This window comes from Epinephelus moara, chromosome 3 (assembly GCF_006386435.1).
Source record: "Epinephelus moara isolate mb chromosome 3, YSFRI_EMoa_1.0, whole genome shotgun sequence".
Lineage (NCBI taxonomy): Eukaryota > Metazoa > Chordata > Actinopteri > Perciformes > Serranidae > Epinephelus > Epinephelus moara.
The window spans coordinates 17,804,894-17,874,902 of record NC_065508.1 but is presented as its reverse complement, the minus strand read 5'-3'; the positions used below and the strand labels follow the sequence as shown (position 1 = coordinate 17,874,902).

The 70,009-nt window shown below is 40.4% G+C and overlaps 6 protein-coding genes across 12 annotated transcripts in view; 4 read left to right on the top strand and 2 right to left on the bottom strand.

Annotated features, from left to right (window-relative positions):
• The first annotated feature begins 2,620 nt into the window (after positions 1 to 2,620).
• On the top strand, positions 2,621 to 12,998 carry mepcea (methylphosphate capping enzyme a). 2 transcript variants are annotated; one of them, XM_050040872.1, is made up of 5 exons: positions 2,621 to 3,108; positions 3,724 to 5,591; positions 7,846 to 8,064; positions 8,173 to 8,296; positions 8,391 to 12,998. In XM_050040872.1, the coding sequence occupies exons 2-5, from the start codon at positions 3,771 to 3,773 to the stop codon at positions 8,423 to 8,425; spliced, it is 2,199 nt and encodes a 732-aa protein (XP_049896829.1). In that variant the 5' UTR covers positions 2,621 to 3,108; positions 3,724 to 3,770; the 3' UTR covers positions 8,426 to 12,998. The 2 variants fall into 2 exon arrangements, with proteins under 2 accessions (XP_049896829.1, XP_049896830.1); XM_050040873.1 differs by lacking the exon at positions 2,621 to 3,108 and adding an exon at positions 3,142 to 3,236.
• An 8,228-nt stretch (positions 12,999 to 21,226) lies between these two features.
• On the top strand, positions 21,227 to 28,710 carry spag7 (sperm associated antigen 7). The gene is made up of 7 exons (XM_050040863.1): positions 21,227 to 21,368; positions 23,108 to 23,175; positions 23,280 to 23,368; positions 23,474 to 23,558; positions 23,645 to 23,734; positions 26,263 to 26,419; positions 27,559 to 28,710. Exons 1-7 carry the CDS (start codon positions 21,284 to 21,286, stop codon positions 27,672 to 27,674), a joined length of 690 nt encoding a protein of 229 aa, XP_049896820.1. The 5' UTR covers positions 21,227 to 21,283; the 3' UTR covers positions 27,675 to 28,710.
• Positions 28,711 to 30,459: 1,749 nt separating this feature from the next.
• chrdl2 (chordin-like 2) lies at positions 30,460 to 37,148 on the top strand. Of its 2 annotated transcripts, XM_050040514.1 has the most exons (11): positions 30,460 to 30,580; positions 31,004 to 31,116; positions 31,239 to 31,332; positions 31,422 to 31,567; positions 33,654 to 33,747; positions 34,028 to 34,089; positions 34,631 to 34,799; positions 34,922 to 35,110; positions 35,214 to 35,387; positions 35,974 to 36,066; positions 36,168 to 37,148. In XM_050040514.1, the coding sequence occupies exons 1-11, from the start codon at positions 30,514 to 30,516 to the stop codon at positions 36,299 to 36,301; spliced, it is 1,335 nt and encodes a 444-aa protein (XP_049896471.1). In that variant the 5' UTR covers positions 30,460 to 30,513; the 3' UTR covers positions 36,302 to 37,148. The 2 variants fall into 2 exon arrangements, with proteins under 2 accessions (XP_049896471.1, XP_049896472.1); XM_050040515.1 differs by lacking the exons at positions 31,004 to 31,116; positions 31,239 to 31,332 and having other exon boundaries at positions 30,486 to 30,580.
• A 10,173-nt stretch (positions 37,149 to 47,321) lies between these two features.
• On the bottom strand, positions 47,322 to 55,324 carry xrra1 (X-ray radiation resistance associated 1). 2 transcript variants are annotated; one of them, XM_050040190.1, is made up of 17 exons: positions 54,910 to 55,324; positions 53,944 to 54,092; positions 52,592 to 52,663; positions 52,430 to 52,502; positions 52,239 to 52,336; positions 51,879 to 52,027; positions 50,837 to 50,941; positions 49,400 to 49,518; positions 49,228 to 49,280; positions 49,057 to 49,146; positions 48,877 to 48,970; positions 48,675 to 48,793; positions 48,404 to 48,580; positions 48,164 to 48,311; positions 47,931 to 48,049; positions 47,709 to 47,814; positions 47,322 to 47,633 (listed from the first exon to the last, which is right to left on the bottom strand). In XM_050040190.1, the coding sequence occupies exons 1-17, from the start codon at positions 55,001 to 55,003 to the stop codon at positions 47,449 to 47,451; spliced, it is 1,950 nt and encodes a 649-aa protein (XP_049896147.1). In that variant the 5' UTR covers positions 55,004 to 55,324; the 3' UTR covers positions 47,322 to 47,448. The 2 variants fall into 2 exon arrangements, with proteins under 2 accessions (XP_049896147.1, XP_049896148.1); XM_050040191.1 differs by having other exon boundaries at positions 47,931 to 48,046.
• Positions 55,325 to 55,611: 287 nt separating this feature from the next.
• LOC126387632 (sialidase-3-like) lies at positions 55,612 to 58,544 on the top strand. Its single transcript, XM_050040197.1, has 3 exons — positions 55,612 to 55,853; positions 56,032 to 56,271; positions 56,364 to 58,544. Exons 2-3 carry the CDS (start codon positions 56,047 to 56,049, stop codon positions 57,369 to 57,371), a joined length of 1,233 nt encoding a protein of 410 aa, XP_049896154.1. The 5' UTR covers positions 55,612 to 55,853; positions 56,032 to 56,046; the 3' UTR covers positions 57,372 to 58,544.
• Positions 58,545 to 62,969: 4,425 nt separating this feature from the next.
• The window catches only part of LOC126387631 (voltage-gated potassium channel subunit beta-3), a 33,090-nt gene continuing 26,050 nt past the window's right edge, over positions 62,970 to 70,009 (bottom strand). For all 4 annotated transcript variants that reach the window (XM_050040193.1, XM_050040192.1, XM_050040195.1 and 1 more), the window contains exons 6-14: positions 69,891 to 69,935; positions 69,757 to 69,800; positions 67,222 to 67,308; positions 67,033 to 67,118; positions 66,817 to 66,937; positions 66,631 to 66,725; positions 66,369 to 66,489; positions 64,750 to 64,838; positions 62,970 to 64,582 (exon numbers count right to left, since the gene is read on the bottom strand). In XM_050040193.1, the coding sequence (XP_049896150.1) occupies positions 64,493 to 64,582; positions 64,750 to 64,838; positions 66,369 to 66,489; positions 66,631 to 66,725; positions 66,817 to 66,937; positions 67,033 to 67,118; positions 67,222 to 67,308; positions 69,757 to 69,800; positions 69,891 to 69,935 (778 nt within the window). In that variant the 3' untranslated portion in view covers positions 62,970 to 64,492. The remainder of the gene's footprint in view (positions 64,583 to 64,749; positions 64,839 to 66,368; positions 66,490 to 66,630; positions 66,726 to 66,816; positions 66,938 to 67,032; positions 67,119 to 67,221; positions 67,309 to 69,756; positions 69,801 to 69,890; positions 69,936 to 70,009) is intronic.

Below are 70,009 nucleotides of genomic sequence, written 5' to 3'. Positions count from 1 at the left end.
GAGGGTGTCATCAGCACCAAAGGCTGCTTTGTGGATTGTAGCCATGGCTGTGGTGAACAAAATAACCAAGACGTCTTTGAGTTTTTAACTGACATATAGCAACATTCAAAATTTGGCAATGATTTTATGTGCAACCTTACCATAAACTTGAAGTTACATTCACTGTCACTCCTCTATCTGCGCAGGGAGAAGACAAAAGTGTAAAAAAGATGAAGATACATTTGGAGATTTAGCCTCCTTAGTAAGTTCTGCTAAATTGATTTATTAATAATCAATAGAAACTGTTGTGGAGCTCTAGTGATGGCAGTGTCAGAATTAGGTCAGTTTTGCTCGATTCTGTTGCTTCATTTATCCCGAATCTCAGCCGAATTGGGCAACCGGACGTGGCCTGACTTATTTCTTCGGGCGTGCCAAGTTTGGAACAATGCTGGGCCAGATCATTTTTTGATAACGGCTTAATGATAGCAGTGTCGGCAGGCAGAATCAGGGCAGCTTATTTGGCCCAGTTCTGGGGCATTATTCATGCAAAGTCTCAGCCGATTCAGGCAACTAGACGCAGCCTAACTTACTTCTTCAGTGCACTGAGATTAGGCCGATGCTGGGTCTGATCATCTTTGGTTACCTGGGACATCTAAGTAAAGTATTCCTGGTGGTTGAATAATTTAAATGTTTAGAATATTTTCAAATCAGTATATGTAATGAAAAACCTGTATTTATAAAGTGTAAGGAGGACTTGGCTGCACACATGAAGGTCTTGCAGTATGGTAATTAAATTATTCAGACAGAAAATATTCCATTTTGTCAGTGATATGTTACTCTGTAACGAAAACCAAAACGTGTGTTTATACTCATGCACAGTAAAAGGCTACATTTTGAATTAAAAATATATCAAAAGTAAAACAATAGGCCCAGTGTTATTCTTTAAAGTGATGTTTGGAAGAACTGTTCTTTACTTATCAGGGAACGAGGGTGGCTGGGGTGTGACTTTGTTTTTATTTATTTTATTTCATTTTGACCCTACCTGAAGCTAAAAATATTTTTCCTTGAGCCTCCCTGAGTGTGTGGTGGAAAATGCCTGACCCTCCATGCCCCCTCATAAAAATATATAGATTGTAAATAAATAGACAATATGACAGCTCCTCATAAGTGAAGCCAAAACATCTCAGTCGCCCCCCCCTGTAGCTGGCTGCAGTGCAGGTCATAAAGCCCGCCCTCTCCATGTTAGTGGATAGTACACGGGCCAAAATAAAAACTCAATGCAAACATCAAATAAATTTTGCCCAAAAATGGTTTCTGTCATTTTGGGTAGTTTTTAACATGCTGCTGTATGTTCAAGTGCTTGTTTTTCTGGTTTTAAATAGTTATTGTACAACATGATTGACAACTGTGTGAGCCAATAGGTGGGCTCACATTCAGTGACACTGCTCGTCAGATGGGTGTATGGACGAGAAACATGATACCGTGGACATCGCTGCTGCGCAGACCCTGGCTCCAAATGATGTCACCAAAGCAAGATGCTAGCAGCTGTATCTGGGACATTTTGGCTTCATTTCTGTGCAGTGGTGGTAAGTGGAGACATGTTGTCAATCTTTATTTAAGCCCCCTTTCCACTGAGCAGTATGGTACAGTTCAGTTCGTTATGCTTTTTTCCCTGTTTCCACTGTGAAAAGTTGTGGATGAAAGGATGTTTTGCTGCTTCTTGCATCAGCTGTAGTCAGAGCCGGCAACTTTTAGGGTCAAACATTAACTTCTAATGTTACTCAGTGCATGAGATGATGACATGAATCAATCAACACACCTTAAGTTTCACTGATAACTCTGACCATTGCTTTAGTTTTTATGTGACATACACTTTTAGTAATAAGTGGACCATCAATCGTTTATATATATTAATTTTGACCAGGTCATGTGAATGGCATATATTCTAATCCTCACTTGGAGAAAAAAAAAAGCATTGCAGAGCGTGTTCCTGTGGGCTACAGCAACACTAAACCCCTGAGCTTGCCTGAGTAGGACTAAATGCACAAACCTGATATTTCTAAATATCCCATGGAGAGAGACTCTCACTGCAGCCTGTTTTATTTTGTTCTGAATATGTCGGCGTGCAGCCTCGTTCTGTGGATGAAAGACAAGGTGCAGACTTCCCTCTGTGTCACTGGTATATACAGTGAGTGCTGGATGGAGCAGTGAGTGACAACTGAACCATGTCTGAAGGGCTGCTTTTGGTTCCAAAGGTACCATACTGAAAGTGTTTGGTGGAAATGGGGCTTTAGCCTACGGTTTATGGTTTTTTTTTTACAGTTTCTGGCTATGATAAATTGAGTAGTTTGGAAGGCATGCTTTCTATAAAAATTGGTGGTAACATAAAAACAAAAAAATTGAACCACTTAAATTTGTATGTACCTCCCTTAAGCCAAAATAAAGAACACAAGCCTACCCAGTGCTTAAAAATTCTTTCACATGCCTGCCCCTTTTTTTTGCACCACACCTCCCCCTTATAAGTAACGAACAGCCCCTTAACGGTAGCTCATTGTCAACTATTTTGTTTTTACATTTGCAATTTTTCTGTTTATATCATAAACATGTGTTTATATCATATGTAACTCTAACGCTTTTAACACATTTTTCTCTGTTTATATCATATGTAACTCTAACACTCTTAACTAATGGGGAAAGAATAGTGTAGTTGCAGCCCTTGTGTTTACTAGCATGAGGCTCAGTGAGGCTCATTATAATAACCTAGAGACGGAGCTCTCCTCCCAGTCACAGATCTCCGCCCCAGTCATCTTGGACTACAGCTCGGAGCCCGGATGCGCCGCCATGCCGCCTCTACCAGCGAATGGAATAATTTATTCACCAACCTGCCTGACACTGGGCGACTAGGAGTTCACTGAAGAAGTCGACAACACAGTTTGGGGGGCAGAGGAGCCTTCACCGCGGACACACCATCGCGCCATACCCGCGTTGCGTTCACTTGCCTGCTCGCGCCGCCTGCCACCGTTGTATTGATGTAGGGACACTTGAGTGCTAGCTACGTAGCTAACGTTAGCTCGAGTCGAGAGAGTGCGCGGTAGTGACAGTCCGGCCGGAGGCGGGGAGAACTGAGAGGTGAGACTGTTACTTTGATGGTGACTACACTGTTGACTGTACGCGTATAGGTGGCCATCTGCTAGGTAGTATCACTTTCATCCATGTGAGTCAGGGTTTTAGGGGGGTTCAGGCAGCAGCATATCGAGGTGGGTACTTGACTGTTTGTCTAATAACGGCTTTTTGGCCGGAGTGCAGCTGAACGTTTAGTCGACGTTTGGCCCGCGATAGAGAAGCTAGGAGCTAGCTTGCTAACTAGGTAACTGTCCAACACAGTCAGGGACTCCTAAACTTTTCAGGTCAGTAACCCCTGAGTAGACACGCTTCAGATGTCAGATACCCAACCTGATAATGACGTAGCTTTAGGGACTGCATGTTAAACGTAGACTTTAGTTAATGTACCACTCAGTTAGGAAGTGACAGTGGAGAGTAAAGGGTTATCTGGTATTCATTTACTTCAACTGACCCTCATTTTTATGGTGCAGGTCCCTAGACTTGAGTTTGAGAGTTGTAGTGCAGGTATAAGTGACTTTACATTGCAGCTCTGTGTCTGTGATTGCAGCAATAAGTGTGCATCTCATTCTGTGAAACATACCTCAGGTTTTGCATTTGACACATGTTCTCTCTGACTTTTAGATCCAGGAACATTTCCATGCCTGCATCAGCCCTGCCAACCAAAAGAGATGTCTGTTGACGAGGATACAGTGAAAACTGGAGGTCCACAGCCCAGCCCAGCATCATCTCTGCAGCTCTCAGAATGCACTGGAGGTTACAGCAATATATCCGTGATGGTGGAGGGTGCAGCAGCCACCCCTGATTTCGCAGCCGCTTGTCCTGTCTCAGGCACCACCGCAGCCTCACCAAAACACACCAGCACGACTGACGGGCTCACCCACTCAGATGATGCTGGACAGGGAGCCAGAGGGAACGAGAATAACATCAACCGCAGGAACAGCTTTCATCATTCCAAACAGCCGCAGCAAACAAAACTAACAAAGCGCCGCAACACAGCAAACTTTGGGTTCAAGCATCCGACGTCTGGCAAGAGGAGACGAAGGGCCAACTCTGAGAGTGACTCCGTCCTGCCAACCAACTTCCTCCTGGGTGGGAACATTTTTGACCCACTGAATCTCAACAGCCTGCTGGATGAGGATGTCAACAAGGCGCTCAATGCAGAGACGCCCAAATCCTCCCCGCTGCCAGCGAAGAGTCGAGACCCTGTGGAGATCCTCATCCCACGAGACATCACAGATCCGCTGAACCTGAACAGCGGGATAGCAGACAGTAGCTTTTTGGTGTCCCCCTTTAAAAGTGGTGGCAGAAGGAGACACCGCAACAGACACCATGGAGGAGGAGGTGGAGGTGGAGGTGGTGGTGGTGGTGGGATTTCAACCTCACAGTTGAACCTCTCAGAATCAGGAAAAGGTGAGGTTAAAACTGGCACCTCTGCACCACTTCCAGGTATGTTAGCCTCATGTTCTGCACTAGACGTCTCCAAAGAGTCCAACAGTTTCTCCAGTGTCACAGGGGATTCCCACGAGCACTCAGCCGACACCTCAGCCAGTTTCAAGGAGGAGATGACGTCTGTATCAATGGAGGAGTCCACATCCTCCATATCGGGGGCACCAAACCAGCACACAAGCAGACGAAAGCGTAGGCGCAACTCTGGCAAAATTGAGCCCCCTGTGACCCATTCTACGCCAGTTGGAAAGTCAGGATCTGGAGACAGAAGTTGGGGTTCAGGGGGATCGAGAAATTCCCAGTCCTTCCACACACCAAGGAGTGGTCCCAGAACAGGGCCAGGAGGTCGCCAGCACCAGCAGTCCTACAACCAGGCGAAGGAGCATCAGAGGAAGAAGTTCCAGTATGGGAACTACAACAAGTATTATGGCTACCGCAACCCAGGTGCTAGTGAAGACGCACGGATACGTGTGCTTCGGCCAGAGTGGTTTGAAGGTAAAGATGTTCTGGATCTGGGGTGTAACTCAGGCCACCTAACACTCTATATTGCCAAAATGCTCAAACCTGCCCGCATATTGGGCCTGGATATTGACAATGCTCTGGTACATGCAGCCCGGAAAAACATCAGACATTATCTGTCTGAACTGCAGACCCAAGAGGCCAGGCATGCGATGCAGGAGAAAAAGAGCACCAAGCAGGAGGAGAGGAATGGAAATGGGAGTCTCACAGGCACAGACAAGAAGCACAATGAAGCCGTGAGCAGGGATGAAAACGGGACACCAGTGAAAGGAGAAAGTGGCCCTGCAGAGGCTGTAAATGACAATGACTCCTGTCACACAGATGAGGCAGGGACCCGGAGGCAGGATGGCAAAACAGAGAAAATGGAGCAGGAGGATTGTGATTCACCCCCCACAGATCACTCTGTGAGCTGCTCTTTTCCTGTGTCACTACGCATCTCCAGGGGGCCCATTGCTGCACCTCCACTAACAGAAACACCCGCCACACGGCCCGGAGAGTTCCCCTCAAATGTGTCCTTCATCAAGGTAAGACAGCATTCTCTGGGTGATCATGTGGTGGCAGCATGAAGTTCCCGAATCATTATAGCTTGGGAGCTTAGATGAAGGTCAAAATAAAATCAGTATCTCACAATTAGGCACTGCCTGCATTATATCTGCACCATATTCATTAAGACTTAGAAGCATGATGTAATGAAGCCGGCCCTTGTAAACCATATTAAAACCCACCGAAAAAGCACTTGTTGGGAGAGAGGCTGCTTGGTACAAAAACACTCTGTGGTCTGACTGACTTCACAAGAGGATGTGACATAAATTAGGTGCCCACTTATTCTCCTTGCATCCCGAAAATGTCAATGGTTTTGCCTCTAGATTAGGGATAGCATTGTCACAGCACAGTCCGTTCCATTATGGCATGCAGGTTGCACCATGTAGCCGATCTGGACAAGATGTATATGGTGTTCATTTTCCAGGGACATAGGAAAATGAATAGCATAGCACAGAGTCTTATAGATTTCACATTTAAAAAGACAAATCAAACATTTAATCAATCTTGAAGGACGCTTCTCCATGTTTGGATGATTGGGTGCGTTGTTGAAAAGTAAAATGAAATTGGGAATGTTAAGATACATTTGGGAAGCAATAGAAACCATAATAAATTAATTTATTTTTAATATAAATGTCAATTTATATTAAAAATAAATATAAATGTTAATTTCTTGTTTTAAAAAAGCTACTCTTCTCCTAGTCAAAAGGACACAGACTTCGCCATTCTTATAAGTTAATAAAGCAGTCATGTTGGCCATAAAATTTTAGGGTTAGATCCTTTAATAAGGAAGCATCTCCACCAGTTTGATTTTCTGAGTCACATGCGTTAGACTTAGTTTATCTTATCTTACCACTAGTTTGCCCACCGTTACATCTTTGTGTGTTGCACACCTTGTTGTATGCATCTCCAACCAGAGGCTCACTGTTCCCTGAAGCTGCCGATGATTTTGAGATGCAAAAGATGGAAAATAGAAAGAGCAGAGCAGCCTGTCCTTTTCAAGCATTTCTAACGTTATCGATTTATCGCACGCCAGCATTGTGTGAGACTTTGACACATCGCACAACAGCTTTTCTCTTTATAAATATAAAGGTTTCTCATCGAGCTTTTTTATTGTTCTAATTTCTATCAGAGTTTCCTCACTCCACTGGCCTTGTGCCTCACAGGCTCCGTGTAGGCAGCCACATGAATTGGTTAGATGCAGGAACCGTATTGTTTGTTTCTGAATGAAATCGATAACAGCCTTCCTCCCTGCTACGAGCATTAGAGGTAATGGCAGTGCAGCACAGAGCTTATCCTGTTTAATGGGTGAAAAGCCTCAAGACGAACGCCTGAGCCCCCTCAGCCTGTACAACACAGGATGGAAGTTAGAGTGTGGGAAGTTGTAGGGAAGCAAATTTAATCAAATACAGGAGGTGTTTTTTTACTCCTCATCACCAAATTCTCATCAGTTCCCAAATTATTGAATAACCAGATATAGTTTCAGTGAGTAGGAGGAAAGCTTTGACTATTTATACCCTCTCTGTGATGGACCAAACCCCAGTTACTGCTAGTAACACCGTTGTTTTTCCTGATACTACATTTCAACATGTCTACTGTGGAAAAAGGTGTGTTCTGATAATCAAGTTTCCTAAACTTTGTTCCCAGCCGTCTTCACTTAAAATGGTGATCTGGATCAAATAACACTTTCCCTCTGTTTGTCCTCACCTCTGTTCTTTTGTCCTCTGTTCTGCTCTTTCAGCATCAATCTTGTGTATCAGTGTGTATTTGAGAAGTGGGAGCCAGCTAAAGTTTGGCATTTATACTAGATGAATCACTTTAAGTCTTGCATCAATTATTACAACAAATCTGGGATTCTCTAAACACATGCTCTCATAATAATCCTGCAGCATTTGTAAGTCAAATGGTTTCACAGAGCAGCAGTAAAATTTGGTGGCTATGCTGTGTTTGTTTGTTTGTGTTTGTTTTTTAATCTATATAAGAGCCAAAAAGTCAGTATCACACAAATGCATCCTATTATAAATGTGCAATTTTAGGATTTTTACTCCCGTTTAAGACATTTTAATGAATGCCAATCAGATAAGATTTTGCAGATACCAGCTCTTCTGGCCATGATCGTCATGAGTTTGTGTTTCAGTGAAAGTCTTTATTCCAGTCACAGTGCTGAGTAGCACTAAATAGTTTACCCTGTCAAGTCAGTGTATTGTTTTTTTTAACCGTGCCTCTCTTCTCCTTTAGGCCAATTATGTCCTGGAGAACGATAATCTTCTTTTGACTCAGCGGCCAGAGTACGACGTGATCATGTGCCTGAGCGTTACCAAATGGGTTCACCTGAACTGGGGAGACTGTGGCCTCAAGCGGCTCTTCAAGAGAGTCTACAGACATCTCCGTCCTGGAGGCATTTTCATCCTGGAGCCGCAGCCCTGGGAGTCGTATGTGAGGAGGAAGAAGCTGACGGTAAGAGACTAAGAGGACACGTTCTGTTGTGATGCAAAGCAAAAATACCAGGGATTTTAAAGCTTGGTTTATTTGGCTGAAATATTTGTTTTCTCTCTCACTTTACAGGATAATATTAGCAGGAATTTTTACAACATCCGCCTCAAACCTGACCAGTTTTCGTCGTACCTTACAACAGAGGTGGGCTTCACCAGTTCTGAGTACCTTGGGGCCCCCAAGTGTTCAATAAGAGGTAATTCACTAATTGTTCACAACACATATATGCACTACACGATATTCACCACTGAAGCTTGATGTCAATTTCAAATCTTTTCCCACCACAACAGGTTTTCAGAGGCCAATCTACTTATTTCACAAATGACCGCTCCTGCCTTGAAGATCATTGAATGTGAGTAGCCTAAGCCACCACCATACACACAAGCCAGCCAGCTGCCCTGGACTGCAAGGAACTATCTGAGTCCTTCACAGTTAACTCCAGCTTTTCAGACGCTGAAGATGAAATTCAGAAAAGGAGAACGGGACCAAAAGTGGAATTAATTTTGTAGAGATCTGATGAGGAAGAGGTGCTTATCAGAAGCCTCCGTGTCGGAAAATTCTTAAAGAGTATGGAGTGAACTCAGATCGAACTCCACAATGTATAACCTGGAGCCAAACGTCACAGCTTGGCCAGACGGTGGAAGAGGTGATCGTTTTCTTGGACTATCCCCAGTGCTAATGATGCTCCAGTTTGATGCACGGCCATAATGTGTTTGAAAATCTTTGGCCATATATCTTTACTTTCATGACTTTGTTCTGTGCCACCACATCACTACACATGATACTTATTAGGGTTGGACGATAGGGGAGGCTTTTCCAATTGGCAGCCATCACCACTTTAACTACATTGTGTGTTGCACTTGCAAAAACTGCAGTGTACTACTGGATTATAAAGCCATTAAACAGGTCGTACTGACATGATGTCTCCTGAAAAGCCACAGCGGAGTGCAGGTAATGTGTTTTATGCTGTGCAGGCTATTGAAGCCTCACATTGCCAGCTCCGTTGCAGCTACCGATGACATCGAAATTGTGCTCTTAGTGGTTAAATATGTGCATCATGGTCGAAGCCTTGAATCCCATTGTGGCAGACATATAACTGCACATTCTTTGGTTACTTAAACGCAGCCAAACGAATTCCATCAGCCATAGATTCAGTCCATAGCTGATGTATTCGTCCTATCTCCAAACCCTAATATACAGTTTGTTTTGTCATTATTTTGCAAAATAGGCCTTAGAGCTGAACGTGCTTTAATCTGGTACAGAACTGTGACAATGTGAGTCCATATTTTGGAATGGGCGATATGGAAAGCTAAATTGCACAAAGCTAAGATGCTATGAAGTGAATATGAAGTGAAAAGGGGCGTGTCGAAGAGATGAAGACGATGCAAGGGTTAGAAAGGTGCACTTGAAACAGCCAAAACCACAACTACCAAATGAAATAATGCACGTTTACCCACGGCACAGCTAAGATCCTTTCAAGATATTGTCTCTAAGCTGGTTCCTTAAAAACTGTCGAGATGAATGAAGATGAAGTCATCACATATTAGATTCTGTCATTAACACATGGAGACAGTATTTAGTTTTAGTAGGCATACTACTACCGGGACAAACTAGTGTGGTACTTCAAACCCAATTTCAGAGACCATTTGCTTTCGGTCTGATGACAATTAAACCCCTGGCGGCAATGGCCACTATTTTGGGGGTTCCACGGTAGCCAGTCAATATCTGGGCCAAGACTTCCTCCTCCAACCCTGTTATAGTTTACCATTTTTTATAAACAGATACATGCATATAATTCCTTGTCAGTCGGATGGGCTCCACATTTCACCCAGTGCGTTCCGCCTCTTTTGCTTCTCACATGACGCCCGCTCAAACCTTATTGTTAAATACTAATCAAACTACAATCAGAAACCAGAATGCTTCCACTACCAAAATCTTGTCCTGCTGCACACAGATTGTGAGTACATATTCAGATATATGTTTATAGACACTATCTTCAACCTGACATCAGCGAAGTGCAAGTTAAAAAAATCAGATTGTTTTCAAGAAAAGAATTTTGGCTGTTTTGAATGCAAACTTTCTACAAACCTTCAGACCTGTGTAATTTACTTTATTTGGATAAGTCTTTCAGGAAGCGACAAATCACTTCATGGGTCCTTTAAAGCCTTTTTGATGCTCCATCCCAATGGTAGGGGGCACATTTGAGCTGCGCAGGCACCCAGGTGTTGGCTCAGCTCAAGATAATTCAGCACACAAACCATGAGGACTATTTTGCAAGGTAGATCTGTAGCATGCAGTGATCTATTTTTTTTTTTTCAATGACAGTTAAGCCATAGCCCTACCTTATATGTTGTTTACAATGTCTACAATGACTGAGAGTATAATGGAGGGTGTGATTTAAGGCAGAGGCCTGCTATCAGAGAGTTGCTACAGTGTCTTCAGTGCTGTATAAATCCGACACATGCATTGTTTTGTGTGGTCCAATCGTCACTGCTGGACAGGCATTAATTCAAACAGCATCAGAGTTACATTCAAGCTCCTGAGTTGGACTCGACTTCTGTAAAGCTGAATTAAAATTTACATTTGTAGAAAATAAATTGCTACAAAATGGACTAAAATATATTAATGAATTTTTACCAAATTTAAATATGAAAATGCTGTTTGTATTGAAGCGCTGCCAAAATATTTTATGAGTCTTTTGCTCTTGAATTTGACAAAATATGCCATCATCATCTTTGTCTTTGGCCTAACAAGGACAGCTATAAGTTACAGGCAGTCTTTGTGATTGTATCTTTACTGGTGTGCACTGAGCAACACTCGTCTACAACCTTTCATTCTGTGGCTGGGACTGAAAACATTTTTTTTTTTTTTTATAAATGACAGGTTCAATTACAGCATTTGGCATAGTAGAATAGACGATGGCAAAGATGGATGATTTATGTTTCTATTTTAGTAAATGATCAGTGTAAATAAGTTTGCAAATTTTGTTTTACTGTTGTCAATATTGAGTTCAAAACTGCTTTTGTCGTTTTACGGTGGGGTTTTTGTTTTGTTTTTTTGTCTTGTTTTGAAATGTTTGCTGCCAATTTGTGAGCGAGTCAGAGTTTTTGTCCCAAAGCGGACCCGCTAATCCAGCTCTGTAACAACAAATAATTATTGCAACGTTCTGATGTGTTTTGCTTTGTTCTGTCCTGGCAGGCACACGGATTGTCAGATTGGCTCTTTATTTTTTTATAAACTGTTTGAAAGGAGTGTTGTTGTCGATGCACTCTCATTTCACTTCATTTGACGTGTTATAGAGATTTTAAATTTCTTCAAAGTAGAAAAAAAATTTGAATACTTTTTCCATCAGACTTTTTTGTAACAAGTTGTGGAACACTGATTAACCTATAAAATGAAGCTTCAGGTGACATTTTGATTTGAAAGAGAATTGGCTTTGACGTCAGTCGGCCCGTCGGACGCGGGGCACCAAATCACACCTTTCTCCTAAGCTAAGACAATCGGACTCTCAGGCTTAGATCAGCCCACTGCTGTAATTTCAAGGGCATTTTGCTTTTTCTTTGTTGAGTTTTTTATTTGGGAAAAGTTTAAAGTTTGTGCTGTGCCACCAATGTGAAAGATTGCACCTTATTGTCTCAGCGGCAACATCTGACAGATTTGAACCCAACAGGCCAGGTATCCAAGCTATGGCATGTCTTTGCTGGAGATGTGAAATTGCATGTTGTCATATGTAGTGCTGTATGAACTTTTCATACTCCCCTTGAGGTTTTGCACAAAGTGGTGCGAAGTCAGTGTGATGTTCATTTTTATTAGATGAAATTGCACACAAAATGGGGTGTAAGAGATAAAACACACCTTGTTTCAACACGGTTTAATGCTAGTGAGAAATACTATGATGCTCAGATCTTATACTCATGTTATTGTAGCTTACAACACAATATTGTGCAATATTTGCTCTTTAAAGGTGTAATTATGTCCTTAAAGGCAGCAAAAATCACCACTTTATCATTGGAATAAATGTTGTAATGCGGGTTGGTTTAAAATTTAGACAACCTGAGTGTAGTTTTGGATGTGAAAACTGGGTCCAAGTTTTCATGTTGCAAAGAAAACCAGAAGTAAACATGACAAACATTGCAGTGAAAGCACAGCCTGTTGTATTTTCTTTTATTATTTTTTTATGGTTATGTATTTAAATGATTTTTATTTGCAACTTGAAGACAGAGGACCCATTTCAAGAAGTGGATTTGATGAATTACAGCATTTGGTTATGTGGCTTTCACCATACACTACGCTCACATTTTCTAAATTTCAACTCATCCTCTGAAATCCCAGAGATTGTTTTTAGCATTAGAGCAATCTTCAGTGGTAGCTCATCTCTAAAACCTGTGGCTACGGCCTGATTATAAGATCTGAGCAGCATAAGCAATGAAATACTGATAATAGGTTTTGTCAGAAATACCATAAAGACCTGATAAGATAATAGTTAGTTAGCTCTGCATAGCTGCTTCGCATTTATTAGGTTTTCTAGGATAATAGTACCTAAAATTATTCTACAACTAAAATGAAACATCTACGAAAATCTCTTCGTAGTGCAAAAATGCATAAACTCAAGGGGTGTATGATTTTTAATGGCACTGAACTTCACCTCTTCATGTTGAATCTGCACTGATGCGACTCGAGGGAATTAGTACATTTTTTTTGCAGTTACAGTTGATGTTTTACATGTACCTTAACTTTCCTAGAATCAGTTTTCTGGAAAAACTGTTGGAATAAAATCGCCCCTCTGTCAGGGAAGCTCTGAATTTTCATGCCTCTGAACAACAAGATATATCTGAATGTTTCTCTGTGTTTAACATTTTAATTGATTAAAAGTGGTTCCAGATTTGGTGGTTTAAGTATTTGCTTACACAACACCAATGTTATTTAACTGAAATTGATTTTTGGGTGGAAGCATGTACAGACATCAAGGTGTCGTCATAGTTAACAAATTTTACAGTGGTTTTGTTAGGCTGCCATCATATTAGTTGTGTCAGCTTTTTCACATTTTGCTGCTCGAGTAAGCAACAAGTAGTGAGCGCTGGTGGTCTGCACATAGGTGTTCTTACTGAGGAGATCATCGCAGCATCTGTAAAGAGGTTAGTAACCCACTTTGCAGGAAGCGGTGAGATAAAAGTGAATCCATTCCCTTCAGCTGGAAACAGGTCACGTTGATTTATGTCACCTGGAGAGATTTTTTTTTTTACGCATGTGGGGAGTGAAGCCCGGTGAAGTATTACTGTATGTTTTCTGGCTGCTGCTGTATATAGCATGCAGTATATGTTCCCCTTTAAAAGTCTGCAGGATTCTCAAAGACTAGAAGTCAGATCCACAGTTATTATTGTGTGTATGTATGGATTATAATTGAGCCAAAAGTGTCTGAACATTTGGTATACGCTGAGATGACAAGACCCAATGGTCTGCTCTAATAGAGCTTCAAGGAGCTTCTGTTAGTGAGCTTGCTAAAAGGACACGTCTGCAGCGCTCCATTAATCACGCTGTCATGGATATAAGAGTAATAGGCTTATGACATCATACCTAGATCTTGTATAGTGGAACTTAATGGACCCTAAGAGTGTGAGGAAAACCATTCTCTGGTTTGACTAAACAAAACTTCAACTCTACCCTGAATTTAGCTCTGGTGGAATATAGTGTTGGCAGCGTCTCAAGCGATACCTCTCAACTGCAAGGTCTAGGACAGTGGTTCCCAACTGGTGGGTCACGGGTCCATTCTGAATGGACCTCAAGTGATTTGCAAATTTGTCAAGTTTGTAAAAAACACACTTTATTTTTAAGTACAGTGAATCCCTGCATGGAGCTTTTATTTTGAAGTGCTTCCTGCTGTAGAGTGAGTGACTTACGGACAGCTACTTGACAGAGACAGCATGCTAGTTTGACGACATGTCTAAACACAAGTATGATGCTGAATGTATGAAACTGTGTGGACTTTGAAGTAACGACTAAGGAGAAATCTGGACGACGTCCCTGGACCAGTTGGGAACCACTGGTCTAGAAGACTTGTCAAGGGACCTGTTGAGCTTATTTTCAGGTTTATACATGTGTTTAGTTTTCCTGACATTAGCATGTAGCTACATGTAATAATATAACATTTTATTCATAAGTGGCTCTCAAGACGCCTAAGGACACTTTACAAAACTGGATAAGACAGTCAGTACATGATAAAAGTTGATAAGCAATAACAAAGCAACAACAGCAGATAAAAATAACATAATATTCATAAAACATATTATGAAACACTAGGAAAGGCTTTTCTAAAAGATGACTTTTCAGTTGCGACTTAAAGGAAGACACCAATGTGCACTGACGCAGACCCTGGGGAAGAGTATTACACAGATTAGGGTCAGCTACACTAAAGGCCCTGTCACCCACAATACGGAGACTGGAAGGGGGAATCGAGAGTAAGTGGGCATCAGAGGAACGGAGTGAACAAGGAGGTGTGTAGGAATGGAGAAGATTGGAAATGTAGGGCAGCGCCATGCCACGGAGAGATTGTACTTGCAGCAAGGGAATGACTACAACAGGAGTATAGCAATACTTTCTACCATGAAAATTCAGACATGTTTGTATGTTCCTGCAGGAATTCAATATAGTGATAACATATTTCTCTAACGTTAGCATGTTGCTACATGTAGCAGTGTAGGCTAGGTAATGTAAACATTTGTAGTAGCGAGCCTGGAGCAAATGACCATATCAAGAAATTGATTATACAATGACGTTACCTTGTTTCGAAAGCAGAAAAAAGCATTGGATATTGTAGCCTATTCAGAGTGGTATATGAAGCCTGAGGTCTTTGCTCACAGGGATTACCTTTACACATTTACCTCATTATTTGTAACTTTGGCCATGTTTAACGTCAACATCCGACACTATAATATATATGTATACAACAGAAAATAAGTAAAAGCAAGATGTTGTCTAGAGTAACTTCGGCAAATGATAAATTCATCAGTGTGCACCCAGGTGAGAATAGTCACGCTGCAGCTATTTGGCTATGACGCATTATAATGGATCCCACTGCGTACTGTGATGGGCCAGTACTCGTCAGGCTGACACATCAAGGTCAGAAGGTCGTGGTTAGGGCTAGTACGAGCCAATCTTGTATAGTCCCTGAGATTAAAGTGGTCAATTTATCTTAGCATAGTTAGATTAATATTTTCAGTTTTTAGTATGCGTAAAGCTGCTGAATTCACACTGTGTACATACATTTTATTAGAATAGCTAGCCTTGGCACTGTTAGGACACCCAGGAACGTACACCTGGGTATAAATAGCCACATTGGTTGCTTACACCCTGGGTGTAAAGAGCATTGCTTGCTGTGGACACCTGGGTGCTAAGAGCATCTGCCTAAATTCATACTGTATACTAAGTTTGGGAATGTAGTATTATGAGATCATTATATTCACATTTACCTAACATAAAAAGACACATATATATGAAATACATTCTCAAAGTCAAGTGTTGGCTCTTTGATTTTCCATCTAATGAACAATTTCACATTACAGTTACCATTTTATTTGGGTAGGACATTCAGATTTGAGGACCTGCACCCCCAACCAGGGCTCATATTACTGTGGCTCTTACTCAGGCTGCAGTGCAAAGATCATAATTACCTGCTAGTATCAGAATATATTTATGATTAGCTTGTCTTTAACTTATATAAGCACCTGCAGCATCTTCACAGCCCAATTTCTCCACTGTAAAAACTATATATGCTGTGACAGTTTTAAAAAATCCATCCTGTACTAACTTTGTTTTGTTGTGAAGACAGACAGCCTCGTGTAAACAGGTTTGTGTCGGGTTACCCCTTTGTGGTTAGGTCACGCTGCGCCTGTCTGAATAACACAAAGATTCCACCTAGATGACAATGCAGAGCACAATACAGAGGCTCCTGTTTACAAATAGCATCCATGCCTTTAGCACCTACGAGCCCGGACCAGTCATCAACCATCTTCAGATCCTGGTCCGGTTAAATCTAGTACATTCAGTAACCAGAGGGATAATAAAATGTTTAAATCATAGAGTTAATAAATGTAATTATTTCATTATTTTACATGACTTGTTGTTGTCCAGTAATGGTGTTACCTCAAACAGAGGTGAGTATACTTGTTTTCAGCTGACAGCCATGTTGCCTCCTGAAATAAATAAATAAATAAAAGCCAAAGTTCACCAACACAGACATTTGACCTTCCAATCGTTGATAGGCAGACAATGCGACAATGAATTTGCTTTGCAGTCGTGACTGGCGGATTGTGGCGTTGTCCGTCTGTTCCAGACAGTGTTGTCCAGACAGACAGACAGACAGAATGGTGAGATAACATAAACACAGACAAGAGACATAACACTTCATTCACAAAAGCTCTATTCCATCACAGCTATTTGGGTCAGTCACTTGACCATTATTGTGTCCTGTCAGTTCAGCGCTGAGCAAAAAGCATGCCAGACTCGACTCAGACTGCTTTCCATGCTGTTATTTCCCTAAGGTCAAACCAGATGGGTATTGGGGCTGCACATAGACGTTTTAACACCATATTTGGATGTTTTTCAAATGTAAAGTGAAATATTGCTTTACGCTATTTGGGACAGCATGATTAAAATAGTGAATAGTGATGATTATCCTAACTAAACAGCAACAAATCAAAACATCAGCAAATTTATTTTCATGCATTTATTGGCAACACTGCATTTCAGAGAGTACAACTGACTGTTCACAAAGGAGTGATTATAAATGTTATTAAAGGTGAGATACAGGATCAAGCAACAGTTACACATCTGCTGCACATCTAGCTGTGAATAAGTCAGGTCTAACTAGTTGAAGTCCACTTCCAAAGCACTCATTGTCACATCCCACAGCGTGTTAGAAGTCCAAGAGGTGTCGATTGAGAGTAAGGTTGTTGAAATGGGTGATCCGGAAGAGCGCCGTCGTCAGTTACCTGGAGATGTCAGCCCTCATGCTGGTGCATGCAGGTGCTAAGACCGCACAGCACAGCATCTGAAAATGAGCACAGTGCAACTTAAGTTAACCTCACAATTAGCAGTCATTTCCAAAGTTTTGTCTTTGGCACAGGCCTACCTGTATCTCCGAGGGCAACCGTGATGACCAACAATGTACTCCTGGGCATGGCAGAACCGTCTGCAGAGTCCTCTATACCCACATGTCCAATACTGCATTTCTGGATCATTGCCTGCAGAAAATTATAAAAGAATCACATATATTTTTCCATGTTCCTGATGACTTGTTGACCTTTTTTCATTATCACAATAAATCAATCTTAAAAAGAAGTTAGCACAACTGTAATTGCTTTCATGGTTAACAAAACTGTCAAGCTGTGATTTCACAATTCTGTTTCACGTCTCCTCTGAGCCACACAAACAAGCCCAGTAATGAGTGCAGCAGTGTAGCCGGAGCATTTTGACACACCATGATTCACTTGATCAGACCTCACACAGTAAGAAAAATCGGTGTATCCATCAATGCTTACCCTCCCCGACGGCGAGCATCAGGAGAAGCACGAGGAGAACCAAGCTCAGTCCCTTCATGTTTTGGTACCAATAAGCTTTCAGACAGTGTTGTTGACAGGCTGATGCTGCATTTATACAGCATTTCAACCACGGGGGAGGAGTCCGTCCTGCTCTGTCCAAATCACAATAACAAAGTATCACTGAATGATCCCAGTCTGAGGGCTGAAGGTCAGGACTATCAGCTTACTCAGCTCACTCAACCGCCCCAGCTTCTTGAGAATTAAGATTGCTTTTATGCATTTTACAAAAAAACATGCTGTTATTTTTTGTGCTAAGTGTACAGAGCAAAACTTTATTATTCAAACTGCTCTGTGTTTTGGAGATACTGTGAATGATCTGTACTGTTCACCAACACAAAATGAAACAGGGACAGCTGTTTGGTTTTGTACTTACATACATAAGGACTCCTTCAAAAGAGCAAGCCCTCCAAAAGTTATAATTATAGGTGAAATACTGACTAATTGTTTTAGACACAGTAAGCAGTACAATTCTGTCTGTCCTGCTGTGTTTTCACTGCTGCCCTCTGTTCGACCACTGCTCTGCCCACATCTGAATATGGCAGTAGTTGGTGTGTTATTGCTGATGCTGTGAAACTACAATCAAACAGCACAAAACACGCTGCTCCAGTGACACAGGGGAGGATTGTTAACAATACAATAACAACACAAGGCACAGACACACAGATATGTACTTGTGTAGCATGCCCCCTAGTGCATACGTAAAGATGTTTGCTTGCTTGTTTATTCTCTCTCAGACACACATATGTACAGATGAACCACCTTAAGGGGACAAATCATGATCCAGTCTGTGATTATTCAGTCTAAAGGATGTTTTTACAGCTCTATTTGTTTGGGCCTGGACAGAAAAACAAGAGGAGGCTAGTACTGTGCTCAGCATCAGAATAAAGCACAGGGCAATGAACAACCTGCTAAATTTAAAAGCACTTTGCCTTCTTCAAGCTTTCCCATCTCAAATCCCATGACGGCACATGTGTCATTAAAATATAAAAAAGATATATTACTTTCTTATTAAATTATAAAAGTGATTAAAACGAATTATTAAAATATATTATTATTACTAACATATATCATTGCTTTTTATTTTTAATTTATTTCATTTTATTTTATTTTATTTCATTTTTGGAAATTTTGTAAAAATGTGATTAATTTCAAAGTAATGTAGAAATTATTAATCTATTTATTTATTTATTTTGCCAGTGGATGACCTACAGAATGCTGATTTAAGGTTACTGTAAAATTTAAAATAAATTTTAAAAAATGCTTATAGACGTGTTAGAAGTAAAAGTCCTACATTCAAAATCTTACTTAAGTAAAAATACATAAGTATTAGCAACAAATTGTACTTAAAGTATCAAAAGTAAAAGTATTTATTTTGGAAAATATGCCTACTCAAAGTGTTGCATTTATTATACACATATTTTTATTGGATTTTACTCCTAATTCATAATCCATTTGCATCTGAATGTTGTCAATACATATTTTATAAAAACAGACATATAAAATGTTGATCCGGAAAGTAATTAGTAATAAATGCTATCAGATAAATGAAATGGAGTATAAAGTAGCCCATAATATTAATCTTTGAATGACAGTAGAGAAGAAGTGTAAAGCAGGTGGTAGCAGGCAGTAGCTTAGCCCATAGGGACTTGGGTTGGGAACCAGAGGGTCGCCAGATCAAGTCCCTGTCTAGACCAAATATGAAATGGTAGTTGGAGAGGTGCCAGTATGCCTCCTGGGCACTGCTGAGGTGCCCTTGAGCAAGGCACTGAACCCCCAGCTCCTTAGGGCACCTGTCCATGGGCAGCCCCCTTGCTCTGACATCTCTCCATTTGATGCTTGTATAGGTCCTGTTAGTGCATGTGTGTGTATTTCGGGCCTGTGTGTATATGACAACAGAGTGAAAAAATTGAATTTCCCCTAGGAGATTAATGAAATATATCTTCTTCTTATATAATATAAATACTCAAGTTAAGTTAAAGTGTTTTTGTACTTAAGTACAATAGGCTACTTGAGTATTTAAACTTAGTTTCACTCCACCACTATACCTCTCTGGTACACAGGGTGGCAGTGGATATTTTACATGCTGGTTTTTCAACACAGCAAAGAAAAACTCTGCTCATCTAGAAAAGGACACTGTACTCTCAACAGCTCACTTCATCCTTCAAATTACAGGGAAGCATCCAATTGGTTTCTGTGATCATTGCCAGGTACCACAAACTGTAGAGCAGGTGCTTGTTAGTTGCAGAAAATATGTAACAGAGAGAAATGACATGATGGAAGAAATGAAAGGGTTAGTGCAAACAGGAGCAGGAGTAAAGAACACATTGGAATGTGGTGGAATGTAAGGCCCAATAATGTAATAATTTCCAGAAAATGTAATAAAACCAATGATGTAATAACTTGACCAATAATGTTATAAAATATCCTGAATGATACTTTAATAACATAACAAAGAACTGTGCCATAAACTTAAGTGGAATCACATATCTAACCCAAACCAAAATGCATATCGAAGCAGTACTGGTATAACAACGGGTCAATGTTACAAGATCTATAGTTAATAGATCTCTACCCATTTCCTGCTTGTTGTTTCTTTCCCAAACTATTAAGGGAGTTCACTTGTGCTGTTTGACTGTATTTATTTACACAAGATATTTATTAGGTTTATATTTAGGTCTGTTAACTCCCCTCTACACAAAATTTCATAAGATCAGGTGAGGCAAGGGAGACATTTCATTCCTAATAATCACTGGTGACTCAGAAGACTAAGAACATTTCATGGACATTAAATCAACCATTTTCCTTTCATTGCTCACTTGTGTAACATCAGCAAACTATTGCAGATTTAGTCATCTTCTGATAGCGTCTAATCTATGAGCCACTTTGTTCTAATAGAGGATCCTTGCACAATGACACAATCAGCATTTAGCATGGTTCATTTCCCACTGATAGGGCTTTTAGTTTAATGCATCTTTGCCTGCTAACAATATACCATTTACCATTTACTGTAAATTTCAAATTCTACATAAAGCCTAAAGTTTACATTTTCCAACATGAAATCAGTGTCACGTTTTTTTTTTTTATTAGCTAACATGACACTAACAGCATTATACATTTTGCACACTTGTACATTTCTGAATTAAAAAAGCATACTTCTTTTCATTATTACATTATCTGTTAAAATGATTACATCATTCATTTCATTTTTGTAAAAATGTTATTACAATATCAGTCAAGACATTTTATCATATTATTGGTCAAGTTATTACATTATTGTGTTTTATTACATTTTAGGGGACTTTAAGTGCAACTTTTACAACATTTTCAGGTGTTTTTATATTTTTAGAAGCTTATTACATTATTGGATGCTACATATAAGTAGATAGGGCAGAAGATGCTTGTTCATGATGAAGCTCTAGACACTGCAGGAGTTAACTATCTCCAGAAGATGGCCGTATTGCAGCACTATGGATACAAGCTGCTGTAAAAACCCAACGAAGAAGACTCTGATCATCTGCGCATGCGCACGTCGTACAGCTGCCGCCGATAACAACAACAGTCTGGACGGTGTGCCCTATCATTCCAAGATGGCGGACCTCCTAGGCTCAATCTTAAACTCAATGGAAAAACCTCCAACAGTCGGCGACCAGGAAAGCCGACGAAAGGCTCGAGGTACAAAATGTTACACCTAAATAACGACTCGTTTCGCGTTAGTTTGAAACGGATGAAACTGATTAAATACGGGACTTAGACGTGTGTGAAAATTAGAAGGACAGGGGAAGAGGGCATTTCTGGTGCTGCCATTGGACGGTTGAGCTTTCAAGTAAGCCCCGTTGGCCCGGGTTCAGCACCGCATGTGCTGCAGTCTGTCTGCCGCTGAGGTCAGAGTCTGGATTGGTGTTGATGTGGGAAATGAAGTTTTCAGAAGCACTACTGAAAATGGTTCACTGTTTTCGAAGCAGTCAAAATGGCGATATAGATCCGCTGGCCAGCTCCTTAATGTGTCTTTATGGATTAAATCTGAGCGCATGCTCTAACAGTGAGAATACAGGTGGCTCTGCTGTTACTGTAAAACCTGCTGAAAGCTCTCTGTAAAAAACCAGCACTGTTTTATCTGCTGCAGCCTCCTGGATGTTGACATAGAAAACAAGTTACCTCTGAGTATTCACAGCCCTCTGCCTTTAGATATAATTTTCTTCTAAGCCCCTGTTATTTCCATTGAGTATCAGTTTTAGCCACCTCCTCTTTATTTACTTTGCTATTAGCTCAGGCTATGGGCATTTTAGTCAATAACAGTAGATAAAAGTTAATAATATAAACAATATTTGTACATAATTCCTATATTTGTTCATGCATAGTGATAAATATTATAGACAGATAGTGTTGGGAAGGTTACTTTTGAAATGTAATAGGTTACAGATTATTAGTTACCCTGATGAGACTTACATTTATAAAAAGTAATGTAACATTATATTTGGTTACTTTTGGATCCCTTTTCTAACAAATGCTTTAAACTGGGCAACAAAACTGAAAAGTCCTAAAACCATAGTTCATAAATGTTACACTTGAATTTGTCCCAACAGCTTTGCTGACCCACGTTGCCCAGATATATGCCGAAAGACGGCATTCCTGCGCAGCAAAAGATGACAAAAAACCACAAACTAAATGAATGTTATATTCTACATATAAGGTTTTTATTGAAAATAATATATTTGGGTATAAGCCCTTTGTAATCAGCAACATTTTGATAAGTAACTGTTATTTGATTACATCATTTTGTTCTCAGTAACTAACAGATTGCACCTTCCATTTATTTTGTAATTTAATTACGTAACTATGCTACACGTGACACTGATGGATTGATGGTAAACCCAAAGCAGCATCTTTACCTTAAGGCTCCAATTCAAAATACATTTTGGAAAACATTATAATATTTCCTGTTTGCAGATCTCATGTGAAAACTGTACTTTATGTGAGCCCAGTTCAGGATTTAAACTCTGGCAATGCTGAGTGGAGCGTGGCTGCAGCTAAACAAACGTCATCCAATGTTCAGTTGTTGTGAAGACATAACCACAAGACGGCGGTGATAAAAACTGACCAAATCCGTTTCATTAACTGTTATGAGTATGCCTACCAATAAAACATCAGAGGCTGTTTGCCTGTAGACACATGCAACAAATAATGGGATTTGAGTCACTCTGTTACTTGCCCTCAATGATCTGGAAATGTGGTTTTGGGATTACAGGAAGTCTGTCTCTTGATTAGGCTTTTTGCGATTTAAGTCTTAAAAAGAATATGAGAAGGCCGGTTGTTGCTGTAAGCCTACGTGATCTGTGTTTACAACGGAAAGTTTTAATGCTATCGGACACAAACAAACCACATGAAGACTTTAAATTCTGTCCTTTTTTAAGAGCAAGCAGCAAGACTCAAGAAGATGGAGGAAGACGAGAAAAGAAAGAAAGCAGAGTTCAGGAAAAAGGTGAGAGCTTGGGTGTCACATCTAAAACACACTGACTGTACTGCACTGTTATTATTTATCACATGCAGAATCACGGACTGTGCCTCCCTGTATCTCTTCTTTAGATGGAGAAACAAGTGTCGGATTTCATTCAAGACAGTTCACAACAGAAACAAAAGTACAATCCTATGGGGAAGATTGAAAGGAGTATATTGTAAGTAGTGATTACTGCGGATGATAAGCTCCTTTGTGGAATAAACATGACATGTTTCAACACAGGCTAACAGCTATTTACATGTCATTCCTCCCTATCTCACAGGCATGATGTTGCAGAAGTGGCAGGTCTGACTTCTTTTTCTTTTGGAGAGGATGAGGAGAGTCGTTATGTCATGCTTTTCAAGAAGGTTTGGATACTTTGTTGTTTAATCCAGTTTTAGATATCAAAGTAATGTGAGGAAATGTGACTGATTTCCACCTCGTGCTGTGGCAGGAGTTTGCTCCGTCGGATGAGGAGCTGGAAGCCTATCGCAAAGGAGAGGAGTGGGATCCCAAGCTGGCAGAGCAGCGGCGCAGATTAAAAGTAAGAGTGGATGCTCACAAAGCATCACTTTAACAGATTTAAGCTGGCAATGTTACATATTCAGTGTCTGAAAAGGGGCTGAATACATACAAAAAAGTCTCATTACTATTATCAAGCAGCAGAGTGTCAAAATTGACGTCATGAGACATTTATGCTTTTAATTATCTCATTTATTTATAACGTTCTTACATTCAGACAGATATTATTATACATTTCCTGAGTTAAGAGGAAGTGGTTCTCTGTAGAGCTGCAATTTTGTACAGACATTGAACACTCATACGGGGAGTGAGGAAAACTGATCAACATTAAGAAATGCAATTATATGACATGCTGTGTGTTCAGGATAGTGCCTCGACTTAGATTGAATTAATCAGAAAAGTTTGTCCTTGGCCACGGGTATCATTTTATCATGTTCTACTTCAAATTCTGCACATACAGTATGATTACATTCTTTGTATAACTGTTTCATCCTGAATGTCTATTCTGTAGTTTTACACCGATTGCATGTTCCCATCCATAGTCTGACTTGCCAGATGTAAGCCTGCCATTGGGTCGCTGATTTTGACTGGCATTTTTTCTTCCCTCTGCTTTCTGCGTGTTACCGTTTCCAAATCCCCTCGCTATGGGAAACAACAACACCCTCCAAGCTAGCAACATGCTAAAAAAATGGTTTGTTAAGGTGAAAATTTGAGTCGTGCTTTTCCTGCTTTTGGTGAATTGCTATAAAGATCTACAACGAACTTTTGATTGCACCTTGTACTAGCCCAGACTCTGACTCACAGAACTCTCATGCCTGATGTTGATCAGTTCTGACATAGCCAGTCAGAGATGATTTGCCGCTTCTCACCCTGGCAGCATCATGCGCCACTGACATTACCTTTTTTGTAGTTAATTAGTTAGTCAGTTTATTGACACAAACAACATACTTGGGTCCAAAAAATATACACAAAAAAAATCATATATAAGATAAACCCAGTAGTAAAAACATTAAAAAGTAATACACAGAGTCCCATCATTCAGTAGAGGCCTGCTGGTGCTCAAATACCGCAAGACACTAAGATTCTGTTATCAGTCTCCACGAAGAGTGAGCTCTGTTCAGTAGAGTCATGTCCATATTTCTCACGGACATCCTGTGTAAGAGGGCACACAAGTATATGTTCTTTATTTTGTATGCCAGTCTTACAGGAACACACTTCTTGTTGTGGTGACACAAGGCTCCACCTCCTCAGTTCCCCTCACAATCTGTGAGAGGATAACTGGAATCATGTAAAAGTTAATCTCAGATGGTCTTCAATGTAGGGTGTACTGCTGGTATAAAGTGGATGAAGAGATAAATCTGGGTTGATGGCTTGGTAGGTGTGGTGTCTTGTTCCCTCTTTAGATCTTGATTTTTCAGTCATCTCTCTACAGTCACTCTCAATGTGATCTTGCTGTTCATGTACAGCTCTGTTCCACCTCACAAAAGCTTCTGTGATATCGTGGTAGTAATGTTCTTCTAGAGCCACATACAGCCAGCAAATCGTCTGTGTGAAGTCCAGTGAGCTCTTCCAGAGCTGAAGTGTAGTCACGCTTCACCTCTAGGGCATGATTATCAAATTATGTTTGTCGTTTTTATCAGCAAAAGTTGAATCACATAGTGACATACGACTGTTAATGTCCTTTTGCAGGGCCATTTTAATGACAGTGCTTGCCTTCCTATGTACAAATGTTCTATTAAAACAAGTTGACCCCTGACACAACTTTGCAAGGGCACCATCGCTGCATCCTGGGCGAAGTGCTGCCCAAGACAATTGTGATTAGTTTTAAGAAACAAAAACTAGTGTTTTTCCCCCATAGCAGAAAGATAATTGGTGATTCCAGACCTTTCTCTAGCGCTGACACAGTGCTGTGGAGTTAGGTCTGACTATGTGAGATTAGTCTGTCCAGCGAGAGTGATTCCTCCTCTGTTGACCTTGCTAAGGTTTCTCCCATTTTTATGCTGTTAATGGATTTTTGAGAGGAGTTTTCCCTTATCTGAATCAAGGCTCTAAGGACAGATTGTAAAGCCCCTTGAGTCAAATTTGTGATATTGGGCAATATAAATTGACCTGACTATCATTATGATGCTGCATTTTGTTAAATGTAATGTTATGTGTTCTCTCCTTGGAAACATCTGTTAATGAACACCACTTGACAATTCATTAAATTCACTTCTCACATCATGCCACCTTCTAAAGGACAACTATTCCAGGGTGATGTCAATTTTGGCATTTTCTTACATATTTTATTTTGTAGTTTATATGCATAATCTACAGCTGACATTGGGAGGGATGTTGAAATATGTTAATTCATTACTGAAGAAGAAGCTGGTCAGGCAGGCTGAGGGAGGACAGATGCATATAAATATGTGTTTTACATTTTTATTGACAAGTGACTCCAAGAATGCATTTCATATTCCAGCTTGATGATATATAACTATGTATCAGGGTTTAATTTGTCCTTGAGTTTCCGTCACAGTCTCTGACTTTTTCTTTTCCTCTTCGCTGCAGGAACAGGCTGCATTGGAAGAAACAGCATCCAGTGAGACAAAGAAGACAGAAACATGTCCCAACTCCAACTACAGAGACAAGTACAGTCACCTGATTGGCACCTCAGCTGCGAAAGATGCAGCGCACACACTAGAGGCCAACCGGGCATATGGCTGTGGTGAGTATATGTTGTTGCTCAGATCACTGTACTGCTTTGTCACACTTTAAAGGACAGTTTGGATCTCTCGATGTGGGGTTGTATGAGGTATTTATTCATAGTTGTGTGTTACCTATAGTAGTTGTCAGCACACCCGCAGTTCAGTGAAGCTAGCAGGAGAAGCACCACGGAAGCTACATTTAGGCTCCCTAAAAAAGTCTCACCTAAAAAAAATGAGTATCAGTTTAAGTGTACACTATGTTTAGAATATTTTTACCACTTTACCTTGCTGTCAGACAGCGATTTTCGATGGGGAAGTGAAGGAGTTATATTGCTCTCTTCAAAGCCAGACTCCATTGAGAAAAACATCATTTTTACATTGCTGAACACAGGAGCTGCTGGTCTACCATTGCCTCGATCAGTTAGTTTGTTTGTGTTACAGTGTGACTTTGGTGTTTAGAAAGGGTTAGTTTGGATTCATCAAAGTCACACAATAACACAGACAAATTAACTGATTAAGGCAGCAGTGGAACAACAGTTCCTGTGTTCAGCAAGCTTAAATTGCTGTTTTTGTCAGTGGAGGCTGGTAGCTTTGACGAAGGCATAGGTGGAGAACTGAAACCATTAACGGCTTCCCTGTCGGAACAGGCTGTCTGCTTCAAGGTAAAATGGTTGCTTAGCTTCCGTGGCACTACTGCTGCCTGCGTCTCCAAATTGGGGGTGTGCTGACCGCCATCTACTGCAGGTAATACTCTGACTATGGATAAATACCTCATACAAGCCCACTTCAAAAAATCTGAACTGTCCCTTTAAGTCACACCAGCAGCTGTGGCTCAGAAGGTAGAGCAGGCAGTCCACTAATTGGAAGACCGGTGGCTTGATCCCCAGTTCTTCTAGTCCGCATGTTGAAGTATCCTTGAGCAAGATACTGAACCCCTAATTGCTCCTGTGAGTGAGTGTGTTAAAAACTGAGGAGCAGGTGGGGCCTTGTGTGGAAGCCTTGGCCACCAGAGTATGAATGTGTGTGTGACTCATAATGTTAAAAAGCATTTGAGTGGTCTGAAGTCTAGAAAGGTGCTATTCAAGTGCAGGTCCATTAACACCACTGTTCCCCCTATGTCTCATTTTTAACTCATTATGTCGGTGTTTTTCTCTCCCAGTGCCGGTGGCCAACAAGAGGGACACTCGCTCCATAGAAGAAGCCATGAACGAAATCAGAGCAAAGAAGCGGCAGAAGCAAGAGGACGACTCGAGCGCACACAGCAGCACTTCCTGAGTGTCCACCATCTCTTTGTCTACCGTTGTGTGGGTGGGTGTGCGCGTGTGTGTGTGTGTGTGTGTGTGTGGGCACATTAGCGCGTCTGTGTGCTCGGTCTAATTCATCCTATAATGCAATATCTTGTACTTCAGACATTTAAAAGTATAACTTATAATGACAGGTGTTGAATCAAGTATGTTTGTCGCTCTGTGAATTTTGGAGTCGTGAAACCTTGTTTAGTGGAGGATCCTCAGGTGAGTCTGATCCAGGAGCTGGATTAATATACATGTTTTGACATTTGCTTGTGACGTTCTGTCAATTATCAAGCTTCTCACACGTGATTGGACCCTATGCGTTATGAGAAACCTGTTTCGATTACCAAACAATGTGTTTGGGTGTGAAGCTACTTAAAAACACACGATATCTTCAGACATCATTTTTAAAAGTCAGTTTGTCAGTGATTGACATTTTTAATGCACATGTGCAGTTACAGTCCTACGTGACATTTTTATCATTAAAGTATTGACAGTTTTGAGCCGTGGCCAGGCCAGATAAAAAGTGTGGCTAAAAAATCCCACCGACAGTTTTTCCAAATCTCCAGTGCAGCTTTTAAAAGGGAAACAGGAATGCCGTCTAACGACCAGCTTTTGGTTTCATTTGTTGGGTTGTTGTTTTTTTTCTTAGTCTCAACCTGTTTCAGATCTTTGTAAAGTTGGAAGCATGCCATTTCCTCCATTTCAAGAGGAAACTCATTTTAGAAAACCCCATTTTGTGGATTTTAGGAATCTGTAATTAAGTCAGAGATTTTCTTTGTTTCTATACATCTGCACCGACTGTGAATTCAACTGTTACTCCAGACTAAATGTTTTATCATTAAGCCACACGATGGCTGGCAATAGGCATCACAGCAGGGAGCAGAGGTAGCAGACTCATTGTAAGAACATTGGTCACAACTCATTTGTTTGTAAGTCTCTCGGCATCTTGACGTCTGTTCTAACAAGGTTGCACTGTTTTATCCCCCCATGTGTGTTAATAAATGGAGAACAGTATAAGACCTTTGTCTCTATGTTGCACTCATTTCTGCACCACCTACTCTGAATTTTAGCTGTTTTCAGACTGGTTTTGGTGTCTTATAAAGAGTTGAATCTGCATTATTAAGTGGTAACATTCATTATCATTGAATGTAATAGAAGATAGCATAATGACTTACTCACAAGTGCCCTCACTGGTCATCTACTGCACACAGTCCTTACCTAAAGTTCAGTGTAACAGCTACACACGTGTGTATTTACATATCTAACAGGTTCTCTCATGAGAAGACCAATAAACAAAACATGTAATGGGGGTTACTTGGCAGTAGTGCAATGTAACCAAGTACATTTATTTAAGTGGTACTTTCCTTGAGTACTTCCATTTTAGGCTGCTTTATCTTTCTACTACTACATTACATTTCAGAAGGAGATACTTTACTTTGTACTTTGTTTTTACTTCAGGAAATATTTTTATTTTACTTGTACTTTTTTTTTTTTTACTTAACTATATTTCAGGAGGAAATATTTTACTTTTTACTTTCTTTTAACTTTATTTAAAACAAAAATTTTACTTCTACTTGTACTTCTTTTTACATCATTTCAGAAGGAATTTTTTATTTTATTTTGTACTTTTTAATTTTACTACATTTCAGCAGAAAATGTTTAATCTTTCTGTACTATTTATTTTTTTTATTTTACTACATTTCAGATTTTTTACGTTGTCCTTTTTTAATTCATTTAAGAAGGAAATATTTTAATTTTGCTTGTACTTTTTTTATACTATACTATATTTGAGAAGCAAATATTTGTACTTTTTGAACTTTTTTCAGAGGGAAACTATTTTATTTTGTACTTTAAAAAATACTGTTTATATTACATTTACTGTTTTTTTTCTAAACTTCATTTCAGAGGGAAACAGTTTAATCTTTTTGTACTTTTCATTTACTTAACTACATTTCAAAAGAAAGAAAATATTTTCATTTTCTTTTGTATGTTCTTTTATACTTCATTTAAGGAGAAAACATTTTTATTTTATTTTGTTTTTTTCCCCTCACATTAAACATTTAATAAGGAAATATGTTACTTTAACTTTGTATTTCTCTAACCACTACATTTATCTGACAGCTGTAGTAACCATCTCATAAAATGTGATGCATTGTTACAGACTGCACTATAATATATAGTTAAAATGATGTCCATTTCAACCAGCTAAAATATTAGAATGCATTTTAATGTATTTGTATTGTTTTTTATTACTTTATTGATTTATTTTATCAACACTTGTATTGAGTTCTTCATTAACTCTTTTCATCATACAGTATAAATAAAACAAAGGACATACCATACCATAAGCATCAAATAAGCCCATAAATCCAATTCCAGTAAGAATAAAAATATTTATTTCATATAATAATCAATAATAATAGCCATACAGTGTATTACAGTGTAATGAGCACTTTGACCTTTGATGTTTTAATTACTTTTAGCTGACTTTTTTCTGAGGTAAAATCATTAATGCAGGATTTACTTGGGATCGAGTTGTATAGTGAGAAATCGCTACTTGTACATAGTCTAAGTAAAATATGTCAGCACCTCCTTCACATCTGTTATTTCATCACTCCACATCAAGTCTATTTCAGGGTCATGTCATCATGCCCCTCTGAGCCAGCGCTACCTTTTGTGTCCTGAAGGGGGCGCCGTAGATCAACCAAGAAAAAAGTTTAATGTTTTTTTTTTTTTAATCCTTGCCTCACACTGTCCTGCAGTTTGTGTCCTGCAGAAACACACTTATTGCGCGCTGAGACTCAGTCACGCACATGTAAAAAATGAAGTCCATGTTTTTGTTCTTCTTCATCATTTGGTTTGCAGATGCAGAGCTGAAACCCCGGAAAGGTAAGAGCAGGCACGGCTGATGCTTTATTCTGTCCTCATCTAACGTGTGGGGCTTAAATAAGGAAAAGCATGAGAATGTGACTCAGATAAGGAGAGGTTCAGTCGGAGTTTCAGCCCAGACTGACCTGACATGTTAAGATTTACATCCTCTGTTGCTCCAAACATGACTTTAGAGTTTGGGGTGAGACTTATTTATCTCATTCTGTCACTAGAGAAAGTTAAACTTGTGTTTATCTTAATGTGCTGAAGTTGAGTCAGAGGCATTTGTTTTCCTCTGGTTTGCATTACATGGAGCTGACTGTCGCTTTGACTAAATGTCTCTGAGAGATGTTTTAAATATCAGTTGACATGGACATGCCTTAGTTTTGCTGTTCGGATCATCTGCGCCACATGTAGCTCATCCTCCTCATTTCTGACACCCAGGACCCGGGGTGGTTTGTACTTTCAAAGACAAGTCATACAGCCCTGGAGACAGCTGGCATCCCTATCTGGAGCCTTTCGGATTCATGTTCTGCATGCGCTGTGTCTGCACAGAGGTACCTCTAAGCAAAGTTTATCACTGCTGAGCAAACATTTTAAAGGAATATTACACTCAAATTGCTCCACTCTCTCCAGCTCTGCTGACACAGTGCTTGTAAACTCCTTTTTGCTTTCTTAGACAGGCCATGTGAAATGTAACACAATCAAGTGTCCTGCTCTGTCATGTGAAAATCCAGTAGCTGAGCCTCAGCAGTGTTGTCCGAGATGCACAGGTACACTGATGTTCTCTAACACCTTGTCAGCTCTGAGTCTTTAGAGGTGACTTTAAAGCCTCCTGTCATGTGTGATGTGCACTCCTCAGATGAGCCCAGGATCCCTGCAGGTCTGAGAGCTTCGGTGAAATCCTGCAGGTATAATGGAAGTGTGTATCAGCCAGGAGAGACCTTCACAAAGCTTGACCTCTTCCCATCCAAGCAAAGCAATCAGTGTGTTATGTGCACGTGCTCTGTAAGTTACACCTCATTTCATACTTTAATTCATCTGGTGAAAGTCTATGGTAAACTACATGCATGCAGTATGGAAGCATTTTAACGTCTGTATGGTTTTACGTGAGCTCAAGTTCTTACCCTACATATGGCAACATTTCATCAGTGTACTGCTCGTCAAAGCAAAGTTACCATGTGCTTTATAGACAAAAAAAACCCCCAAAGAAATTGAAAAGAATAAAACGGAAAAATAGCAGATATTTCAGATATATCTTATCTTAAATAAACTCAGTCCAAAATAATAAGTACCGTACAACTTCAATTAAACGCCCAGTCCCTTTTACAAGCCCGGTGTGGCTTTACATTTTGACACATAAACGCCTGTCTCAATTAGAGGCCTGGTCTGGTTGCCAAGCAGTTCACTTTTTCTAATAGACATTCTGAACCGGGTTTAAAATCAGTAATTTTACCGTGTAGAACATGGGAGCTGCTGTTTGCTGCTGGTTGTTGCCTCACTTGGTTAGTTTGTGTTATTGCGTGACGTAAAGGTTTAATTTGGATTTACCAGACAGCATAGATAATGGCTTCAGTTTCCTGTTGAATAGTGCTGTCTGCGGCAAGGTAAAGTGATGAAAATATTGTAAATATTGCATACACTTAAACCGACTGATTTTTTTTGGTGGCTAAAATACGTTTTGCTGCTGCCCTCATCCATAGCAGTTCATTGCTTAGCTTCCATGGCCAGCTTCTCCAACCTGGTGGCATGTCAACTGCCATCTAACATATACTATTAATAATTACCTCATACAACCCCACTTCGAAAACTCAGAACTATTCCTTTAAAAGAGGTGAAAAATCAAATAAAATCTGCTTTAACTACAAGATGTACATTAAATAAATGTGTTAAAAACTTGTAATGCATGAAGAGCATCTCTGCTCACTGCTTTACAATATAGCTGCTAATGCTGCAGTGAAAGTGGAAATGGTGGGTCAAGTTCTATTTAATTTGTAGCTGGTAAAACCATCTTGCTTTAGTTTGTGTGCTGGCTGAGCTTGGTCGTGACTTGTGATCGACACAAGACAATGGATGAAAGGTTTAATTTAGAGAACCAACTGAGACTTAATAAACTTTAATGTCCCCAGAGGGGCAATTTGTGGTCCAGCCCAGTAAACAATAAACCTAATGTAAACACAGAACAACAAGACAACAATGGAAGTCCGTGATTATGAACTGTCAGTAAATTCATAAGAACATATTTTACACATCGTTCTGTATTCCAACTTGTCCCCCCGGCCCCTCCACTGTCTGTGAGTTCACCTCAGCCCAACTTAGCCTTTAACCAAAGGCAGATATCTGAGAGGAAAGTAGAAGTTCAGCCAAAATTGACATCACCCTGGAGTTGTCCTTTAAAAGGCCGCATGATGTGAGAGGTTAATTTTATGAGTTGCTAAGTGGTGTTCATTAATGAAAGTTTCCACGGAGACAACACATAACAGTATACTTAATGAAAAGATACCCAGTAAAAAAATTTTTTACAGCAGTCCTACGAATCATGTTCATCCTCATACATTTCTTCCCTGGAGCTCATAGTCAGTATTCAGTAAAACATCCTCGCAGCTTTACTTAGTACTACGATATAGGTTTCTAGTGGGATTGTGAATCACTGCAGTTATGGATTACTCCGCAAGTTTTTCTAAGACGTGCCGTCAGATGTCGTGAGGTTGCTCAGGTAGGTTGCCCATTATTTGTAGATGTTTGTAGCTGTGTCCTCGAGCAAGACACTGAACCCTTAATTACCCCAGATGAGCAGCACAGCAGCTTTCAGAGCAGCTCAGCCGCCACTGGTGTATCTACTGCATGTGCAACAAAATAATATGTCATTCTTTCTGTACAGGAGCCAAATAAATGTGCCGTCTCATTGCGTTTTTACTGCTATTTATCAAGAACATTAGATCTGAGAAGACGCTGTGATGTCGTTTGGGCTTTGTCCATAAGAAATAAAATTTAAAAGCCTGCAGAAACTTCTCAGTACTTGAGCCTAACCCCTCTGGAGTGCATACTTGGAAATTTAAAAAATATGACATGTTGCCTCCCTTTCTTTTCTCAGAATGGAAACATCTTCTGCGGACTGAAAACCTGCCAACCAATCACCTGCTCCTCTCCAGTGTCAGTCCCAGATACCTGCTGTTTGGTGTGTAAAGGTAGTCAAACTCCTCCAAGCTGACAAACGGCTTTACAACCTGCGATAATATTTTGTAGATTAGGCCTGAACATATTCCTGATTAATAGGACTGCCTTTCTAAAATTGATATATAACACTAAATGCAAGTATGTGCTAAATTACATTTGAAATAAAATGCACTAAATCAGACAGCACACAAAAAGTATTGAACAATTACACTGAAAGTTGATATACTAGCATTCTGGATTACAGCCCGGCACTCATCATCATGACACTGATCTCTTCTTTTTGGTTTTTAGATCATGGCAACAGTGGGTCCTCATCAACCGAGGATGGAAACCAGCAGCTGAACCGAGGCGTTGTATGTTTCTGCTGATTTTTCAGAAAATTAACATTTCTTAGACTTCCATATTACACTCGCCCGTCATTAAAATATATTTAAATGTAGTGTAGCTGCAGGATTTAGGTTTAAGTCTCACAGGCAAGCGTGATGAAGTGTCCTTGAACACAACACTGAGGTCACTACAAGCTTCAGGGGAGCTGCTCTGTAGCTCTCTGACCTTTCACCTCCCTGTGCAAGTGGACAAGCAATTATTATTTTCCCCTTGAGGATCACAATTTTCAGATTATTTCTGAAACCATTTTGCAGTTATCACTTTAGACAAAGATTTCAGCTTTCCCTCAAGATCATAAGACTGAATTGCAGTGTAGTTCTATTTAAATTGCTGAAAAAATCTCACATGTACGCAGTGATTCAGAGATCTGGAGCCAGGCCATGAACTCATATGATGCAGGGCTAAATGTGATGCTCCTTCCGCCACTACTCCAGGGAAAAGGAAGCAAAGCCGATAGCTGAATAGATGAAAGATAACTGTGTTTTATCATATCTGTGTTTACAAAAGAGGCATTCAGTCGACCAGTGTTCCGGAGAGCAGAGCAGGGCGCGGTCCGACCGTGCCACTCCACCCAGGGTCAGGACTTCTCCCAGAGGCCTGAGCCTCAGTAAACTTAACCTCAAAGGGGCTTCAGAGACCACTGTGAAGATTCTGTTGCAGAGGAAACACCAAAGAGGTGAGACTTCGTCAAAACAGAAAGGTCCCGTATAGGTGTTTGATTTTATAGACATGTTCCTCACAACTTTACGATCGCTTCCATATGTAGCACAACGCTCAGATGTTTTCCATTTCTCGCAGCGTGTTTATACAATGGCAAGACGTACTCTCATGGAGACATGTGGCACCCAGTTTTGGGGAAGGTCCTGGAATGCATCCTGTGCACTTGTACTGATGGCCTCCAGGACTGCAAACGCATCACGTGTCCCAGCCAGTACCCATGCCAACATCCTATGAAATCAGCAGGAAAGTGCTGCAAGACATGTCCAGGTAGTCGAACGTGGCTCATGACATAATGAAGTGTTTATACTGACATGATGTTGATTGGCTGTAAACACCAGTCACGTAACTTTTGTCTTTTTTGCCTCTCTAGAAAGTAAAGCTGAGAGTAACCAGACCCAGTGTTTTCTTGGGTATAAAAATAACCTCTTGGTGTATAAGGTCGACTCATCTTTGAAAGTCGACCCACCCAACACAGTCAGAATCATTGCTGTTGAAAGACAAAGTACTGCTGAGGTTGAAGTGCAAGTATGGAAGACTGTAGAAGGTACAGTAACTACAGGTGGGAACTATACTAAAGGAATAGCTCAACATTTTGGGAAATGCACTTAAATCGCTCTCTATTTATTTATTGAGTGTGCCTTAAGGAGAAATCAGTTCCCTGTACTTTGCTAGCTGATCACTTGTAATGTACACCCAAACCTAACACGAGTAGTTCAGTTACCTTAACCTATCCGCGACCGTTTGACAACTTTCACTACGTGTAATAATGAGTTCCACCCAGAAGACAGCTGTGCATCGCATACAGACATTAAAGGGTGCATCTCATAGACGCCGTAGGGTGCCCTCGTTGGCGGTATCACAAACTGAGGAGCATGAGAAAGAGTCAGTATTTGACGACCTGGGATGAGAATGCGTTGGTTACCCATAGCACCCTTCTCCGTGTGGCTTCACAAAGGGTTAAAACGTAATTCCAGCTTAAAAAAACACACGCAAACGTTTCTGAAGGACACCTGTTTTACGTTCACGAGAAAACTAATGAGCATTTTCCAAAGTGTCAAACTTTTCCTTTAAGACAAATACACAGTGCTGCTGTAGAATGTATGACTTACCTGAGTTCTTTATTTATACAGGTGTTTTACAATTAATGGAAATCGGTGACGTTCAAAGAAAAGATATCGTGGATCATCCTGAAAATTACACGTTACTTACAACACTCGATGAAGGCTAGTTTTTATTTTTACATTCTGTAAATACTTTAATTTGTTGAAATCCTCTTGACTTATATGGGCTGTCGTGACAATCCTGTATTAATTTAATTTTTCAGAGACGTGGAGAAAATTTAAAGAGGAGGGCGAAAACCTGAGCACAGCTTCTCAGACCACAATCTGTGAAGACGGCATTCGGGAGATGGTGACGTTCCTAAATCCCAAGCAGATAGAGGACCTGTGTTCACCCTGATGGTTTTTGCCCCCGTGACCCTCTTTATACATATTTTATTCCAGTAAATACATGGTTAAAATACAGTACATACCTTTTTCATACATGTTGCACTTAAATGTCCTGCATCATTCCTGTAATACAAATGGAATCTCTCATTTATAATATTGTCTATTGATTGATGCTTTGTTGTTCGTCATGTTTTAATCATCACATATTTTTGTATGTAAATTATTAGAGGCCATAGCAGTGTTTGATAACTGTCCGTTCTGTTTTCTGTCATGATTCAGACATTTTTAGATTGGGTGGATTTAGGTTAATGTAGATGTGCAGTATAGAGTCCAGAGCTGAGAGCTGAAGATTGGGTTGAGACTTTGATGACTCAGTGATGTTGAGGACATTTTGGGGTCTCAATCAAACCCTTTGCTTTAACCACATGAGAATAATCTGTGTGTAGATTATGTTGGGCAGGGGGCCACGCTTTGTTAGAATGTAAAGGTTTTTTTGAGGATGTTATATGATCATCGACATATTTATTGTAAATACAAACTCTTGTTTGTCACTTTATTTAAAGCATATTGGTTCTTGTATGATTTTTGTGTACATACATTTGACTGTCTGAATGTTTATTGTTAGCATGCCAGTGAATACACAGCTGGGTATTTGTTAATAAGAAAACTGCCTTCCTAATTTCTCTGGTGTCAAAAATAGACCTACTGTAGCTATTTTTACGCAGCCACAGGATTTGGTTTGTTATCATAGCCTAATGACATTCTACTACTCCACATACCTGAAATATTTGTATTTTAAAGTGGTCGTGTAGCTGAATGCACTCAGTACCTCTGCTCAGTTTTAACCCATAAAGTTTTTTCAGTGTTTTACACCAGTAAACATTTTTGGTCTGATTTGTTTGTAGCTGTAACTTTCACGTGTAGGGGAATAATTGGCACGGAGTCACACACAGCGAGACACTGAATATGTACTTGAGGCAGGCCAAGATGTGGCTCATAGAAGTTGGAGTTGTCTTTGAAGGCATTGCTTGAAAACGATTTGCTGATTCATTTATGGTCTGCATGCCGGCCGCACCGTCGTTGCCTGAAGGCTTCCATTAAATAGAGCTCTGGAAGGACGGATAAAGTGTTTCCCCGCTGGAGATGAAATGTTATCAGAGGCATGGAAATCAAAAGCAGAAGTTCAAACTCTCTTCAACCCCCCCGAAAACTCACCAACACAATATATTCCCAACATCAGGATTTTTTATCAGGATCACTCACTACTTATCGTACTTCAATGAGGCCAAACTTCTGATGACTGTCTGTGTAATATTTCTACTTTTTTCTCAAATTTAAAAGGTTAAAATGTGATAGGGATGAATAACGTTATGTGTATTAAGGGTTATCATGTCCACCAAATCAGAAACTGGGGAGGTATTAAGAGAGATATTGGACTTCTCCATAAACTTTTTAGCACATTAGCTAACGTTAGCTTTAATAACGAAACAAAATGGAGGAAACCTTTAAAGTGTCGTCCTCCTTTCCTGTCAAATCATCCATCCACTGAGTGAGAGCATATGGGTCGGCCAGTCTGGTCCTGTTGGTCAGTGTATTTTTCTAACACTCGCAGGCCTGGACAGTGAAATTGACCTGACGCTCAACACTAAAATGAGAGCCCTGTTGGTCGAAGAAACACATCACACATTCACTCGGCTTGATGCTCTGCAGCTCCGTCTCCCCACAGAGTGCAGAGAGTGTGCCTCTTGTATCATGTTCCTCCATTATTAAAAAAAAAAAAAGCCAACAGAACTTTAGCGTTAGCTAACATCTGTGGAGATTCGTTTTGCCTCCAGCTAAGACCCGCCCACCTAAAAACGTCTACTGTTTACTAACAGTAAAAGGGTCTATTAGTCAGTTATTCAAGTTGGAGGATGTGAGACAAAAACAGCTGTAAAGGAGCTGTTAATTACAAAATTCAAATTCAGGTTGCCTGCACAATATGTCAAATTAAACTCGAAGTGAATTTTCAACTTGCATTGTTCACACATATACAGCTGCTTGAGCGCTAACAGGTTCTGCTAACTAACTGGGGAAGGCAGCGTAAGCTAACGTTAGTGCTAATTTGCTTTGCAGTGAACTACAACTGATGGAATCAAGTAACAAATACATATTTTCAAAACTTTCCATTCACTTTCCTCCAAGCCCTCCCCTTTTTTGTTCTGTCTCTGTACAGTACTGACATCAAGGCGCAGAGCTCTGGGTGCCCACAGACGGCAACAATAAGTTTGTCCTCCATATGTGATGCTCTGTGATGTAAGGAGAATGACAGCGCTGAGAAGTTTGCGCAACACAGCGTCATGCAAATTTTTTGAGAGTGAATATTTGACTTACATTTACCAGGTGGTCATGAACAGTGATGTTAATACGATTTGTTGGGTGTATAGATAAGCAAACGTTAGCTAAGATGTTCGTCAAATCAACTCGGCTAACGTTATAATAACGTCAGCACTGTGATTGTAGCTTGCTTCAGCTGCCCTCAAGTGGCCAAAAAAGATCAGTTCTTGCAGATTTCATGTCTGCAAAGAATTTTTATGAAGCACTGTAGATTTCCCATTTTTAACATAATTTACTTAAGAATTTTGCAATTTGGAATAACTTAGAGCACATTGAAAATTCTGGCACGGCTGCATGCAGGGGCGTTGGTTTCATTCAACATGGCGGATGTGTTGACACATATTACACAGGAGGTTTTGTGGCCCTCCAGCAAAAAATTTTGAGCATCAAACTTTAATTTTCCTACATTCTGGTGATTTTTTATGTACTAATTTGCACCTTATCTGCATTAATTCATGGTGTAAATGTTGTTGATTTTGTCAAAATAAAAGTCCTCTGCTACATTCATGTTTATATTGGGGAGGACAAATGCACATGTTCTAAATAATAAGAAGGGCTGGTTTCCTGCATCCCCCCGAAGTCTACACCCATGGCTGCATGTATAATGTATGTATGTATTCATGTTTTTTTTCCTGGCCATCAGAGGGCCCATTGTAAACGGAGACCTTATAGATCATGCCAAAATGATAAACACATCTCTGTGTTTCTGATTTCTGTTGTGGGGATTCAGCTATGGCCAACAGATGGGATTTTACTGTTAGATCTAAATGTAGTCCGTCTGTATTTCCACAACACAGAGTAAAGGAAGTGGACAATACTCCCAATCCAAACACTGAAATAACTATGCTATAGACAATGTCATGGAAATAATGAGCTCCCTGGAACCCATGTCAGCATGATCTGTGAAAGCAGCCTTTTTGCTCAGCAGCACTGTGTGCAGTCTGTCCGCAGGCCTGTTTGATCAACAGGTGTCAAATTATCGCTGCGGTTCCCATGACTCAGTCAGTGTGCAACTGCAGATTTGCTAGACCGAGTGGGCGCTTCAGAATAATATTGCTTCCCTTCTCTGTGAACTCCCGACGTGCTCTCTGCGTCCCCTCCCCTTCCACAATGACTCATTGTGTTTCTTTCACACTTTGCGCCAGACAGCTCTGTCTGTCTCTCATGAAACAATATTTTGAAATGGACGCACTCCCCTTCATTACTCTCACAAAAAGGCTGTCATATTTTTGTGTAAGCTGTTGGACCTGACAGTTTGCAACAGTCTCTCCCTCAGTTGTCCAGAGAGGCTGTTCCAGTCAAAAGGGTGAGAAAGGGGCGTTCTACTTTATTGCTGCCAAATTAAATTAGTAATTAACATTTTCACGTTGCCATTTTCCCATGCAAGTCGTTAAGTGATGACAGTATTGAAACAAGATTGATTTTAAACAAACATGCTGCATGGAAAGCTATCTTTGTCTCTTTTTTTTTTTGATGGAAATCCTATCAGTCCTCATTTTGTGGATGTTTGAATTCGTCTCATGGGCCAATTCAGCTATGCATGCTTAGTCTTGGCTCTGGCAATTGTAACAGCTGGGGGCAGTCAGTAGGTATAAATCATGCAGTCGGTCAGCTCTCTGTGTATGTGTACTCCGCCCTGCTGCCCATGTAGCCCAGATTCGGCGAGAAGTGAAGAAAATGTGAGACTCGGGGTCACGACTCGGCCCAGGATTGGAGGCACTTCTGAGCCACTGTTGTGATATTAACAAATCTCATTTGCTGTTGTTTTATATCAGAGAACGTCAAGTCATGCGTGTCACAGAGGAGGCTTTGAAATGGTTCACGTCAAAAGATTTCATTACACATTTACCCTTTGTAGCTCTGCGGTAATCGCGCTGTCTTGCAAAGGAACGCAGCTGAGTTGAACTAATTTCAAAAGATTAAATAAAACATTTCCTCGTGTGCTGCAGCAGGTAGTTCCTCGCTGATGCATACAGTGTTTGTGAGGAACTGAAGCATTGCAAATCAATCAGGCAGTCTTTTGATTCAAAGGGAGCCAAATTGTGTTAAGTTAATTAAGTCTGATAGATGTGTTTGCTTTCATAGCTGATTAAGGTGCTCAGCAGAACCCCTGAGTTTATACTTCATCAAAATACTTCCGAAATCTATCAAGGGCTCTGTTTTTTACACCCTTACCCTCTCGTTAATTAAGTTGGCCCTGATCATTTTAGCTGATGATTGGAGTCGGGCCAAGAGAACACGGACAATACCGGGATACATGTCATGAACACTTTAGTCTTCATCCCCTTATCCTGAGCGGCTTGGTTTAAAGGTCAATATTTTAAACACGTGCTTGTAATGACTGTAAACTATTAAAGACGGACCCCAGCGAGCTCTTTTGTTTCACTGGATGAAGAAGACCAACCACAACTTCACGGTTATGATCTGTAACTAATAATGGCCTCTTTTCAGCTGCCAGCCAGAGCATCCGAAGCCTCTCCAGGATTACATGATAAGTGTGTTACAGTTCAATTGTCCATCAAAAGAAATAATGAATAGGTCCGGTCCGCAGTGAACTCATTTGGCACTCGAGTAATGAGGAGTGTTGATGAGGTATTCAGGGCCTATTCTTCCCGAGCCAAATCTGGTGTCTGAGTCTCCACAGGGTTATTCGCAAAGCTTAACTGTTGGCCCTCAATTTGAGAGTCAAACAAATCTTACCCAAACATTTCTCAAGGCTTGATTGCAGCGATGACTGCTCCAGATGTGAGAATGTGCAGCACTGAAATACACAGATGAAAAAAAAAAAACTCTTATAGATATATAAACAAAGATCCATCTTGTTTAAGGCACAGACCATCGATGCCTTCATGTCTTTTGTTATTTTTGCTTTTGGACAGAGTATCTCACTCTCCTGCCAGAGTTTGTTATATCACTGGGAGCACGGACGAAAATGTGTTTTCAGTTAATAACTCACCTCATCAGTTTTTCGTGCTAAGAACAAAAGAGGTCACAGAGGAAAAGCACAACTCAGCCTTTTTGTCTTTTTGTTTATTCTGTGTTGATGTTAATGTGAGAAAGAGTCCAATAAAAATAAAACAGTGACATGAATGATCTATTGGCTTCACTCAGCCACTGACTCTGTGCTCATTACAATGAAACCTCCAGAATAACAACATTGTAAGATACAAATTATAGATGTGTGAACTGTGTTATTATCTTCAGTCTTGAAGTGATTTGTCGCATTAATGGACCATTTCAGTTCTTTAGCATGCATGCCTCTGTGAGGTCACTAGGTGTAAATCACTACTATAAGCAGGCCAGATGTCTGTAGTGATGTTTGAAAAGCCATAATGTCACACTTTACATAAAAATGCCACTAATATAAGCTAAACACTATTAGCTCTGTCAGTGTTGTTGCTGTTGTTAGCACTGTTCATGTTGTTAGCACCATTAGCCACTAGAAATCTGCTCAGCTACTGCCATGTTGAGAGCCATGTGCAGGTTTAAAGGCGTCTATTGACAGAAATGGATTATAATATTCATAACTATGTTTTTATTAGTTTATAATTACCTGAAAATAGGAATTGTTTTGTTTTAATTTTAGAATAAAACATTTATATCTACGCTATCAGTGTGTTATGGTGCCTGACAGCATCAGGGGAAGTGCAGCGAGATAACAGTGTAAGTCAAGAAGGCGAGAAGTCCAAGTAGGGTGGGTGAGAGGGGTGGTAGCATGGGCCCAGCAATCACCGGCTTTCACCTGGGGGGTCGGTGTTCACCTGAAATTGTAAGTGTATTTTGAAAAGACACAGTGCATGTAACAGGTTGAAGTTGACACAGCACCCTAGAACGTCAACAGCAGATGCACCCAAGTGGTGACATGTGACATGATCAGGATGAAAATGTGACTGCTTGGCACATGGGAGAAGTTTGGTGAAAAGATGGTGGGCATGACACATGACCCATAAAGTGCAGCCATCACCCTCTGGTGGCTGGCTGCAGTATAATTGGTATAATTGATATAATTGATATTTTGGCTTCAGTTTTGTAAGTGGGAGGAAGAGGAGACATGTCATTGTGTCATAGTGACAGGGTTATCTCAGCTTAGGTTTACAGCACAGACAATAGCCTATATAATCATGGATGATATGACAGCTCCCCAAAAGTGAAGCCAAAATATCTTGATTACTCCCTGCTGGCTGGCTGCAGTATAGGTCATAAACTCCGCCCCTCCATATTAGTAGATGGGACATTTGCCAAACTAAGGACTCCAAGTACACGTCAAATAAATTCTTCCCAGTGATGGTTTCTGTAATTTTAGGTAGTTCATTTTTCTGATGGTTAAAACTAGTAATTTGGTGTTGAAAATGGGGGATCGATGTCATTATTGGCAGCTATGTGTGCCAACTAGTATGCTCACCATCAATGGCAGTGGGCCTATCTAGGATATTTTGGCATCATTTTTGTACAGTGGGGGGAAGTGGAGCTGTGACTTCCACCTTCAGTCTATGGACAATTACCAGACAGGGAGGTTTCAATGAAATATGAAGATCATGATGATCAAGTTGCATTATGGGAAATGAACAATGTTTTTGGACCTTGAACCAAAAGGGACTAAGAGCCTGGATATCTCGACCTTCGCTGCTTTGATTCTGATTGTTCTTTTTTGTGGTTTGTCTCTTGTGAGTCAACCACCTTTATGGAAGCACAATATAAAATGACTGTTTATCCCTTTAACAGATGCGCTGTTTGATGGTATTTCTTGACAATGTTGACTCACTTTGATTTCAAACTCATTGCCTGATCAGACACAAAAGGGAATTATGGTTTTGTTTTTACACGTCTGACTGCTAACATCTTTTAGGATTGAAGACAAAATTAGTGGTGAGGGTGTGTGACCAGGAATAATTAGGAACTTATTTCATTTGTTTGATTAATTGTTCAAACAAATGATTGATCGATTGGTAGTGCATATTGTACAAAGTGATCTGGGAAGTGTAAAAGTGGCAGGAACAGCCGGGAGTTTATAATAGTTGACAGAAGCAGACAAACAAAGGTTTATTCATCAAGAGATAAGTAATGACAAAAGCAGAAATGTAATCATCTGACCACAATCATACTATTCTTCCCCATCTTGTCAACATGTGTATGTGGGGAGAAATTGTTTCAGATTTTCTGTTACTTAAGAGTTTTATGTGATGAAATCAGTGAATGCCCACTGACTGCTTAGAATATAAACGCTTTTACTGTGACTGATCATTGCCCAAAACTGTGGAAACATACGTGTGTACATAACAACCTCTTGCACAATAGTACGTCCATTTTTTATTTTTTTATTTATTTTTTACATCAAAGAATTCCTGCATGAAAACACTGCACTTATGCAACCGAACCGTGGACGCCTGAAGTACTAATCATTATCACTTCAAAATTACTCAGTAACAGCTTTTTGTTCAGGCAAAAAAAATAAATTCATGCCAGGACTGGCTGAAGAACAAACTCCATCATTTCACTGCAAGCAACAACAAATCCTCAGATGGCCTTTAGTGGAGTTGCAATTGAGCCAAGAGAATTAGTATTATGGATAAAAAACAATAATTCTGAAGAGATTTATCATGATTTTGATAACATTGGGCATCAGATATTTTTAGCAGCTGTGGTGTCTGATACTGTGGGATATCTTTGCAACACAAACGAGCTCTGCTGAGCAGAGCTGAGCTCCAGCGGACTGGAAAATAGTATTTCTGCAGCGTGTCAAATCTCTGCCATTTGGCACAGTGTCCTCATTACCATCAAATATACCGCTAAAGATGAAAAGACCCAAACTGGACCCTCGGACTAAAGGCCAGGTGTTTGCCTCATCACATAAATCAGGAAACTGCAGAATGTCCTCAAAACTTGAAATTATTTGCCAGACCAAACACTGTTTAAAGTGAACCTCATTGTCATATCCTAACAATAAATTGTTAACACTTATTACAATGTGTAGCGTAATCTATCTGTTAGGTATCTTAAAATCAGATTTTCAAATTGCACTACTTTTAATGCGAGTGTTGGTTTTGAATGACATGAGGACTTGTTCCTAATAGGGGTGTTTTCAGAGGAATTTCATATGGATATATATTTATCTATGTATATATACATATAATACAGATTATAAATGAAGACGGCTTTGCAATAGTTTCCACAACCCTCAAAAGGATAAGAAATGAAAGCTTAAACAGTTAATATTAAATTCAAAAATGAAAATGTCAAACATATGCCAAAGAATGACAAGATCCAAGAAATATTAACCATGAAGTATCAACTGGAAAGCTCTGTGCTCACTGTGTGACACACGTATATTACTTATAATTCAATACATACAGAAGCAGGGAAATATCCACACTTGAATGTAAGAATGCAGAGTCCCATGAAATATCTTCAGAGTACCTATTGATTTATTCCACCTGGGCTGAACCTGCATTCCACATCTGCAAGCTGCTCTGAAGAAGAATAATTGAAGTCATATGAAGGACGAGACCATGAAATCAAAAGGGGAATGAACAACAAAAACAGAACATGACTAGAAATGAAAAAACATTTATTTTAAGCTCGCTGGAAATGTCACATATGAAGTGTCAACTTGGAGTATATAACACATTATCCTTTATGTGTTTAAGAATGTGGACTGTAACTCATACTGAGCTGCAGACGTCTGTTTAAAGTTATAAACCACTACTGTTCCTCTAAGCTCTCTTGTTCCTGCCCAGTACAAATTATCACAGCTCGCTTTACTGAGAGATGATACTGAATTCATACAATCACACTGCTCTATCTCAGACCTATAAGAGCAGGTCCACTAGACTCAGCAAAACAAAAGATATTAGTCATAGTTATCAGTTGTGGGACAGTGGATCAATGGTCTATCAAACCAATTACCTAACACTTTACAGGATATATACTCTCTAGCTGATTTTTAGGTGTTAAAGCATTTGACATGTTATCAGGGCATTAAATAATCATTATCAGTTGTTATCACTACCATTATAATGCTTCAGATGGCTGCTACCAGGAGGCCAGAAGGTGCATATCCAACATTGGGTGCAGTTTCGTTAGGTCTCAGTTTCACTTTAATTAGGTTTAGGTGCCGAAATTTCGTGGTTAGGTTTAGGAAAAGATCGTAGTGTGGGTTAAAATACTTATGTATGTAACGTAACATAATGCAACGTAACGTCAACACTGACTTTTGGTTTCACACAGGACACAAACAGCGGTCTCCTAGGTAAAAGTCTTGTGTTTGTTTGACCCATGTCACTACCAATCCGTACCGAAAACTCAGTTTGTTCAGGTCCTTTCTCCTGACCCAGGCTATTCGAGGTAAACACCTAACCCCCAGCCATCATACACATGCGTAGAACAAATTAGTTTTGCGGTACAGATTGGACAGTGCTATGATTGGCTTGCACTACTTACTGTGATGCTAGTATTCATCACATTAATGCATAAATGTCAAAGGCGGTTTGGGCAAAAAGCTCATGGTTAGGGTTAGTCATAGCCAATCACAGTACAGTAGGGCAGGACTTGCCAAGAGAAGCAGTGGGATCCTTAAAGGAAATGACCACTTTAGAATGAAAATACAGACAGTACTTACTGACCCAGCTAGCTGTTATCCTCCGATACCCTGAATGAGATTTGTGGATTAAAAAACTACACTGGACTTCTTGTCGGGATGAGGGTCAGTAAGTACTGTCTGTATTTTCATTCTAAAGTGGCCATTTCCTTTAATAATGCAGCAGCGACAACCCATCCATCCACCCTGACCTCCTCTCGTAAATTGTTGCTCTTTGTACATCACCTCCTTTGCTCCAGTCATCATTACTACAGCCACCAGAGGTCGCCACCTAAGAGGTAGAGTAGGACCATACTACCTGAAATCTAAGCTTCTGATGACAACTGATGGCGACCATTTCATGAGCTGAGAACATTCAAAGTGGTTGGCATCAAACCATGCCATTAAGGTTATTCGTTGTTTGGAAAAAGTACATCTGGTCAACAAAACTCTCGTATTTTTCAGTTACCACTGGGCTCAGTGTGGATTTTATTGTGGTATTTTAGCAATCTACACAAGTCTTTTGTCTTTCTTCACTTGTCAGAAGGTGAAAAGTGGGATGAATGAAGGAAGCCAGAGCAGCAACATTCAGGACACTTCAGCAGGATGGAGATAAACAAGATGTGCACTGGAATCCACATTACCTCACTAATTATCACAGCCTGTTGACTAATACCAGAATTAAACATATTAATATTTGTAGCCTGCTGCATTCAAGGACATGCTCATGGAAACAGGTCGGTCCAGAGGAAACACTATGCAAACATACTCAAATTGGCTTCTCCCAAGGAAGGCACAGTTATATTTTTATTACTACTGAACTCTTTTGGCAAACAGTTGATGCATACTACGCAAGCATGCTGGGTTCACTTTGGTCACAGCGGCAGTGATGGAGCAGCTGCTTAAAACCATCAGTTTGTCCTTGTCATAGTGTTAATCAGACTCAGGGGAACAGAAAGAATCACAGTAATTTCAGGGGCTGCTACCCGGTCACAAGTCCCACCAGCAGTTATCTAAACCTCAGGGGCTGAAGCTTTTATAATACCTAATGTACATAATGATCTACTGACTGCTGTAGGCTGAGTTATATATACTTTTATTTGTGAAAGATGAGTTGGTTTTCAATCAATCAATCAATCAATCAATCAATCATTCAACATCAACAAGTTGTTAATCAAGACAGTAAGAAAACCACAGTTGAATTTGACTTAAAGCATCTGCACAGATGAGGGGTCTGCTCTGCTTTGGTTGGTGTTCCTATCAGACTGGATGCTGGCTGCTTGTTCCATTGATTTCTTATACACCATCCTGTGCTTAGTCTTCATGTCACTCAGCAGGGACAGAGCTTCCTTATGCTCTTGCTTGTTAACGCCTGTGCCGTGTATGGCACTGCCTGTACAGAGAACAAAATGTTACACAGAGAAAAGGTAAAGTTAGCTGACATCCACTGTATCAGAAATGCGCATACTTAAGGGGACTTCTCTGATCGTCGTACTCTCTTTGATTTCCTTGATCAGTTCATGGACCCTTTCAGTGGGGTGTTTTATTGGCTTCAAAGGTGGAAGGTTTTTAATCTGTGTAGAAAACAGTTATTCTTTTAAAGTCATGACATTTCTTTTCTTCTTTAAAGTACTTGCTTGATTTATTAAAATTTGACAGTAAGGTTGAGTGTGAATGCAAAATATTAAACCCTTCTCTCTCTTCCTCTGTATGGCGTCTGGATACTATCAAGTTTTGGTTTAGAGTCTCTGTAAATATTAAGATTCTTCAGTGCGTGTTCCAGCATCCGAACAGTGGTCTGAATTCCTGCTGGAGGAAAAAAAAAGAAAAAAAAAAGACATGAATATTCTCTTTCTCTAACTTTTCAAGGCTTGAGGAAAACGTACAAAAATAAACAGCTGCAGGTGAAACTGCAGTCCTCACCGACGGGCTCCACCACATCAGGGTTTGGTTTCGCATCCATCAACATTTTGTAGCATGGGAATTTTTCAGGAATGATATCGTCCTTGTTTTCTGCGGTTTCTTTTTCACCAGGTTGGAGATCAAACTCGTACTTGGGAACATCTGTTGCCTGAACATGAATAACTTTCAGTCAAGAGAGTAAATGCTGAGACTAAAACAGAGGAGGCATATAGAAACCACAAAAACTGGACATGTACATACCTGAGTAACAAAGAAGGGCTCTGTGTTTTCTTGGAGGGTGCCGTCCCCACTATTCTCGCCCTCTGATTCTCGTGTTCTCTCGACAGTCGCCTCACTTTTCTCAACATGAGTTTGAGAAGGACTGGGTGCATTCATCAACACTAGCTTCTTCAACACCTTTGGGATTTTTTCTTCCACCTGCAACACATAAATATGTCAAAAGAAGATAACTGTCATGTTGCCACATCTGGAGTGTCATGATCAAGAATCGACAATGCAGAACACATCCAACCTTCCATTTTGGGTCAGTGGACACCTTCAGTGGGTGCTTCACAACTTCCTGTGTCTTCTTACGCTTGATCGTTATCCCCAGTCTCTCTTGGAGGTAGTGGGCCAGTAATGGAGGCTCTCCTGTGCCCCAACAAAGACATCCAGCATTCAAAATTCAGAGTCAATCTTTAAAAACTCTTGGAAGAAGAAGAGAGAAGGATTACCACTTCTCTTTGTGGTCAGAGGGTTGGAGTGAAGGTCAATTTCTCTGAGCATTGGGAAAAGACTGACAGCCATCACTGCTTCTTCCTTGGCAATCTGATGACGAAACACTGATGAGACATGTTAGCTCATTTTTTAAATGGGGTCATGGTTGATTTATTTGTACAAATTATCCAACACACCTTGTTGTCAGCTAAATTCAGGAACTGAAGCTCTGGTAGTGGGAAATTGGATCCTTTGAGGAGGTCGTCACAGTTTTTCTTGTGAGCGATCTAGGGTGAGCGACACAGATAATTAAAATATGGGAAACACGGTGATGACACATCTCAAAGACCATCATTAGCACAAATTACCTGTGAGATTGTCTTGAAATTTTCACCAGTGTCAGGATTTGGTTCAGTGTGGGCTGGAATGAGGAGATAAAAGTGACTAAATATTTAAGATTTTTCTGAGGATGTTGAGAAAAGTCTAACATACAGGTCCATTGTTAAGTTATTTACAGATGACTTCAAGGTGACCATTTACCAAGTCCCTCTTCTCCAGCATGCTCTTCAATAGAAGTCTGCCATGGTTTTGAACACCCCGTCAGCTGCAAATATGGGATTTCAGAAATGCGGTTCCCCTGTAGGTTTAAAAACCTTAGCCTGTAATTGACAATTAGAAATGCTTCATGAATGTTCCCACAGGTCCTGTTATGCACAGGGATATACAAGTCTGCCTTCAAGGACCAGTGTAGGATTTAGTGACATCTAGTGGTGGAGCTGCAGATTGCAGCCAACTGATAACTGTGGCCTTCAGGTGCATTTGCAGCATCAACTTCAAGCTGCCACTTCAATATAAAAAAGGACGTAAACGTATTAGAACTGGCTGCAGTGTTGGAGGCAGGGCCATATTCATTCCGATGGAAGTTTGTCAGTAATGCATGAAGCCAAAAGACTTTGATTTCCTAGATACAAAATTACCTGGATTTTCAGCATCGTTGGGCCCATACAGCAAGCCAGCTGAGTGGCTAACCTCACCTTTAGCCCTCCACTAACTTAAATGGGAATAAAATGATTGAATCATGCAGCTCTTGTGGACTTTTGAAATGTTAGCAGACCGAATTCAAGTTCTGATAGTGTCATTTTGTGGATGCTCACAAAAAAAAAAAATCCACTGATTTACAGGCGTCTCTTTCCCAATGCAAGTCTATAGGAAAATGGCATTGCAAGACAGACCTGGACACTGTTATACATGGTTTGGCCTCCATTTCCAATTGCTTCAAAGACGAGACACGTGTAGTTGCAGACACGTTCTGTTTACAGCATACACAACACACACCTAAAAACCATGCCTACCACTTGTACAAGACAAACCCACCATCACGATGGTTATCTGAACTGTGCTACAATGCAACATTGTAGTGAATAAATATGAGGACAAACATAGCAATAATCTACTTGAAAAGAAACATTTAGATGTGTATTCCTTGTAAGTAATAAGATGTAACCTTGACCCTAACCTTAACCGCCTCTCTTTTAACCTAACACTTCATAGCTAGCTAATTGCTAACTAAGCATTTTGTAATGGCTTCCACTTCCAGGTCAATGGGCGAAAGGGGCTGATCATGGACTGACAAGTAGGTATAGTAGGCAATTATGTAGCCGCTCCAACTGCAGCTGTACCCACTTGTCAAAGTCAGGCGCCCTGTGTGTGGTTTCTCTGTCCTGGGCTACTATAGAAACATGGCAGTGTAACATAGCAGGCTCCGTGGCAGAGGACCCACTACCTATGTAACTATATACAGCTCATTCTGAGCTAATGAAAACACAACAATTCTTAGTTTTAGGTGATTATGCACTAATGAAAACACAACTCTGAATATTATATTCCAGTTCTGCCAATTTATCCCGCTAAGTTCTCCACACTGGTCCTTTAAGTAATACTTTGTTTTATATAGCAAACTTCAAACCACATCACGACCTCCTGAGGTTTGCAAGACTGTTGAAGACTCCAGAGGTCAGTCTGTTATCGTCAAGCATCAGGACTTCAAGAGCTTTAAACTGTGTGTCTTCTTCTTTGGGTGGCCTGTACAAAAAAAGAAAAGAAAAAAAATCACCAACATCATAAAATCCACATAAATACATACATTTAAAGTAACACACTCTGTATGTGCACACCAGTTTCTGCTGGACTTTATATACCTGGCTGTAGAGCAGGTGTATTGAGTGTCATTACATTTGCCTCAGCAGAATCAGGAGTGTGAATTTGGAGCATTTGTGCACCCCCTCTTGGTCAATTTGAAAAACTTTCACATGCATCTTGTTTGCGGCCTTTCTCTGAAATAAACTCTTTGGACAGGTTCTCATGTTGTGAAATCATACCAATGCAGCGATTATTATTAGCATCAGTGCTGGTTTAAGAACTTTAAATACTATTAATTCTTTCTTATATACTGTAACCATAAAGGGAAGGTAACACTATGTGAGACAGATATTGTATAACGTGGCTGCTTAAGGACATCAATCAGGGATATTTTCTGAGCAGACTGGAGGCAGCCCCAGACTGTAGTTAGAGGATGAATTTGCATTTTGCTGAAAACATATTACGAAACAGATTAGTTGTCTTTCATTCTGCCAGCTTCCCCATGACTCATATCAAAGTTTTTGTGGAATAGCTTTTAAATGGAAAGTAGGCTTTTTGCCACTGTCTCACTGGCGAAGCAGCCGTTACACAAAGCAGTGTTTGACAGAGCTGACCTGTGTGAAGTCGGGACAGAAAAGCAAGCCCACACTCGCTAATTAAATCAATCATGTACTTGAGTTTTGCCATTTTCCCCAGAACAAATACTGTTGGAGGAGAGGTGGATTTCTTTTTATAAATATACATCAAAGAAGACAGACAAAACCTGTTCATTTGAGGTGTCTGCTCATGTTCGAGGCATGGTTTTGAACTAAAAATCCCATGACGAACTTTGTACCTAGTTACTCCTACATTGCTGCTTCATAAAAAATAAGATACTTACAGCTGAGTGGTGTCATGGTTGGAAGAACCCAGATCAGGAGGAAGATGATGAAGCTGATTTCCAGTCAGATGAAGGACTTTTAGACGTGGAAGCTGCCCAATGGAAACAATATCATCAGCTGACAAAGAGTTGTAGGACAAATCCAAAACCTGTGAGGATAAAAGGAAATTATTTAGATATATGTATATTGCTACAAGCACCTGTTAGCAGAATGCAAGGCTGAGATATTGCAATTAAACATATAATTGATGTTACACACTTAAATTCTCTACATTAGCTGCTGCTCTGTCGGGCTATGGCATTTATGATACTGGTATTGGACTCTGACTAACACTGGTGTATATGTCAAAATCATCTTACCTTAAGATGAGGAAAGTCACTAGCTTGAAACGTCATATTGCTGATCCCATTTAATGACAGAGAGAGTTCTCTTAAAGACAGGAAACTGCTGAAAGACCCTGTAGGAAAACATTTTCTGAGAGTCACCACTTTTTGCAACAGGCACTCAAACTTATTAAAGGTACATGTATATGATATATAATAATAATCACCTAAAGAGAGGGAGTTAATGGATGCATCGATGTAGGCTACATTATCAAACACCTTGAGTTCTTCATGCTTAACCTGCACACAGTAAGGAAACAAACCTTTTATTGTTTTAATCTGCAGACGACCAAATATTTTTTATAACAAAAAATAAAATTGATTCTTACAGAGTTCAGTTTCTGCTCACTGATGTCAACAGCACAGAGCTCATACGGCTTATCAACACAGTGTAACTGGAGCTACAAAAGAAAATTGTTTGGGGGTCACTAACAGGCAACAGGTCATGGGATCATTCGTCAAATAAGGGTCACATAAGGGACTGTTCTTTACTCATCAGAGGATGGGGACGGCTGGGGTGTGACCCCTTCTTTTTTTTTTGACCCTCCTGAAGCTACAAATATTTTTCCTTGAGCCTCCCTGAGTGACTGCCGGAAAATGCATGACCCTCTCTCTAATATAAATGAGTTATTTAATTTTTAAACTTACTCTTTTATGTTTTAAGGTTAAATGTTAAAAGTTGAAGATTGTTGTTTTTCTCTCTTGTCATGCATACTGATTTATTTTTGGCCAAAATTTACATGTGACATTGGACTAAGAGACTTTGATGAAATATCACTATTTTAAACTCAGATTTGGGTTTATTTTGGTTTGTTTTTTATTTCTGATGGAAGCCTTTGTCACACACGATGTTTCCAAGGACCAACGGAAATTTGAAAACCCAACAATTATTTCTGTTTTTACAGTTTCTGGCTGTGATAAATGGTGTAATTTTGGGGATTTTAAAGAAACTGCATGTTTTTTTAAAAACAAATCTGTGGTAAAATAATTACAAAATACAACCATTTATTTATATGCCCCTCCCCTAAGCCAAAATAAAAGACGTAAATCCCTCCCCAGTGCTTAAAAAATGATTCCCCCTTTCACACAACTCAGTCTCACTCCCAAGTTGTCGAAATCCGGCATGTCAGACAGCGACAAAAAAAGCCCAACCTTTCACGTCAGCATAATACGCGGCTGGTTGCTGTCATTCTTTACGCCAGCCAGCGGGAAAACAACTAAAGTTAAGGCGGTGGAAACCCATGTAGGGTGGGTGGGAGCGGTGGTGGATGGGTCCAGCAACCACTGACTTTCACCCAGGAGGCCAGTGTTTGCTTCCCATAGCCAAACCCTGTTCTTTTTTCCTAAACCCAGCCACGTGTGTGTGTTGTTGAAGGAAAAAAGTCAATTCGTGGTGTCATTGCGATGTTGTGTGTTTATTTTAAGAGACTGTATGTAAACTGTGTATTTCCTTTGAAAATTGAAGCGCATTTTGAAAGAAGATGATGCATGAAACAGACAGAACTTGACAAGGCCGCCCAGAATGTCAACAACCAACGCACCCAGGGTACTTTGCATGACATATCTGGATGTGGAAAGTCCATAACCAAATGTCAATATGTGACGAGGCTGGAGTGAAAATGCGTTGTGCCCCCCCCCCCCCTCGTAAAGAACAGTCCCTAAGTATATTTCAGTGACTTACCAGGAAAGGTCCGTCTAATGTGTTACCTTGAGGAGAACCAGCCCCTCTGTTGCTATCATATTCTTTACAAGTCTCTTTTATTCTTCTGTGCACGTTCCTGTGTTTCTGCTTCTCTGCCTTTCTGTAAGCCACAAGCCAATGACCAGCACCTACAAGGAAAGTCAAATTCAGCATCCAAACAATCAGTCGGACGGCTCCAACTCATTCAAAATGCAGCAGCCAGAGTCCTTACACATACACATAAATTTCAACATGTTACTCTGCACAATATCAGGTACTGCATAGATATTATCATACAACCCGATGAGGCCTCTCAGGTCATCAGGCAGAGGTTTTATAGCTGTACCCAGAACTAGATCAAGTTGCCTGCTGACCTGGGGTTCAGCACAACTGTGTCCACATTTAAAAATAAAATTTGAGACTTCTTTTTCTCCCAGGCTCATGGTTAATTAGTGTGTGTGCACAGTCATTTGATTGCACGTGATTGTGTTGATGTTTTTGTTTTCTCTGTGTTATTATGTTGATGTTGATGACTATTGCTCATACTGTATTCTTATGTTTATGCTTCTTATGTTATCATACTTTTATCTGCTGTCTTTCAATGTAAAACACTTTGAGTTTACGTGTAATGAAATGTGCCATATAGCCTAAATAAAATTGCATATGCCATAAAACAATGGCAGCAGAAACTGTTTGCAGTTTTTAACATGCTACTTTAATGTCTGGGGTGTTTTTTACTTTTATTTTTATTTTTTAATAGTTATTTAACTCAACCCACCTTCTTTCCTTCGACGNCTTTCAATGTAAAACACTTTGAGTTTACGTGTAATGAAATGTGCCATACAGCCTAAATAAAATTGCATATGCCATAAAACAATGGCAGCAGAAACTGTTTGCAAGACTTTAATGTCTGGGGTGTTTTTTACTTTTATTTTTATTTTTTAATACTTATTTAACTCAACCCACCTTCTTTCCTTCGACGCAGGAATGTCCGGGTTGGGAAACATTTGGTAGGATTGCTGTGTCCATGATCAAATTTATAGGACGCTGCTGCAGTCATCTTGCTCGCCTGTGAAATCCACTCATCACAAACAACTTTTTATGCAAGTGTTAATTACGCTCTTCACGAGGTGAGCTGGCACGGCTACTTGCTACAATATATTTTGATCCGGAGCTACACTGTAGTGCTCAGTATCCTAGCAACAGCATGTCAGACGAGCGCTGCTCCTCCCATCCAGCGGGGGGCGCTAAGAAGTGAGCGCGCCTGTTTTCATGACAGGCGAAGGCGGAAGAAACCCGTGAGCCCAGCTAGTCAAAGATTGAATTCAATGATAAGATAATAGTCCGCCTAACGACCCGAAGATATTGTGAGATATTTCACATATGTCGGCACGAATATGCTGCAGTTTTCCAAATACAAACACAAGGTATCAAATTACTCACTGAGACGACTTTATGTTCGACCCGTGTCCGTTAAACTGTTTAGCTAGCTACACAAGCTAACTAACGTCTAATCGGGGTTGAACACATTGCGCATGCGTGACGCCGCACACCAGAGTCTCTACATGATTCTGATAGCTCCTGCGCTCTTACAGATAGCAGCCACCTCGTCTGTCATTTTGATATCATGCCTGCACGGTATGATAATGAATATCTGGCCATACTAAATATTTGAAGCGCTAGCTGGCGTAGGTGGCCAAACGCGACTTTTAGTTTGATCCGGACGCGTCTAAGCGAACACGGAAGTGAGTGTGATTTCACCTCTTGCCTCAGCGCCGTCTTCTTTTCTGATGAACCCATAGCATCAGTGTCGTGAACATCAGAGGTCCCTTTTGTGGCGAGAAATTAGACGGTATAATGCCGCTCACGCAGAGACCAAGGGTGACAGATGTGAAGAGTGACAAGTGAAGGTGAGGGTTTTGTTATGCACGCCCAATATACGCTAGATGCAATTTGTAACAATGCAATCCTATGTGTCTATGAGGAGCTGTTGGAGTGTGAACTCTTTTAGTGTAAAGATTGTTGTAGATTTAAAAAAAAAAAAACGAAACGAGACTTGACATGCATATGTAACATATTTAATTGCAGGAGCTCTGATCCACCATGGGAAATACGCCATCAAAGAGTGGCAGCGGAGAGGAACCGGTCAAAACAACTTTGTTTGAAAAGGAGCCAAGTGGGATAACATACAGGATTCCTGCCCTTATTTATCTGAGGCACTGTCACACCTTCCTCGCCTTTGCAGAGAAAAGATCCTCGCCCTCTGACAATGATGCCAAAATCCTTGTTATGAGAAGAGGAACACTGAAAGATGATGGATCTGTTCAGGTAATAACCACGTTATTAACCTTTACTTGAATACTGTCATCATTGTATGTGCTCATCTTTTTAAAATGTTCTCCTTTGTCATGTTTTTCCAGTGGTCCTCTAGTCAGGAGCTGTCAACAGCATGCCTGCCAAACCACCGCACTATGAATCCCTGCCCTGTGTATGAAAAAAACAACAAAACACTGTTTTTATTTTTCGTCTGTATCTGGGGAAACACCTCAGAGTGCAGGCAGATCATCACAGGTAAGAACAAGGCACGTCTTTGCTGTGTGAGCAGCAGCGATGACGGACAAACCTGGAGTCAAGCAAGAGACTTAACAGAAAGTGTTATTGGTGAGACTATCCATAAGTGGGCCACATTCGCTGTGGGACCGGGCCACGGTGTGCAGCTGGAAAATGGCAGATTGATCATCCCAGCGTACGCTTACTACGTCCCTTACAGATGCTGTTCCGTCCCCATTCCCTTTACAGTCTACCCACGTGCACTGTCACTTTATAGCGCGGACTTTGGCCAGACTTGGCAAATAGGTAAGATGCTTCGGAAAAAGTCATGTGAATGTGAAATGGCAGAGATCATAGACCACGAGGGCAGGAGTCATCTTTACTGCAATGCTCGTAACACTGGAGGCCACAGGTGTGAGGCCCTGAGTGAGAACAGCGGTGTGTATTTTGACAAACCCCACATTGCTTCAGAGCTTGTTGAGCCACCTTCAGGCTGTCAAGGCAGTGTCATTGGCTTTCCTGCTCCTGAGTTTGTCCCCAACGATGACGCTGAAAGCAAAGCTTGTGGCACGTCGCTCCTGTCTCCAGACACACAAACCTGGCTCCTTTTCATCCACCCAACTAACAAGTCTGGCAGAAGGGACATGGGCGTGTATTTGAACCGATCCCCCCTGCACTCCTCAGGGTGGGACAGGCCTAGGATCATCCACAGCGGGCCCAGCGGCTACTCCGACCTGGCTTACAACGGAGACAAGGATCAGTTTTCCTGCCTGATGGAGTGCGGGAAGGAAAGTGAACTTGAGCAGATCGCGTTCTTGTCGTTTACCCTTAATGATGTCATGCAGACAGGCAGCAAGAAAGACAAGAAGATGCGCTGAAGTGCGGTTGCTTTATTTCTGTATTAACAAAGCTCTTTAACATTCTCCCGCAACCTAAAAACCCAAGCAAAAGCCACTAAATATGCTGTGCAGTAACATCTGTCTGTGTTTACTGTTGTTCTACAGTCTGGAGATGATAATGCATGCATGAGTCGTGTGTTTTGTTGTCTCCTTGTTTACATGAAGAAGTAATCCAAGTCTTAATAGTATTAATATGCAAGCAGTCGTGTAAGGAAGGAAACTATTTTTAATAGGTTGGGTGGCTGATTGCGAGCATGCTGTGCTGGACTGTCATCTTAAAAACAGGCTTTGTGTGTAGCATGTTTGACGAGTACTTCATGCCCATTTCTGCATCTTATTAAACTGTCAGTGTGTTCTGAGCAGTGGAGAGAATTTGCCTACCTCTTTTTATTTTCATACGAAGATCATAGCAGGCCTTGTAAAGTAGAGCGTAGAGTTTCCTTCATGCTCAGTCGCTCCTTTACATTTAGTATACTCTGATTCACATATGCCTTCGACTCCACTGTTTAAACTCAAGCCTGTCAGTGCACAACCTTTCCTGTGGGTCACAGTGAGCGCCGCACAGTTGGCAACAAAACTGGACAGAGAAGATAAACATTGACTTTTTACTCGCCACATCCAGCTAATCAATGAAGAGACCAACCAAACTGTACCACACCTATGAGTTTGGGGAGAGCAGAGAGATGCTTCTGAGCGTTTTTGGCTACTTTGTACTGTACAAAGATTTTTATCACATTCATTTTCAAAAGCAATATTTCCCTTGGTTTTATTATTTATTTTCCGGCACATTCAGCATGATTTTCTGAACAGGCTTTTTCCCCCAGGCATCATTAATTTAGTGCAGTATCATGGCCAGGTATGATTGGCTGGCTGTTGGTTATAAAGTGAAAGCATGTGACAGCATGTAGAAGAAGACTCACTATTTATAAAGTCACTAGGAATTTGCACACACACACACACACACACACACACACTACTGTACACACTAATGTACTGAGCGACTTTAACTTCCATCTTTGCCTAATGTTGTGAGGCAAAAAGCCTCCTGGTGGTTCCACTCTAGTTTCATTGTGTTTTTGTTGACTGTTGTGGAAAGTGACAAAACCTGCATGAAACATGTATTTTAGTAGAAAATAAAAGTAACCTGTGACCACGCGATTCATGTTTTGTTCAGTTTTGTGCAATTTTTTTGTTCTGATTGTGGTGTAATGACAGGTATTACTGCTGTAGGGATCTGTTTAAGAAGACAAGTAGGACAATAATTATCTGTCAAACAGGGACAGGGGATAATAGATGGGGCATGGGTGTGGTTTTAAAAGCAGCTATGAAAAACACTTTATCGGCTGTCGGGAGCATTTAATTCCCTCAGCAGCTAAAGGAGGCTTAGGGCATGTTGAAATGATGTGGAGGACTTTTGTTGTGAAACGACCTGTGGGGAGTTGGATGTGATTCAGCAGATGTGCAGACAGCTGGGATGAATTAAGGACAGGAAGGAGCTTTTAGTCGAGGATGGAGTCTGGATATTCTGTATTTTTTAGGTTTTCCAAATAATATGATATCTCTACCATTATGGGTGTTGTAGTTTTTCATAAACTAATTTTCAAATGAAAATTAGCAGTGTTGTGACATGATTTGCCATCTGAGTGTCTTGACAAATAGAATATTACTATAAATATGGTCACTATGAATATGGTCACCTTCTGGCTCCAAAAATCCAAGATGACGACAGCCAAAATGCCAAACCTGAGGCTTCAAAACAGGAGACCACAAAGCAATGGGTGAGGTCACGGTACCTACATCCATTATTATTTTTTTTACAGTGACAGGATAGCAGGATGGTTACCCAGTGCAATTGAGTGGCCCACTGAGGTGTGTGTTTAACAGTGGAGGCCAATAGTACAGTGTAATAAGATATATCAGGATCTGGCTACAGGCGCAACCCTTTAAGTCCACTTAAAACTTTACTGACTGTATTTAAATGTCACAATACAGATGCAGATGTACTAAATGGTGGTCAACTCATACTGATATGAATTGCCTGCTCCATTAAATTATTGTAGTTGTAAGAGGATATCAGTAGACATCTGTGCCCTTTGGTTCACAGCAGCAGCTACAGACTACTTGGTACTTCACTGCTGTGTCTGATCATTTATATAACCACCGAACTGGTACAAAAGCAACAACTAGGCAAGGTATTAAGTGTATTTTATTAGATGTGGGATCTTGTAAATCTCCAGTGTGCTTGTCTGACTGACCAGCTACTTCCTTGCTTTCTGTTTTTCATCACCTTGTCCAACCAGCTTCTTCACAAGAACGATGAATCATGCGGTGAAACCTGTTTTTCTCCGACAGCGTTGGCGGTGACACATCCAACGTCTTCCAGCACATATGATAATCTTTATCAGAGGGTGGCTTTCTGTGATACACACATATGTGTTATCTATCACTCCGCTGACATTTGGGAGTCCAGTGACTGAGAGGCTAGCAGTGTCGGCGTCACAGATGTTTTCTGTTTGTGGTAAGCATGTGTGGCATCCCAGCAGGCTCTGCTCTTTCAACAGCACGGATCAGTGCTGGACACACAACTAGCACATTGTTCTTGTATCATCCATTTGAGTGACCCCCGGGCCCTCAGGTGAAGCTGCCAGACACTGAGTTATTTTTTGATTTTGTAAAGCAGTGAAAATATCACATGGCTTGGCATAACTTCAAGGAATTATTTGCATGTTAAAGTTATGTTTTTCATCCATCTTGATGGTTATGTATTCCTAGTTTCCCCATTACATAAATTATCCCCAAGGATTAGAATGATTATTTACCAAACCTCAAAATATATCCCACTGTTACATGTGTAAGTGCAAATTTGACATCTTTATATGCTTTGTATTTTCATATGCAACTGTTTATCTATATATACTCATGGTTAATAATTCAAAAGTGCAATTTCTGGGTCTGGGCCTTTGTTACACATATAATGAGTGAGCCTGCAAAACAAAGCTGTTTGTCTTAAATGTCACAAACCATTAAACAAGAAAGCTAAAAGTCTGGTCGTGTCAACTCAGAACATTTCTTTGCCAATATGAGGAACACTAAGGAATAAAAATAACAGCTTAATCTACGTCTGCATGGGCACTAACAGTATTCAGTGTGGGATTTCACAGGCGGCTCTCTCGGAGAAGGAGCACTCTAAAGAAACACACAGATAAGCTTTTGATCTGCCAAATCTAGCTAGATGACTTAAAAGAGTATTTCTGTTTCAATACATATACACTACAGGCAAAATCATGGTACTGTTTCCATGCTCGGTACGTGTTGCCGTCATTGCAAAAACAAATCCTTTTATTGTAACACACCAGGAAGCAAACACAAAGGCATATTTAGAGCTTCACTGGGTGCAGAAATGGAGCAACCAAACCGGTTCAGGGTTCAAGGTAGACTTAAGCTCGAGAGATACGCATTAAGGTGTGGGTGTTATCAACTTGTGTGTTTTTTTTCTGGCTTCAGTTACGAGCGCTGACCAGTTGTAACAATGAGGAAAACTGTGGTTCAATGAGCTGCTGCTTCTTTTATGTTCTAAAGTGAAAATGCTGAATGAAAAATCTTGTTTCGTTGTTCAGTGAAGTGTACAGAAGGGAGTTAAAAACCATCATGGGAGCACTGGAGGTGGTGATTATAATCCTAGAACTAACAGCATCATGTGGCCCATATGCTATTTCTAATGTTTTTGGGGATAGGTTGTTTATATGCAGCTCATAAATTAATTTCCCTGAACATATACATATAAACAGCTTATTCCAGTTGTTATCACTGAAGGTTAGCTAACCTTAACTTTCAACTCAGTGGTTCAGAGTGGTGAATAGTAAATCTTTTCTGACTTTCTATAAACATTTTGACTCAGAATTGTAAGTGTGCATGAATCTTCTGTGTGGACAACCCTTTTGTCCGAATTCCAGTGTAAACGTTTGCACGACAGCTCTGCAGCTTTTAATGGTGAATGGACTACAGTTATATAGCGCCTCTAAAATTTTGCTCTCATCCACCCATTCACACACACATTCATACACAGATGGTGGCGGAGCTGCCATGCAAGGCGCTGGCTTGCCTACTGGAAGCAGTGTGTGGTTCAGTGTCTTCCTCAAGGACACTTTGACATGTGGACAGTAGGAGCTGGAGATTGAACCATCAACCTTTCTCATTCCCAGGGTGTCAGATATGGCAGCTAGGTTAGTGGCCATTGGCGTCAGATTTTGATGCACAGGGCATCCTTTAGCATCTGTATGAGATGCACTAGGCTTTCAATTAACTCCAATGTAAACCCATTCACAGCAAGGGCTGGTGGACGGGTCAAACAAACACAGGACTTTAATTCAGGAGAGCACTGTTTGTGCCCTGTGTGAGACCAAAAGTAATGTTGAGTTTTGAAACTGTGTAACATAGTTAGACCAGGCCCCAAGAGGTGTGTTGGACTATGACGCCAATATGATATAGTGGGTAAATCGTGAAATTTCAGGGTCCATCATGTGATGTCGTTGGGCCCAAAAAGACTTTTTCCCATAAAGTGGGGCAGAGATGACTGTAAAAGAAAGTGGATGCCTCCAACGCGGCATCCAGTTCTCTTTCTACATACATACATATACATCACATACGTTACATGACATACTCGTTAACCTACTGTAAGTTACGCCACAAATTTTCCTCAAACCAAACCATGATCTTTTTTCTAAACTTTACCAAACAGTTTGGGAGTTTTGGTGTAAAAATCTACGTTTGCTGTTAACTTTATTAAAAAAGACAGTGTGCATAACTGACATAACGTCCCTGAACGTCCAAAATTGATGCTAGAGAGGTACCTAAAGCATCATAGTTTGAAGCATAGAGCCACTGAGCAAGCTGCTGTATCTGACAAGTTGGGAGTGAGAGCGTGTCGGCCAACCTTGTGATTAAAGGACGACGTGCTCTACCTCCTGAGCAGCAGCCGCCCCCACTATTTATGTAACAGGTTCAAACACAAAAAGAAACTACCTTTAAAAGACATTATGTGCTTCGTCTCTTTAGGTTAGATAGGTTTGAGCAACAGACATGATACATTCAGTATGAGTTGTCTCTTCTCTCTTTTGGTTTCTCTTTGTTGCAAGACAGTAAAATATAAGTTATGCAGGCAAAGTTACATTTTCAAGGTTTGATTGAAGTGTCTATGTACACTGGAAGCTACACTCGGTCGAACTGTACATCATCACAGAGTCACAGAGGGGAGCAACGTATCGGCTGCTCCATCAGGGATTCTTTCATGATTGATATATTTATCTCGTTATCTCACTGCCAGACAGATAAGCCTATTTACAGTACAATGTAACCTTGTAGCAACTGAAACAACTTCATGTATCAAAACACACCCCCTCTCTGGAGACTGGTGCTGCTTTCATGGGAAAATCACAAAAGGAACAAATTCCCCCTTCACATTACAAAGTATTGAAATCAATACAAAACTAAAGGGAAAAGACATAAAATGCACAGTATAAAACCAGTTGTGCATGTGTGCAAGAATCGAGGGAAAAGACAATACAGAGAGAGAGAACTCCCAGAGAAATGAGCAGAGAAGCTATATTTTTAGGCTTCCACAAAAAAAAAGAAGTTACATTTGCTAAATCTTACCCCAAGTGACCTGTGGCAAGAGTCATATCACATTTGATAAACTCAGACTAATCATTTATGTCCTATCATTTGAAAACTACTAGTTCACCACAGTGTGTCCAAATCCTTGTGTCAGATGCTCAGTGACCTTTCCACATAGTCCGACTGTCTCAGACCTCTGATCTAGAAACAATGATGCTCTTCACAAGAACGGCATCGTCGAGAGAGAGTGCTGTCAACATCTTTTGATACAGTTTAGGACAATACAAAGATTATACGCCGGATGGACACACAGCCGTGTCTGCAGACTGCAGAGAGTCTGTTTAAAGCAAGAGTGCCCGCCAGCACGGATCCTGGATCAGACTGCCAGACCATTTAGAGTAAAAAAATGGCTTACAAGGGCACTGCAAATCTACATAAGCCATAAAAGCCATGCCACATTTACACCCCGATAGGGCTATTCTCTCTTAAAGGGACATGCGCACAGTTTACAAACAGAAGAGGCAAAAAGACTGCTGAGAAAGCAGCAGGGTTGGGAAAGTTACTTTCAAAATCTTACCCACTACTGATTCCTGATTGCCAATTTCAGATTGTAATAATGAGATATAATCCACTCTAATTCAAAAACCAGTCTATTAGCTAATGTTGCAGTATCATTCATTTTAATTTAGATCAAGTAGTTTGTGCTCAAATCAGTCACAACTTCAATATATTTAAAAATATTCACAATATTTACTTTCAAAGTAATACATCAATTCGCCTATTTTTTTTAAAAGCATGTGCTCTGCTGTTTTTTTCAAGTTATACCAGACTGGATTAGGCTTTTTTTTTCACTGTAATGACTTAACAAGTAATCCTTTGTTCCCAACCCTGTAAAGCAGTGAGCGTGGCAGACCAGTCACATGCACATTATGGGGAATGTTAGGCTAGACACATGAGTACTAACCTTTGGCTCTCTGGCTGCTGGGTACTAAACATCATACAGAATAACAGGCAGCTGCGAGGGGAGGAGACTCTGATGTCCAATGAAAGCACCATTCACGCTTTAAAGTTGCATTTTAGCACAGAGGTGTGTGTTTTTTCCCCCCGCTTTAGAACATCTGATTAACGAGAGTCAAATCTGCTTTGACAATAGTTGAATATCTTTTCACATCTCTCAGTCTCTTTGGATGGCAGAGACCTGTTGCTCCAACCATCCTCCCCCTCTGTGGAAATAATTAGTCTGTGAACAATCGGCAGTGAGCAATATATGACCTGTTTTTGTTTTTTTTCACGATTGAGAGATCTTCTTTTTTTTTCATACATGATACAATGTATTGCGCAAAATGGATATGCGCACATACTGGAAGCATAATGTTGCCAAGGACATGCAAGTTGTTGAGTATACAGCAGAGCAAAAAGCGATGTTTCCCAATGTCATTGTCTTCTTTGTCTTCTCGAAACATCATCTGTCACTCAGATTTGCATCTTCAGGCGCGCAGCTCTTTCTTGGAGTGTGGCTTGTTTCCCAGCAGGGCATCAATCTCGGTAATGGTTTGAGGGGTCATTTGGGATAAAATCTGCAAGAATGGAGAAATCAGTTTAAAGTGTGATCTGATATGTTTTTCGTCAGTTTTTGTCACTTTGAATTGCACACAGAGTAGCGTATCTAATGGTTCAAACGACTATGGTTCAGTATGTCAGGCAGGATTATTAATGTGGGAGGAAAAAAGGGAAGAAGCTCTACCCGTAGGGCACCCAGGTTCTCAAGTAGCTGGTCTGTATTAGAAACACCCAGAAGTACTGAGCTGACTCCCTCACTGCGCAGACACCAGGCTGCAAGAAAGAGACAAAACCAGTGCTCAGTTACAAGTGAATAATATCAGTGATAACCACAGGAAGGTGAACATATTGGGATTGTAGTATTTAAAATTAAACACACTGGAATCTGACCTTAGATTAGATGACCAAATATGCTTTGGTCTACTACTCAAATTAGTTTATAGTAGACAGGCCAGAATACATGGTGGACAAACCATGCTTGCTAAACAATAATTAAACACTGTTAAACATGAAGAAGGGGAAAATGTCATGTTATAAAAGCTTTAGTTGGTAACTTTCATAAAAACAACTTTTTGTCACATTCGCTGAAACTGTTACTATATTTACATAGTAGTATACGAGACAGATTCATTCATTCATTTTCTGTAACCGCTTATCCTGTTAGGGGTTGCTGGGGGGCTGGGTACACCCTGGACAGGATGCCAGATTATCACAGGGCTGACACATAGAGACAAACAACCATTCATGCTCACATTCACACCTACGGACAATTTAGAGTCACCAATTAACCTGCATGTCTTTGGACTGTGGGAGGAAGTACACGGAGAAAACCCACAGTGACACGGGGAAACATGCAAACTCCACACAGAAGGGCTCCCCCACCCTGGGGTTCGAATCAGGAAACCTCTTGCTGTGAGGTGACCATGCTAACACTAAAATATGTTTCTGAAAACATTTGAGGTTAGAAATAAGCAATGCAGTAACCGAATCTGGATTCACATTTAATCAGAGCTGACAGTTTGACAGTTTGACTGCAAACTAACAGTGATTGACATGATTGACAGCTGCATTAGAGACTCCACAGCTCTTAGCTCCTTGGCTGGTTGATTTCTGCTGTGCCATGGTGGATTCTAGCAAATGCCATTAGAGGCAGTAGGAAGAGGAGGAGGGACATGATTTTTCAAGGACTATCTGTCACATGTACTTCTTTCAGAGACAGTTTTAGAAAATATCACCCAAAGTTCATTGAAGTTACCAACTGAAGCTTTAAATACTGAGCGATATCAGTGATACCCAAAGAAAAGGGGACATATATGAATCTGAATTATTTAGCAGCAATCAGAAATTTAACAGTGTCAAATGTCCAAATTAAACACGTATCTACCAAAAATATTTGAGTAGGGATTTTGGCCTATAATCAGATGACCAAATACACTTTGGTCTACTAACCAAAGCAGTACATTTTATAGTAGACAGGCAGGATACATGGTGAAAAAACATGTCATGTTATTGACTCATAAGGTGACCTATCAGTGGTAAAGTGGTTGCAAATACAGGGAACATTTATGTGAAGCACTAAATCTGTGACCTAACTTTCTCTTTGCACAATCAATCAAAGAACTTTTATGTGTGGAATAAGTGAACAAACACTTTGAATCAATAGTTTTGTGGCTAAAAACATTTAAGATTTGACCAAAAAAAAGTTAATCTAAAACAGTTCAGTTTTCACTCTACTGACACAACTGTAAAATCAAGTCTCTGTATGTCTACACTGTGCAGTCATGATATTTGCCTGGGTCATACCTATGGCTAACTGTGCAGCAGTGCAGCCCAGTCTGTCTGCCAGTAGATGGAGCTCCTTGATTTTAGCGAGCTGCCTGCGGCCCTCCTCGCTGTTCACTCGCTCCTTTAGCCACTGGTATCCCTTCACGAGGAGCAAAATGGAGAAAAGCATTGATACAGTGCTGATTTCACACTGCAATACCCCACTGATCAGAGAGAATTACACTGAGGCTGATTCCCAGCGAGAAAAATCCCGAAGGAGGGCCAGTCAAATCAGACTGACCTTCATTGCTGCTCTGGAGCACTCTGGTACACCATCACTGTACTTCCCTGTGATTAATCCACAAGCAAGTGGAGACCAGGTCATTGCTCCAACGCCTGAAAAAATGGAATAGAGGTGGTCATTTGAATGAAACAGAATGAACCTTAAGTAAAGATAAATAGAGCTGTGAGACTGTTGATGTCTGACCGATCTTGTGGTAGAGCTCAGGAAGCTGCACCTCCACTTTATCCCTCTGGAAATAGTGATACTCTGCCTGCTCACACACAGGCGGGATCAGGTTGAACTGGCGTGCCACTGAGTACGCCTCCTGGTGCCAAACAGACAGAAACAAAATGTGTGGTTACCGATCAGCATTGGTGCCATAATCTGACAGTGTTAAATGTATAAAGAGTGAGCTTTCACCATGATTTCCATGGCACTCCAGCGTGATGTTCCCCAGTACATGGCCATGCCCTGGTTTATTACAAACGTCATGGCCCGTACAATCTCTGCAAGTCACAGTATAAAGCATCATATTAAAATAAATCTTTTGATCACTTTAAGGCAATTGATTGCAGCAAACAAGAATAATCATTTCACAACATATCTGACCTTCCATCGGGCTGTTAACATCGTTTCTGTTGGCAAAAACGATGTCCACATAATCTAGCTGGAGTCTTGATAAGGATCCTCTTAAACCTGTCATAAAGAAAGGTCAGTGATTAGACCTCGTCATCGCTGTGATAAAAGACCAAGAGTCAACAGCAACAACACCAGGAGGCTGCGCACAATGTGAGAGCTAAATGCTAACATTAGCATGCTAACATGCTCACTATGAAGATGTTTATGTCTAGTATATACAGTGTTTACATAAAATAACATAGTTATTGTTGCCAGGAGGGGGGCATGGCCACCCTGATACAATTGCTGCCCCTCCTTTATGACAATAATGGAAAACAATTTGAGGCCTCTGTTTGATGTTTTTAAACTCTAGTAGGTTTGTTCCCAGTGATTTTTTTTGTTCCATACAATCCATATACTGCTTCAGATTTAAACTGTATGTTTGTCTTTCTACAGAAAAAGGGCATCTTGTCTATTTCAAGATCAATGAGTCACCTGACACATGTAAATAAATGACACATTAGAACAGGAAAATGTTCACTGTACCGGCATCGGTCTATACACATCAGATAATTAGTAATATTAACTGTAAAATAAGAAACCAAAGTGTGTGCAATTCATGAGCTCTCATATTGACATAATCTATATACTATATGCTTGCCACCCTGAGATTTTCTCTGGCCCCATTTGGCCACCCATGTAGGAAATTTCAGGGGCTGCAACTGAATATGATTAGCCCAAAGTAGTAGTTGGCAAAAACATGTTGACCTGATGACAGCACAGGATGAAAAGTAAAGGGATCACCAAAGTGAATTCAGGTCATCCTACGGGGAACATGAATGTTTATACCAAATTTAATGGCAATTCACTAAAGGAAAAGTCATTTGACCACCAAAGTCATTAGGATTTGTCATCTAGGAATCAAAACTCTGTACAAAACTTCATGGAAATCAATCCAATAGTTGCTGAGATGTGAGCATATCTATGTTCCCCAGCTCAGTGTCCTCTTAAAATGACTCATTAAGGAGATCTTTCAAAGGTTTTCATTTTTTTTAGCCCAGGTCAAATTGTCAGTGTATGCTTTCCTGGGTCAGTATGTTGAAATCACCTACCAGCAGCTTATAGCCTGCTAATGTTATATTCTTTGGAAGCTATGCCCTCAAATTTGCAGGAAAGACAGTTGACTTAAAACACTGATATAATGATCAAATCAAATCAAAACTTCCATTTCCCTTTGTTTTTTTGCATTTTGAACTGTGAAGATAGCCCCAACCAGTCTCTTACTATGTTGGTTTATATCAAGAGACACACATTCTCAAATCTCAGCACAAGACTGTAGGACCATGGGAACATACGACCCTGGGAACGTCGGGACAGCCCTGCTGAACCTTGACCAAAGCAGTGGACCAGCAGACTGGAATTGCCATCTACAAAGCCACATTCCTGAAACCAAGTCAGCATGGTAAGAATGCAAAGCGGGAAAGAGCATCTACGCAACATGTCGACTGTACAGATTCCTAAGCAGTAGCTGATTAATTACACTGTTCAACTCTTTCATTTGGTTTGCTTTGGAAATTTGATGCCAGATTTTCTCCTCAAATGTTTTGCGTCAGTGTCTCCGGCGTGCCAACTTTCCAACCTTGGGTATGCTAGGAATTCCATGTAGAGGTTAAAGTCACGAATGAAGTGAAATATGAAGTCCAAATATAAGCACTGTCCTTGTTCACTCATTACAAAATGACTTCAAATCAAAAGCCTCTCGTGACAATGACGGTCAAACAGCCCATTCAACTCCCTGGTAAATGCTCACCCCAAGGCCACACACTGCATACAAAACATACAAAGAGGACGTCCATATATAAGACGTAGCTTTCTTTAGGATTATTCTGAGGAGGGAGGAGCTGATTAAGTGGCTGGAACAACAATCCTGATGATCCTGGGATGTTATTTGCGCTGGAGCACTTAATCTCTACGTTCCCTCGTCTGACCCCCTGTAAACATCCCGCCTCATCTGATTGCACTTCAGCATTGCGCTTCACCTACTAACAAATAGTCCACAACACATCTTTGCAACCATCAGCAATATTCTTATTTTCCACAGCTGTTATGAAACACGGTAATTTATTGGATTTGAAGGCGTGTTGATGTATTCACTGTGACACGTGACATGGAGTGGCTTTAGCTTAGCGAGATAAACAATGCACACACTCAGAGATTAAAAGGTCAGCAAGTGATTCATTGCAGCTCAGGGTCTATTTAAGGGCAGCACTAATACACTCTGGGAAACATTATATACAGTGAAAGCACCAAACAATCAAATTAAACAGACGTTTGAACTTTAATTAATCTCTAAACGTATGTTCAGCCGATACAAAGAAAATTAGCATTAATCTGGAACTCTGAATTTACCCATTTCCTGATTTTCAAGCTTTGGGAGCTGGCACTAACCCTGAACCTTCTTGTACTTGGTTATGATTCTTTATAACTCAATTTCAGGTACTTTACTGCAAGTTTTTTTTACTCTACCTTCAATAATGTGCTTTCTGGAGAGTCCTCGCTCTGTCTCCGCTCTGTAGAGTGATGAAAACACAAATTATTGAAAGGATAAATGAAAACGAGGATTGCAGTCGAAAAAAAAGATCTATAAAAGATATACTTACTGGCCTCCCCAGTAGATTTTCGTTGTGATGACAAAACTTGAACGCCTGGCAAGGACACAAGAGGGTTAGAAGGACAGTTTGATTTCTAATATGTGTGGAAAAATAGCAGGCATAGGTTT

Excerpts from the sequence above, each read along its gene's own strand:
- LOC126387632 (XM_050040197.1), top strand. The coding sequence starts at position 56,047 with ATGGGAAATACGCCATCAAAGAGTGGCAGCGGAGAGGAACCGGTCAAA. Across the intron at positions 56,272-56,363 it reads AAGATGATGGATCTGTTCAG|TGGTCCTCTAGTCAGGAGCT; the intron begins GTAATAACCACG and ends ATGTTTTTCCAG.
- mepcea (XM_050040872.1), top strand. The coding sequence starts at position 3,771 with ATGTCTGTTGACGAGGATACAGTGAAAACTGGAGGTCCACAGCCCAGC. Across the intron at positions 5,592-7,845 it reads CAAATGTGTCCTTCATCAAG|GCCAATTATGTCCTGGAGAA; the intron begins GTAAGACAGCAT and ends CTTCTCCTTTAG. Across the intron at positions 8,297-8,390 it reads CCCCAAGTGTTCAATAAGAG|GTTTTCAGAGGCCAATCTAC; the intron begins GTAATTCACTAA and ends CCACCACAACAG.
- xrra1 (XM_050040190.1), bottom strand. The coding sequence starts at position 55,003 with ATGACTGCAGCAGCGTCCTATAAATTTGATCATGGACACAGCAATCCT. Across the intron at positions 50,942-51,878 it reads AACCATGACACCACTCAGCT|GCCACCCAAAGAAGAAGACA; the intron begins GTAAGTATCTTA and ends TTTTTTGTACAG. Across the intron at positions 48,581-48,674 it reads CCACTGACCCAAAATGGAAG|GTGGAAGAAAAAATCCCAAA; the intron begins GTTGGATGTGTT and ends TATGTGTTGCAG.
- chrdl2 (XM_050040514.1), top strand. The coding sequence starts at position 30,514 with ATGAAGTCCATGTTTTTGTTCTTCTTCATCATTTGGTTTGCAGATGCA. Across the intron at positions 31,117-31,238 it reads TGCGCTGTGTCTGCACAGAG|ACAGGCCATGTGAAATGTAA; the intron begins GTACCTCTAAGC and ends TTGCTTTCTTAG. Across the intron at positions 36,067-36,167 it reads ACTTACAACACTCGATGAAG|AGACGTGGAGAAAATTTAAA; the intron begins GCTAGTTTTTAT and ends TTAATTTTTCAG.
- spag7 (XM_050040863.1), top strand. The coding sequence starts at position 21,284 with ATGGCGGACCTCCTAGGCTCAATCTTAAACTCAATGGAAAAACCTCCA. Across the intron at positions 23,176-23,279 it reads AAGCAGAGTTCAGGAAAAAG|ATGGAGAAACAAGTGTCGGA; the intron begins GTGAGAGCTTGG and ends TCTCTTCTTTAG. Across the intron at positions 26,420-27,558 it reads CAACCGGGCATATGGCTGTG|TGCCGGTGGCCAACAAGAGG; the intron begins GTGAGTATATGT and ends TTTCTCTCCCAG.